General features: G+C 38.1%; 1 protein-coding gene across 1 annotated transcript; it reads left to right on the forward strand.

Moving 5' to 3' along the window:
- Positions 1-12,913: 12,913 nt before the first annotated feature.
- On the forward strand, positions 12,914-25,476 carry LOC137023823 (leucine-rich repeat neuronal protein 3). The gene is made up of 2 exons (XM_067390911.1): positions 12,914-13,187; positions 22,386-25,476. The coding sequence occupies exon 2, from the start codon at positions 22,729-22,731 to the stop codon at positions 24,844-24,846; it is 2,118 nt and encodes a 705-aa protein (XP_067247012.1). The 5' UTR covers positions 12,914-13,187; positions 22,386-22,728; the 3' UTR covers positions 24,847-25,476.
- The last annotated feature ends 46,613 nt before the right edge of the window (positions 25,477-72,089 follow it).

Consider the following 72,089-nt stretch of genomic DNA (forward strand, 5'->3'; position numbering starts at 1 on the left):
TCTTGATCAAAAGATTGAGTACAAGTATAGGCCAAATATATTTAGACTTTTCTGTCAGTACAAGTCAGCTATACTTAAGAGCTATTTTAAATATATTTCTGAGAAGTACATAAAAGGTCGACTGAAAGTATACTTTCTTATTTTTAGTTTAAAAGAAGTATACTAATAGCACACTTTAATAAACTTATTTTTCGTAAGGGTTGCATTATTGATACACATACTATTTACTGTAGAAATCTACAGAAATAAAATATGTTATAATGTCTTAATATGATCGACTGATCAGTCAAAAAAAAAAAAAAAAGTTCCAGGTTCATCTGTCACACAGGAAACGAAGGGCCAGGTTGAACACAGTACATTGTCGGATGCAGTTTTAATGGCAGTATTATTTGTCTTATATAGATTTCGGAGGTGAGGGAACCCTAAAAATAATTTAGCAACAGCCGAATATACTGCAAAAATAGTAAGAGTAGAAAATTTGTATGCCATTTCGAACACAATCTCCTCTTTGATAACAGCACAATAAGCATGTAAAAGTAGCAATTTTTCTCCAATATACCTCGCAACAGCTTAGCAGGAGCGCAGCAGAGAGGTGGATTCAGCTCATGTAGGGGTTTTAGCTATCTCGCTCTGAAGAGCTGATAGTGAAGCTCCTTTATCCAGCCTCTTTAGGGATCCATGAAGGACGTCTTCTCCTACCATGCTTGGGCTTTGCTAGGAACCATGATAATGACTTCATTTTAGGGGCCAGCTCTGAACAGAAGATAAAGAAGCAAATTATACACTCAAAAGGCAGTGCTCATCGGGATGAGTTTTTAGGGGGTTTTTTTCTGACTGAGAATCGAGTCGGTACGAGATGAAGGCAGATGGGTGGTGAGCGAGAAGAGGATCTCTAGAGGGATTATGCTGTATTTCTGATTCTCGTCCCTGCTCTCCCCATGGTTTAATATGCGCCAGAACTCAATCTCACACCCTGAGTGCTGTTGATAAGCCTGAGCATGGTGGCATCAGACCCCAGAGAGGAGTTTATGTAGAGCTGGCGCATGGCAGAAAATCGAATTTCTCCATAGACAATGAGGTCCATTTGTACAGTCAAGCCGGATGAAAAGAGTCACTGTTTCCCACAGATTCACACATTGTTCTCCCTAGACTGAAAAACATTTTTAACAGAAGTTAAGGAACTTGTTAAGGGCCAATTTAATTAAATGGCAAAACTTGCCATGTTTTGTATTTATGTTTAGTTGCAGAGAAGCCTCTTTTTGTTTGTTTGTTTGTGACTGTTTAAAGACAACATGTGATTAAAATTGACCCTACATCCTTAAAGGGATAGTTCACCCAGAAATGGAAATTCTGTCATTAATTGTCGTTCCCAACCCGTAAGACTTTTGTTCATCTTCAGAACATAAACAAAGACTAACAACTAGCACTTTGACGCTTCAAAAAGAGATCGTAAAACGAATTCATATGAATTGAGTGGTTTAGTCCAAATTTTCTGAAGAGACACGATTGCTTTATATAATTAACAGATTGAATTTAGGTTTTAATTCACATATAAACATTCATCAACTCACACATCAGTTGTGGTAAATAAAACAAGCATGTTTGCATGACATGCGAGAACAAATTAGGTTCATTCTCGTTTGTTACGCAGCACGTTTGAGCTTCAGAAAAAGGTTTGTTCATCACATAAAGCAATCGAGTCTCTTCAGAAAACTTGAACTAAACTGTTTAATTCATATGGATTAGTTTTACGATCTCTTTATGAACATTTTGAAGTGTCAAAGTGGTAGTTGCGTAGCTGTCAATGGAGGGACAGAACAATCACAATCCTGTGAACAATGCACTTTTTTTAAAAAAATGAGAAAAAAATGAAATATACTTGAAATAACTTGCATAATAATCAAGTTCCAGTGTTTCCCCTTATTCAATATCCTATAACTTTCTCACTCTGAAATGTCACATTACAGATGTAAAATGGGTTGCAATGCTGTTTCAACTTTTCTGCTGTTATAAAAGTGAGTGAATTGCTTTCCTAGACAGTGGATATGGTATTTCACTCAATATTTGTGTGTGCTATGTACATTTTTACCTACAGTAGTTGATATCATGTTAACGTCAATGTCAGCTGTGAGAATTAGACTGGTTTCTGTGGGTTTCACATTATGACTGCTGTTTTGGCTGAATTTAGTACCTGCGAAGATCCTCTCCAACCAGTCACTGATACATTTCCATTACAGTGGACATCTTCTCATGGAGGTGGCAGACAGTGATTCAGCTCACTGGAGTCTATATTGATGACTGGAAATAGATTACATATTATTCTGGTTATATACAAATTATTCACTATATGAGCAAAAATGATGCCAATCAGCTTTGAAATTACTCGTAAATGTAAATCTGAAAACAATTTATTCCCTCAATTTGTTTGTCAAACTCAACTCAAAGAGGGCATAGGATTCATTGGAATGAAAATAACAGATTATATGTGCTGTTATTTAATTACATAGTGACATGGTAACATCTAGAGGCGTTTAATATGTAGGTGAGAGTTGGGGTAGTTGTCACACTTTTCACTCCAGGTAGGTTTATTTTTGAAAGTTACTTTTTGTAGATCTTACAGTCTTGGCTACAAAAAAATTCCAGTGATATTGTCCAGAAAGTAATCCAGTTCACTCAAACCACATTGACTTTTGCCCCAGTGGAGAAAATGCTATACTACACAGGGTAAATTGTCTCAATTATGAGTTCTCAGCTTAATTTAAATAACAAAACAATTGAAATAAGTCCATGTGACAACTTGCCCCAGTCTCCTCTTCTGTGTAAAAACTTATTGCAGCTTTATAACCCTCTGCAACATCCTTTTCTAACACATTTGGTATTCAGTGCCAATTTTATCTCACACATCCTCCCCTCTTCACACAATAAAAAGCGAAAAACAACGTGTGTACACAACAATGCAAAATGAAAATTTCACACATTAAAAAATGGCTTGTGTAGCCAAAAGAAAGTCGATTCCCAACACTATGACTTGTGTAAATGCGCCTGTCCAGTCAGGCTCCATCTCTGAGCTGATGGATTAATGAGAACTAAACCCGCTGTTTGAGAATCACTGCGGTATAATTGCGTGGCAACACAATCTGCTCTCAGGGATGACGTTAATGGGCAAAGAGCCCCGGCCAGCCTTTTATTTGCCTGTCAGCGTGTAAAAGGTTCCCTACGGCGAGGACCCCTCTCTGAAAACCAGCCACCACCGTGTCACATGGACAGACGCTGGAGGTTCACCGTTTTAACAGCCCTATGAGTCGCCAATGATTCAGATCAATCTCTCAAACATGTTTTCACTCCCGCGTAAAGTGTGGGTGTCATCTCACACATGGCATTATGCAAGCATCGGTGTCTCTGTCGTAATCCAACATCTGAGATCTCGAGTCGCAAGACTCGCAAAAAGAAACAGCCTAATTTTATTATCATTGATTTGAACATTATGCTGTGGATCTTTGGGAGATTATTGCATTAAGAGGAGCATGTAATTCAATTAAAAATGCAGGGCTGAGGAACGCACAATGTCATAATCCCATTTGATATGCGATCAGACACAAGAGCTGCAGCACGAGACTCTGGCCGTCTGCCCGTGAGCTATGAACTCTGCTGACTGCCCCGACAAATGCACTTTTATTTTCCTGAGGGAGCTGCTTTTCAAGACATGATTTATGTGAGCATGTTCTCCACAGAGACCCGCACGTGTGCTTTTCGGAAGGCCTGCACTGTCGTCTCTTGTCACCCGGCGCAAATCTGCCGCTATTGTTTTCCATGAACAATGGGGGATATTTTTAAACCAAACTTTACTCTGCAAAAAAACTGTTCAATTTCCGGCAGCAGATGTTCGGTTAGGTGTGCAGCGTTAGCACTCCAGCACAAGAGTCGAGGCTAAATACAGAGGGCAGAAGCCAATTTCAAGAGGTTGCAATTTAGCACCAGCTACTCTTCCTATTGACCCGTATTACGGTAGTTTGCGCACATAGGACCAGGAGACAAACTGACTTACAGACAATATATTCTCCAAATAGAAAGGGAGACCTGTACTGACCCTCTGTTAACCCAGTCACAGGTCTTTTTCCACATTTTCAGGTTGGTTTGTTCTAACAATTGTTACAGCATCCTGGAAGGAAGGTTTTTCTCTATAAGCTCCACTGACACAGATAATGATAGCTATTTCTGTCCACATCCAGACTAGATATTGAAGTTTCACCAGAGACAATAAACTTGCTTTGTGAAATAGATTAGCATGTGTTGTTAATGATTTTTAAGGGATTTTTCCATCTCTTGAAGGTGAGTCAGTTCACTAAGCGGATATTTCCAGCGATGCCAGTACATCTTCAAACAATCTGAGTTACTTCCCTGAGATCAGGGGTGAGGCAACCAGGGCGGGCGTGAGCCGTGAGGGAACGGCGTGAGGCCGGTGGCGCGAGAGTTAACTTGCTACACCTGGGAGGCGCACCAGCGCCGGGAGCATAAAAGGAGGAGCGACAATGGTGAAGGACGAGAGAGGACCAGGCCTGGATATTATTTTTTATGTTTTATTATGTTTGTGTGGCCGGCAGACGTCCGCGAGGGTCTGCCGGCATTACTTTTGTTTTGTATTTGTTTATTTATATATTAAGGTTTTGTTGAATGTTCGCCGGTTCCCGCCTCCTCCTTCCCACATCTACGAACCGTGTTACATTGGTGCCGAAACCCGGGAGGAAGGAGGGACATGCTGTCGGATGTGTCAAAGCAAACATTCTTTCACTCTTCCATTTGTCCTGTTATTGGCAGACTCAAGCATGTTGGAGTATGTCAGAAACTGTTTATTGTATCCAGTGTAGACAGCATCTGTGATTATAATGGGTTCTATTTGATTTTGACACGACGCAACGCTTACATCTAATGTTGGCAAATGTCAGCCATTAAGCGACTGAATGCCAGTGGGCGGGGCCTATGTCTTGTTCTTGAGGCAGTCATATGCAAATGTATTTGCCCATGTGATGTCACAGATCTTGCAATAATGCTTTGTTGAGGAAGTTTTAAGCTATAAAGGATGTTTTAATGCTAAAAAGACCTCTTGTATGTCAAAAGATCAATGCAAATTTGATTTCTCATGTCATGACCGCTTTCAATGATTGAATAAATGGAATAGAAATCCATTAATACAGTAAAGAGACCACATACATCTTTCCAGTAGCTCTAAAGCTGTTACTGTTGCAAAGCTGTGAGCATTTTTTTTTTCTTATACTGTCTCTATGGCAGAGGGAGAGTCCCCCACCCCACCCCCCAAAGCCTATCCACAACTGTGATAATTACCCATGCTTCTTTCCTCTGGTTCATTTGCATAATCAGCACCAGTCATTCACTGTGGTGGCACAAAGGAATATAATGAAACAAAAGAGTAACAAGGGAGATTTCAGATGCCGGCACAATGCTGCCACATCTCCGTATTCGTTTGTTCTTATAGTCCCAAAATCATAAAGATTTTCATTTCACAAAAGCATTAATGCAAAAACTTTGGGATCTTCCCACACATTTTCTAGTTTTTTTGTTTTCTTTCTATCTTTTTCTGTAAGTTTGAATGTTTTTTTTTTGGTCATAAATGGACAGTCTGAGTGGCATTTTTCCAGCACAATCAGTGCTGAAGTGTAATAACCAAATCTGAAGGTCATTGCCATGTCTGTGCACTTCAGAAATGTTCTTTACAGCCATTTTTCTCCCATTGAAAAAATAATAGTTGCTGTTTCCAGCACATCAAAGGGAATGGAGAGAGCATTGATCTGCAGAGTTTCAACATCTGGCCTGAGTGTCATACACAATGCATTCCCATTTTCATGCATCTATTGAACAAACTGACATACGTGCTGAAGATGAAGAGGGTAAAAACATATAATAGTTTCTATTGTTCAAACTGCACTGAATTATGCACTCATGGCTTCAAAATGATAAACAGGCTTACAAACAATATACTGCATATGTCTAGTCAAATTTATGAGATAAAGATCAGCATGTTTAAAAACAAAAATCAAAAGAAGAAAAATATTTAATAGGAATAAAGCAAACTTTCTTTATGAGTGAGTCACTGAATCAATCGCTTAACCAATTTGTTCAAAAACACCTAAGAATGAAATACTAACCACTTATAAATGAATGAATGAATGAATGAATGAATGAATGAATGAATGAATGAATGAATGAATGAATGAATGGATGAATATGGTAACGTAACATTTCTTTTGATTTCTCAATGTAATGTCAAATAAAATAACTATTCAGCTCATTTATGCTTTGATTTACTACAGGATAACAAGTACAGTTACTTCAGCTAGATAATGTACAACATGAGATGAAATATAAGAACTCATAGGACAGAGCTAACAGTAAAGAGCAGAAATAAAAGAACTAATCAAAGAGCAGATATGCGAAAAACATTTAGATGAAGAAACTGACAAAAGAGAACTGCGATAAGAGAAATACTGAGTAATATTCAATATCGTAAAATTCAATATTGGATTTGAACTCGGGTCGTCCGTGCATAAGCTGAACAGGGCAATTTATCAAAGTACAATTCAACATGCACCATCCCATCAGGCTGTATCTCTTCCTTACAAATAGCTGAAAAAGAGGTAAAGGGCCCAGAATTTCAAGCTATGGGCCTGGGTAGAAATCCCAAGATTCAATTTCAAAATCATTCTGCACACAAGTATTAAAAAAGGTTTTCAACAATTGACAGCCGAAGACTGTTATGAATCTGTTATTGAGCTTTTGTAGTCTATGTATGCAATGAGATCTGAAACTCCAGCTCAATACACTCGATCAGTTGTCACACAGCCATTTCACTCTACCAAGACGCACCTCCAACAAGAAGCCCATCTTCTATATTCTCTTTTCTATCGGTTTCTTATGAATATCACCCTCTTCCTAACATTAAAGTCATATTTCACAGGAATGGAAACTGTGGTATATACCGCTGCCCTCTCCTGGAGCCTGGCCTCATGATCGGCTGAGACTAGTGAGGTTAACCCCTACACTTTTACTGGGAACTCTGCCGGAACAACCAGTGGAGACAACAGAACTCCTCAGAGAGGCCCTTGAACATCCCACAACTAAAACCGCAGTCTCGCTCTCCTTTTTTGTAGAGAACAAAAAAGAAATCTATCCTTTTATCCAGCCAACTTTTGTAGCATTTGTAGCAAAGCTCGAAAAGATGGTGTTGCACAGGTGCTGGTAAGAATACTAATAATATTGAATTTAAACAGAGTAGAGCTGGATGTGTATGATGACTGCCTCTCAGGACATTTGCACTTTTAACAAGGACATTTAAAGAGCATTGAACGTCCTGTTGGAGATACATAAACTAAACTGCAGGCCTAGCCAGTGTGCTGACACAAGCTTCTAATCACTGGCTAATAAATCTCCCCTTTCTCACTCTTTTACTTACAAATTATGCAGCCTTTAATAGGTGAAATAAACTTTGCGATGCACCTGGCTCAAAATAAGAAAGAAAGAAAGAAAGAAAGAAAGAAAGAAAGAAAGAAAGAAAGAAAGAAAGAAAGAAAGAAAGAAAGAAAGAAAGAAAAAGAACTTATGGCATGTTGAGATCATAAAGTTGTGGCCAAGTTTAAAAAAAATAAAATATGCATGGTCCAAATATTTCTTGGCAGAAGAGAAATTCTTAGTTCATTACCCTGACTCTGGGCAGTTTATTTCTGATAAGCATTGAATAAATTTTAATATATTAAGTAATATATTAATCAGAAATTAAAATCAGAACCATTTAATAATACACTGTAAAACTCAATAAGTTCAGAATACTCAAAACATTTGAGGAAACTTATTACCTCAAAACATTTAAATTAACTAACTTATTTTTTTTAAGTTAGTAGAACTTAATTTTTTTGTGACAAGTGGGGCGGGGCCGAGAGCCATGGAAGTGGAGCAATGCTAGTGTGGTGCACAGGTGTCTCTCATTAACAATCACATCACTGGCATTCCTTCGCTCCCACAGTTCTCAGCCTCGCCCTACTCAAGTACATATAGTTAATTTACATAAACATCACATTCAAATCTTGGTTAAATGTTAGTTAGCAAAAAACACATGCTATTATAATTATCAAAGAGACTGTCAATATATACTTGCATGTATATAATCAAACAACATACAGTATACGTGGTCTTAAAAGTTTTGCAGCCCATCCTCAACCTAACCACACGGTCTACTCTTCACCAGAATGGTAACCCTACAAAACTAACATAACAGAACCCCCTGTCAATCCCAACATAACACAACATTAAACACTAACTTATGTCTCCCTATGTTAATCTTATGCAAAAACACACAAAATAACACTTTATTTCAACATTTAGACAGTCTGATGCAAAGCATGCTGGGAATTAGAAATCTGCTGCAACTAAAACAGTTTAGTTTACTTGAAATATGTCAGTGCTGTGAACTCAAAAGTAAAAAAAAGTTTTAAATACTCATAACTGTTAATTTAACTGAACTAATTTGTTTAATTTAAGTTTGTCCTACTCAAACGAATTAAGTATTTTGAGCATTAGGGTTTACAGTGTACTTAACAACTGTGCAAGCGCATCTATACTCGCCATAAGGGAAAACATGGTGTTTTCAGAATCAAAATGTATGTAAATTTAAAACAACCTTTGTTAAAGACTCTTCAGAAAACAGGTTCTTTGTTTTTGTCAGAGGCTGTAAGAGCATACAAGTTTCTTGTAAAAATATTCATAACTATTTTTTAACTTGGCAAAGTAACATCATGGGCGTGTGGAGGCCTAATGAGGAGAGTTAGGAGATGTGTGGGGTTGGCTGGTGGCAGAATGTCTCTACATCAGTCTTAACTACACAAACCCCCACCTGGGCAGCCTGTTAGCTGCACTGCAGGCACAGACAGCCCCATACTGCAAAAACTATACCGTTTGAGAGGCGTATTCACAGAAAAACCATGCGTCTCTGCAGGGATACCACTGTCACGTTACATTGCGACAGAGTCACTTGTCCAGCTTATCTGAAAATCCAGCAGACTGAAAAGCAATGTGCTGATGCAGTGAATATTGAGAAATGGGATTATTTAGGTCAGTGACTTATGTCATATCTAGGATATATCATTGGTTTTAAAAATGTTTTATTTCATAAATCAGCAAATAGTTTCAATCTAATCTATTCATATTAATAATCAGAATAATACATAACCCTAAGAGGCCATGCATCATTACAGTACTTTCTTGTCATCTCACCTTATTTTTCTTGCAAGAAAAACCGTCTCTGTTCAGTCACAAGTCATTTCATCTCCATCTGTCAAACAACATTCAGTAACACAAGTTGAAGCTGACCACATGTTCAGAGTCACTATAGTGTCTGTGAAAGTTGTAGCCCGCTTCGGACACTGATTTGGAAACAGTCTATCACTAACGGACATAGAGCTATTTCAGCTTGGGTGAGTCCCTGATCAAAGTAAAAATGAATTCGCTCATCGATGATGAAGCGCTATAGATATATGGCTTTGTCTTTTCTAGACCAAGGGGGTAAAAAAGCAAACAAGAGAAAACAACGTGAGATCTCAAGAAAACAACTTATGACATGTCGAGTTCATGAAGGTGAGGCCAAGTAAATGAAAAAATAAATAATGCATGTTCTTTTAAGACTTCCATAGAATATTACATATTATTATATTAATCAAAAATTCAAATCAGAACCATACTTACAACCGTGCAAGCACATCTATATTTGCCATAATGGAATAATGGTGGTTTCAGAATCAACACTCAAAAAATGAATTGTTGGATTTACTTAAAAAAGCAGTGTCAGGTGGTTCCACGCAACTATATTGAGTTGTACAAATAACAATTTAGTTGTATGAACAAAATAAATTCAAGTAAAGCTGACAAAATTGAGTAAATACAAATCATTTGAATGTCACAGTTACATAATATTTATATGTGCAGTTTACTTAATAATTTTATGTTTATTACATAAGGTGTAACATAATTTTTTTTTTCCTTTACTGAAAAACATAAAATAACATCCCTGATCCCTAAATTTACTCTCCTAATGCATTCCCTTGCAAAGCATGCTGGGAACTATGGCTCCACTGCCCAGTTAGTTATGTCAACATTAATTTGTGCGTTTCACTCAGCAATGTTAAGTTGACTAAAACAAACACTTAAATATTTAGTAGAAACAACTCAGTTAAATTAAGTTCATGTAGTTACATGAGTTTTTTAAGTAATGTGAACAAGGATGGTTTGAGTGAAACTAACAACAGTGACTTTTTTTTGAGTGAATAAGCATAGCTTTAAAATAACTTTTGTTAGATTAGCTCTTCGGAAAACTTCACAGGTTCTATGTCTTTGTCAGAGGCTGTAAGAGCATCTTCTCTGTGTTTCTTGTTAAAATATTTATAACTGTGGAACTCCAGTCAATAAACTGCACTGCCCTTTAAGGCCTTGTCTGTCAGAAAACAGATGCTGTGAAATACCACGAAAAACTACCTTGCATCTTCTGAATATTCCTCTAAATTCTTCATAATCATGTGCATGGACTGATGAAAAATACTGTACTTGCTGACATCAACCAAAACCCAGATTTATGCTTTCATACATGCACATTTTTCTTTGGCAGAGCAGTCTCTTGATGCCAGATGTAAAAAAAATGGACCAATGTCCGACCCTATTGGGAGTTTTATTATGAGTTATATCCCTGTTTTCTCAAGGTGTGTGCAGTCCCGAGGGTGAGCTGTGAAGGACCTGGACATGGGCTGTAAAGCAAGACAAGTACGCTTCAGGAAAGCACCTTCACAGTCAATTCATCCCTGAAAACAGGGTCAGCTGCAAAGAGGACGTACTTCTGTCAAAGTCCCTGAAACAAAGGATTGGATGCATGGAAAGTGTGCCTTCTGCTTCTTGATTATTTTATTCCAAAAATACTAGCTGTTGGGCAGGTCTGGTGCTAAAATCAAGCCGATCCACCTCATTTGCGATGATATAATATAAAAACACAACAGACAATAAAGGACTAGTTCCATATTTCCGTATTTAAAACTTTATAATAACTATAGCTTCCGGCAAATTGCCGTACACATTGGCCAGTTATGGCGAAAGAGTAACCTCTGACGCAATGGATGTAGGAGTAGATAAGCTTAAACGACTACCGCGGTTCAACAAATAGGGCTGGGCAACAAATTCAAGCTCCTCTTCTCTTACATTGAAATCCTCCGATATTTCTCTTTAAAAATAATCATTTTAGACTTCTAATTCGTGACCGGTGTTTTATTTTGCTTTATCCTGTGCGCTTTCGTGTTTGTCAATACGTCATTTGTCGTGTCAGAGGTTACTCTTCCATTGTAACTTGACGCTCCAAGATAGCTTACATTCTATAAAGTTTTAAATATGGATATTTTTCTTACAAAAACCCATCTCTTCGCCTCAGAAGGCCTTTATTAACCATCTGGAGCCATATGGATTACTTTTATGATGGATGGATACACTTTTTTGGGCTTCAAAATCGTGAGCGCTATTCACTCCCATTATAAAGCTTGGAAAAGCCATGATTTTTTTAATACAACTCTAATTGTGTTTGACTGAAAGAAAATAGTCATATACACCTATGGCTTGAGGGTGAGTAAATCATGGGATAATTTTCATTTTTGGGTCTACTATCCCTTTAAAGGTGCTAAAGAGGATGTTTTGTTTTATACATTTTTGCAATATTACTTGAAACTGACTTTACTAACTGAGAAAAAACTATTTATTAGGTGCACTGAAAGGAATAATATTAATATACATCATCTGTGCACGAGGTAAGGCCTTAAAAACATCAGCCAATCGTTTACACGATCATAGTGTAAACGATTGGACCTCTGGCTTGTCAATCACTGCCATGACGTTCCTTGTGCGAGAGAACCACGGCTGCGCGCTCCAGTAACTTTCCACACTCCACAGGTGCCGCATGCAATGTTTTTGTCAGGAGACAGGAGTAACAACTGCAGATTATGAGTTACCTGCGGTGAGTCCCACATAATGAATCCACTAACACGACACAGCGAATGCCGGTGGTAAACAAACACTCGTGTTCCAATACTCGTGCACGAGTTTTGGGAGGCGTTACCTCGAAATGAGCTGTGAAGGAGGGGGGTTGTTCTTATGCATGCGCTCATTTCAAAAACTCAGAAACAGTCTTTGGTTTCTCAGTCGACGAAAAGATCCTCTTTAGCACCTTTAAGCAATATTATATCATACATCTATGAGTGCTGTTACACTCTATATCAGCAACATTGTGATTTAGCGATTTGTTACATCTTTGTTTCAAATTTAAAATTAAAATTATAAAAACAATAGTCTGATAATTTTGTTTGTATTTCTTTTTTTATGAATGATTGATTGAAAGTCTATTTTAGGAAGTTTAAATGGTTTAAATTTCGATTGTGACAACAACTGTAGATTGACGCTTCCATACACCAACCCTCAGAAATTGAAGTCTAATTGTAAGTAATTGTTATTGTATTGTGTGACTAACTAACAACTAACATTATATTTTGTTGTAGTGCCTAAACTTGAATTCATTATTGTAGAAACTTCATACATCATATGATTTCTCATATTCCCTGTTACTTTTATACATAATGTACTCAAGAGACAACCTAAAATACTACGCAATCAGAAATTAATACCAGCATATATCCATTTTCTTCTGTCTCTCCTTATTTCTCTAACGATTCTTGTCTGACAGACGTAGCCGTTTAGCCAATCAGGTGCGAGAGTTTCTCTCCGCCCCGCCGCTATTGGTTGTTCTCTGGAGACTCGGGGGCTGTTCTGATATTAATGACCGCTGGGCAGACAGCGGCATGTCAATGTGACAACCGAACGAGCGGCTGCAGATGCGCCTCTGAACGCTAAGGAAGGAGGAGGTTGTCAGTGCGAGGGACTCTAAAAAGCTTCAAGAATGCTCTCACCTGCTGGATTTTGCCTCATTCGCACGGCAAAATCTTAACGTTAGGACCGCTGTTATCTCTCCACCTGCGTTAAAAGAAGAACAAGCGCGCGTATTTTCATTTGCGTGGCGCGCGCTTCCCGCTCTCTGGAGCACTGCGCTATAGATGAACGGAATACATGCCGCTTTATCGACCGGAATGACTTACGCTGAAAAGGTAAGTTAGATGAGATTGATTTCTACAAATATTCCATTTTGTTGATAAATATACATTTTAGTTGGCTTGTCCAGCCACATTTAAGTTGCGAGAATATGCGTCAGAGTGATTCTTCCACGGAGGGAAATGGAGGGAAAATGGATAACAAGCACGTAGGTAACGTTAGTTGAATAAATAGGCATGTCAACCTGGAGCACTGCACAGAATTCCTGTTGCTGATGTCGCGGTCGGAGAACCAACACATGTGTGCATCAGCAACAGGAAATCTGTGCTCCAGCTTGGCATGCGTATTTTTTCGGACACAAGGCACGTCCTGGACGGATAGCCACAGGCAGTCTTGCATCTGGCTGTTCTCAATCTCCCTTAAATCACCCTGTTGCCGTCCAAGATGTTCTACAGCACCCCCATAGCACATGCATTTCAAATGCAGACGCCTTGAGCATCCACTGTACAGTAAGTATCGTTAAATGAATGTATATCGCCTTGAATGGAGGCATTGTGATTCTGATCCATTCGTCTGATCTGCATTCATTGCTTCAGTCTAATTTATACCGTCCACAGCACAACACCTCCAATGCAGATGATGACATTTTTATTTTACCCCAGCTGTTAATCACACAACCAGGGAGTTTGTCCTCCCACATCTCTTTGTAGACGGAGGCGGTGAGGAATCGTTGCAGACTGACATCGTACTTTCTGAAACACAAGTCAGAGATTGCAAATAGCATTTGATGTGCTTGTGTGCATGCATCATGGAAACAGAAAATAGGGGTAGTGCGTGAAATTAAAATAATATGTTAAGTTTAAAATAAAATTTGAAGGAGATTAATGTAAAAAGTGCATGCATCCGTATATGCAGATATCCATATATGACCCTAATTACTAGTAAATACCGATTAGATCCACTGGTTTCAGGGGCAAAAGTCATGGGGCCTGTAAAAAAAATATGGAAGGTTTGGGCTAATGAGTGGGATTTACCACAGAGGACCTTAGTGGGACCACCCTAACAACAGGGCCTGGGGGTTCACTGACGCATTACAAAGCAAAAATGTTGAGGAAAAATATTGTGCGGCTTAATGGCATACAAAACACTCCAACCAGTTTTTGTCCTTGGGAGTCTCTTTCATGACAAACTCTCCAAACTTGGACCTAAGCAAGCAATTCTTAATCAAAGATGTAATCACAGGGGCCATTAGTTGGCTGAACTAATTAAAAGACGCTAAGTAAAACCCTTGATATTAAGGATCTCTTAGACATGGTCTTGTGAGCACACTTAAGTGTTTAACTGATTTTAGTCCCTCTTTATATGACAAAGTGCTGGAAAGATGCTTTCTTTGATCATCATACCATACAGTTTGAAACACAAAGCAACGGTGGATGTGCAGTTTGAAATGCAATCCTGCATTGTCAATGCAACGTAGTGTGGGTTTCACAATAAAACATCACAATGTGAGTTTTGGAACATAGCAAGTGAAGTGTAGCATTTCATTAGCTTAACACTTCATCAAACAAATGCAAGAGTAAAATATGCTTTTATGTTCTGGCAGATCATAGTTCTAGTCACACCATTATTATGGGTTCTATATATATCACGCTTATCATGAAATTAAGCATACACCATTTATTTTGTCATCATTTGCTATATCCAGCAATGTAAACCATCAGATTGAACAATTTTAGTAATTTCTTTTGATTGCCAAAACTAAGACACAGCACAATGTATTAGCTTACTTTTCTAGTCAACATTTAACCAGCTGCTAAGGCATACAAATTTGCTAAGATAATGTGCCAGAGCAACCCTCTTCTTGTGCACTATGAGAAAATAGTCTTTCACGGAACAGTTGAAGCAGGAGTTGCTAGATATTTCTGTTCTAGAGATGAAGTGGTATGGAAATGTTCAAAAAGTACTGATATACATTCACAAACTGAAATTATTGCATCAACATTATCAAAAACCAACAAACAGCAAATAAAATTAGGAGCACTGCACTTTTTGTTTGCATAAACATTAAAATAATAGGTAACACTTTACAATAAGGTTCATTTGTTAATGTATTAACTAACATTAACTAACCATGAGCAATACATTTGTTACTGTATTTGTTAACGTTAATAAAAAATACATTTGTTCATAGTTTGTTAATGTTACTGCATAGCGCATTAAAGAATTAGTTCACTTCAGAATTAAAATTTCCTGATAATTTACGCACCCCCATGTCATCCAAGATGTGTCTTTCTTCAGTCGAAAGGAAATTAAGGTTTTTGAGGAAAACATGCCAGGATTTTTCTCCATATAGTGGACTTCAACAGTTACCAAGAGGTTGAAGGTCCAAATATGCAGTTTAAATGCAGCTTCAAAAGGCTCTACATGATCCCAGCTGAGGAATAAGGTTCTTATCTAGTGAAACGGTCAGTCATTTTCTAAAAAAAAATGAAAATTATATACTTTTTAACCACAAATGCTCATCTTGCACTAGCTCTGTGATGCGCCACACATTACGTAATCACGTTGGAAAGGTCACGTGTGACGTAGGTGGAAGTAGCGATCCAGTATCTACAAAGCAAACGTGCAAAGACTAAGTCAAACACCCTTTACAAAAAAAGGTAAAACAAAGATGTCTTAAGGAGAAAATGATTCACGTGTGACCTTTCCAACGTGATTACGTAATGCATGGAGCAGTGCAAGATTAGAATTTGTGGTTAGTATGTTAGTATATAATTTTTTTATTTTTTATTTTTTTTTATTTTAAATGACTGATCATTTTGCTAGACAAGTCCCTTATTCCTCGGCTGGGATTGTGTAGAGCCCTTTGAAGCTGCATTGAAACTGCAATTTAGACCTTCAACCCGTTGGTACAGTAACTGTTGAAGCCCACTATGGAGACAAAAACACATCTTGGATGACATGGGGGTGAGTAAATTATCAGGAAATTTTTAATTTTGAATTGAACTAATCTTTTAATTAAAAAATACAACTCTTGATTTTAATAATGCATTAGTAAATGTTGAAAATAACATTAACAATGATTAATAAATTCTGTAGAAGTGCAGTTCATTATTGGTTTATGTTAACTAATGGCGTTAACTAATGTTAACTAACAAACCTTATTATAAAGTATTACAAAATAATAACATTAACAACAACAGCCTGATTTAAAATGAACAAACAATTTTGCTTGGGTGCCTGTGTGAGATTGTTGCTAATTTTGCTTAATGGTGGACAGTATTTACAGTGAGTTTTTAATACTGCAGTAATCAAATCATTTCGGCCTACCAGGTTGCTTGGGCCATTGTAGATGCTCAGTGTGATAAACTCCCGACTCCCAAGGTCATCTAGCTGTGTTTCGTATATATTACGGTACTGTCGCAATTTTGTGTGCTTCTGTAATTTATTTGCATTATTTTTGTTAAATTATTTTAACACCTTAAAGATTTGAAATTAATCACATGTTAACGCATTATTCTGTTAGCCCTAATATAAAGCAAAAAAAGATACCTAGACTACCTAGAATGACTGCTCCCAAATCTATTGAAAAGGTCACCACACTCCACATTCTTTCATTGTTTCAAAAGCCCCGACTAGTACTTTTTCAAAATATAGACTTTAATAAGAGAATATGATAGCAGCATATGCTATCTGTGCTTTCAGGAGTAAACAGTGCAGAACCATCTGAGGAGCACTGCTGTGCTCTCCATCTGTTCTTAGATTAGACTGATACCTGTAGTAGAGGCATCCGGTGCGGTATACAGCACATACTGGAAGAACTGGGATCTCATTATGTAAAAACACTCAAGCTAGAGATGTTTAGAACACACTAAACCATGCTCTGCTACACCGATAGATCGACTGACACTTGCTGTTGGGAACAAGCTTTCAATCAATCAGGCCCAATTAGAGAGAAATACTGTATTTTTACCCTGGGGGATTTTATTGGGATTCAAAATTAGGTTCTTCATATATAGTGTAGTTTATTGATGCAGTTATCCTGTGTGTTGTGCACAGTATCCTTCCCTCAGGCTAGGTTATGTATGTTAGAGCAAACAGCAACATTACATGCCTTTATATGAGTAATATGGTTGTATACACATTTATTTATTTATTTATTTAGGTCCCTTTGAGATACAGTATCTCTTCTACCAGGGAGTCCTGGTTAAGATAGGCAGCACAATACAAAGATTACGAAGAAGTACATAACACCACACAATAAACAAATGCAAAATGCCCATATCTTAAAAAAAGAACAACACAAATCCTAATCAGCTATTAAAACATTTACATTTTCATAAAAACAGACTTTAAAATATTTTTAAAACAAAGCGAGAGGTGGTACAGATTTCATGTGTAGAATACCTTGAAGCTCATTCCATGCACACGGAGCATAATTAGAAAAAGCAGATCTACCTATTTCTGTATAAAATTTGGCATCTTAAGTAAACATTTGTCTGTTGATAGTATTATACAGTATGGCAACAAACTAGATATATACTGCGATAATTTATCCAGAAAAGCTTTTAAAATACAAATTGACATATGGTTTTTCCTCATTAAGCACAGTGAAGTCCATTTTGTAATTTCAAATAAATGACAATGATGTGTATGGACACTTGCACCAGTAACAAATCGTAAAGCACAGAACACCATGGATAAACTGTTAGGGACGGACGAGTCAAAATGTTCTTACAGCATTTTTAGAACGTAGTGGAAAATGCCAGAAAACTATTAAAGCTAAAAGAGAATGCATAATTAGAGATGTAAAATTAAATAATAAATAATGTCTGTCTGATGTAAAAATTATTATAGCAGCATACAAACATTCTGCATTCTAATTCATGTCAATGTGTTTTTATGTTTTTAACTACAAAACACATTTGCACCCAGAGAATTGGTTGAACCCAGATTCAATACAAGCTGTAATGCATTTCAATGAAGACTAGCTTAGAAAGGGGTCAATAATAGGAATGAGAGATGAAGAGATATATTGATCCTTGATCGGAAAAGTAGTAATAGTTGACAAACTGGTTTATAAGCATTTAAACCTTTTCAGCATGCCTTTGCTTACATTTAATATCATTCCTCTACTTTTTCACTCTTCTCCACAATTTTTAATAAATATAATATTAAAATGGGGGGGAAATGCATTCCTCTTTGCATTTATTTGCATTGTGAATTGTAATTGGTCTTTTTGGTTTAGATCTATTTAACAGTTTAAAGTCACTCTTAAACTGCAAATACAGTGTTTTGTTGGTTATGAGATCTCATGCACAGCCAACAGAAAATAAGACGCCTGCTGACTGTCATGACAACAGCAAAGTGGTTCTGATGTAGCATTTCATTTACACAGAACCAAAGCCTAAAACCTGTGCTTATCTACAACTTTACCACTGTTCTTTTTTGGGGGGTTTTTTGTAAGCACTGACATTTATTTTAAGAATGTTCTAGTTCATTTATGTCAGCATGAATTTGATTTTATTAAAGGAGCAAATCAACATCAAACAGTTATAAATTTTAGAAATTGTCTATGTACGCTTGTATTCTTTGAGGGAAACAAATGGCGGCGGTAGTAAAGCTGAAACCTGTGGGGTCCATTGGTTAATTTGGAACATTGATTCTGCATTAACCGTTGACTCGGTGCTGATTTTGTGAGCACGTAGGAGCAGGTGCAAAGGGAAATGTTCCTTGTGCATTGCACTGAAAACATTATGCACACACATTGCATAGCAAAGCCTGTTTAATGGACTCATCCCTTACTTTATAATAGCAAATCAATGAAGCAAAGGGCAGGGGGAGGAACAGCAAAACAGACTATGCCACCCACTGAGAGGTCTATGCAAACTGGCTGGCAGCTAGGCCCTTTGCGTCTTCTCCAGGCCTGATAGAAGAGCTTACACTAAGCATATGAAGAGAGGAAGAAACAGAACGAAAGCTGCAGTGAAATACAAAGAGGAGAGAGAGCATGGATGTCTTTCTATAGACATTTGTGTGAATGAGCGAGAAAAATCCTTGAGTCCATTTGAACTCTTCCCTCTGAACCCTCCCTATAACACAAAGGGCTGTTTCTACAGGAAGCAATTCCTCCTCTGCCCTACTTTCTGTACATGTGATCTGTATAACAGAAGTTTAACTGAAATTAAAATCTATAGCTACAACTGCCATTTTATATATTTCAATCACTGTAATATAAGCTTGCTGTTCATTTATATGTTACTTTTATGTTCTTGGCAGATACCGTATGTTCTAACCCAAAAATAAGTATTTTGTGTTTTTGACAATTAACTAATAAACATCATCAAATCAAAATACATTAATGCACTTTCTAGAAATGTGTATAAAACTCCAATTTAGTGTCAATATAACTTCTTAAGAATAATAAACAAATGGGTTGTGGGGGTATTACCACAAATTAAAGTAAAAAAAAAAAGAAGAAGAAAACAACCAACAACATTATTATCTCAAAAGCAGTTTGCACTGAATTGCTACAGCTATTTTCCAATACCCAGAGGCGCTATCTTGAGCTTTAAGAGGACCTCAAACTTAGTAATCAGTCCCCAGCCCAAGATTTACAGCCCATCTCAAACAACTCGGCCCAAAGCAAACATTGGAGCCGGGCTGCCACCGTTCAGCCTGAGTTACTTCCCAGGGTCAGCAGGCCTTCTGCCCACCAGACACATTTATTCAAACATGCCCCTATATTTCACAGGCCCAATCAAGATGATGCTAGCTCTGTGATATCAGGTCTGGCAAATAACGACAGGCAACGATTCTCCGACTCCTCTCCCTCCAATTTCGTTGACTGACTCTGTAGTATATCAGGATGCCGATTAGAGGCATCCATCTTGAAATTCCATTTTCTCTGGTATTAGTTGCATTTCTCTCTGTCTCTGAAAGTGTGCCACACTATGCAAGGTATTGCCACTTAAGCTCTATGAGCCACGGTGTTGTTCCAAGTCCTTACGTTTGTACGTTCTCACCTACACTTAACTGGGTTAAGCCTAATTTCCTTCATTTGTCTTTGACTGGAGTTTATAATGGGTGTACCATACCTTTATTGTTGTTACAGAGTCAGTGGAGGTTAATACAGGTTTAGTTGTATTAGTGTGTCTCCTCTCCTGGGAGTGCTTTTTTCTGGATACTCTGAACAGAAACAGCCTCTGAAACACAATCTTGAGAAAGCCATTACATGCAAAACAGGACATTATTTACCATTGCAGAATCTTGAGTTTAACAGGGTTATTTCTGGAGGATAGTATATTGTTTTTCTAGTCTTAAAATGTTCTTTGATTTCTTCTCAGTTCACAACATGTATGCAATATGCCAAACAGTTTTAGCTGCCTTTTTAGCATGCAGCTGAAAAATCTAAATAATTGTGTTCTGAAATAATGTGGACAAACCCAACATTTGCAGATAATTCTTTGGGACTATATAAACCTTGATGTAATACACTCATAGCAATGCCAAATTCATGCCCCATTGAACTACTCCTTTATTGCGCATTGGTAAATGGTAATTTTCACTATGTGAAATCACTGAACAATGAAACTTTGGCCCTGCATCAAAAACATAACCTTGTCTAAAAGGGCAAGATAATGAAAACATTCCTGCACAACAGAAAATCACTTATGCACCCTTAAATTGTTCTATACTTCAAGTAAATTAAAAACTAATTTAAATCAGTAGTAATATCTTTTAAAATATCTGGAGAAATCATGGATCCAGAACTATCTCAATTTAGAAGAAGAGACTAGAAAAATCAGAATAAAAACTAACTGCATTTTCATATTTTTGCACATTAACACTATGCTGTCAACAGACAAGCATGCCTACGCACTGCACTAGTAGTGAACCAGCACTACTACAGAGAACATGCAGGTACTGTAGGAGCAGTGCTCCATTTAACACCTCAGGAAAATAGGCCATTCATGTCAGTCAGGAAAACTAGATGCATTTTCCAGTATTTATGGCTGACACAGGTATTGTCAAGCTTCCATTTCCCAACCACTGTGAGAGCAGCCGCACACCTATGAGGTGTAATAAACAGCCAAATTTAGTAGGACTCATTACCCGCTATACATTACAATTTTCAATTAACAATTTGACTGTGTCTATGGGATGTGTCAGTGTACTTCCTAGTGTCTCTGTTTACTACACAAGTATAGCTCAGAGATGGAGAGACATTAACAGATCAGATAATCTATTGTAATCATGATTAACAGACAGAAAACAACTGAAATGGAGAAGGATCTGTATGCCTTGTCCAGTACTTCAAACAGATTTTGTTGCCACAAATATTAGTCACCCTGAAGGTCCCTGTATTGAAGCTTCTTCTGAATGTTCTTGGCTTTATGAAGAATCTTGTTGCCTTGGAAAAGCACATTTCGCCCCCTCATTTACTCAACACCTCTCACCTCCACAGAGCCTTAAGAGACTCTGGGTTTCTTCATGTCTGCGAAGCTTACTGCAGATTTTTTTTGTGGAATCCTCACTTCCTCACCTTCTTTAGCCACTGAAGTTAAAAAGAGGAATGATGATGTGATGGAACAATATCTCTCTCTCTTTTTGTCTCGCTCACTTTCTTTCTGGCAATGGCTTCCATGGTAACCCTGGTGATGTGGAGAGTTCTCACAGAATTGCTGTTGGATTTTTTTCAAGGCTCTTCTGCATAGTAAAACAAAGATAGTTGCTTTTAACAGTGGAAAAAGTACAAATAATTGGAATAGAAAATACTGTTGAGACAGATGAACATGGCATTTGCAGATAAAATATCTAGTTTTCAAGGCCATGGTATATGTTGCTTATAGCCCAGTTGCATTATTTTCACTAAGGTGTTTATGAGAATGCTTTGTGTACACAGCTATAACATTTCATCATGGTGAGTTGCATCTAGGAAATGTACCCTTTTGAAAAATAAGCAGCAATATTAATGCCTACAACAAGTCAAACATACTAAGCTTTGTAATTCTCACATTTTAGGGAACTTCGATTTCAGAATCCCAAAATAATATCTAAGGTGAAGGACACCCATATCCATATGTCAAAGGCTTAGCGTGCAAGGTACTGCTGAATAAAATGTCAGCAGACATCTGAGTGCTTTAATGTGGCTTTTGTAAATGTCAGCATGCCTCTGTCTTGCCTTAGTGATGCCCTTGCATTTTCCGGTAATTATATGCTAATATTTTTCATCTCTTTCTTATTTTCCTCAGGTAGAAGTGGATTAGGATGATGATGGAACCATCCATAGTATTAAACGAAATGAACATCCTTCCTTCTGCCTAGCTGAAACCACAGTTACCTGAGGTTTAATGGTGACCTTTTCACCTTTATCTGCCCAGCCAGAAAAAAATCATACACCACCTTCAATCTGAATAAAGGGAAACTTGGCTACGGGACATTGCATCTGTTGACAGTGCATCGGTCAGGGCCTAGGGAAGGCCCTCTGTTGGATTCAATAGTGATCACCACAAATGGTAGATTGTTTTTGAAGTGAAGTGCTTTTGCCGCAAAATCTTTAAGGACCAACTACTTACTGGTGGGAACTGTGCCAATATGAAGGACATATCATTTGCGGATTATTTGCTAGTGGGCCTTGCAGTGACTACCTTTGTTCTTGCTGCAGAAGAGAGAGTCAGTTGTCCCAAACTTTGTGTTTGTGAAATTAGACCTTGGTTTTCCCCTAGCTCTGTCTATATGGAGGCTCCCACTGTTGACTGTAATGACCTGGGACTTTTTAACCTGCCCATGAGATTGCCATCTGATACACAAGTAGTTTTACTTCAGACCAACAACATTGCTAAGATTGAGCACCCTTTGGATTACCTTCCCAACATCACTGAGATTGATATCTCACAAAACAACCTGTCATCAATAAGTGATGTAAACATTGGCCACCTCCCTCAACTCTTATCTCTACACATGGAGGAAAACTGGATATGTGCCCTACCAGACAACAGCCTTTCTCAACTGACCAACCTTCAGGAGCTCTACCTGAATCATAACCTCATCTCCTTTATTTCTCCAGAGGCTTTTCGTGGCCTTCAGAGCTTGCTGAGACTGCACCTCAACTCCAACCGGCTTCAGAGTATAAGAAGTGAATGGTTTGAGCCCTTACCGAATTTAGAAATTCTAATGATTGGGGAAAATCCTGTCCTCTCTATTCAGGATATGAACTTCAAGCCTCTAAGAAACCTGCGCAGTCTTGTTCTAACTAGAATGAACCTGTCACAGATACCAGATGATTCACTTCTGGGCCTTGACAATCTGGAAAGTATCTCATTCTATGATAATACATTCCCTAAGGTACCCCATGGTGCTCTCAAGCATCTTAAGAGCCTGAAGTTTTTGGATCTCAATAAGAACCCCATTGGGCGAATTCAAAGGGGCGACTTTGTGGACATGCTCCATCTTAAGGAGCTGGGCATTAACAGCATGCCTGAGTTGGTGTCCATTGATAGTTTTGCCCTCAACAACCTCCCAGAACTGACCAAAATCGAAGCCACCAACAACCCTAAACTTTCGTATATACATCCAAATGCTTTCTATAGGCTGCCAAGGCTGGAAACTCTAATGCTAAATGGTAATGCTTTAAGTGCCCTGCACAGGATCACAGTAGAGTCCCTTCCAAATCTTCGGGAAGTTAGCATGCACTCTAACCCTATCCGCTGTGACTGTGTTGTACGGTGGATGAACATGAACAAGACAAACATCCGTTTCATGGAGCCTGACTCCCTGTTCTGTGTGGAACCTCCAGAGTATGAAGGTCAGCATGTGCGGCAGGTTCACTTCAGAGAGATGATGGAGATCTGTTTGCCTCTCATCTCTTCAGAGAGCTTTCCCACACAAATCAGCGTGGATAGTGGGAGATCTGTGTCCCTGCACTGCCGTGCCTTTGCTGAACCTGAGCCAGACATATACTGGGTGACTCCATCTGGGAGAAGGGTCATCCCAAATGCTGTTTTTGACAGATTCTACATGCACCCTGAAGGAACCCTTGATATTTATGATATCACTGAGAACGAGGCTGGATTGTACACGTGTGTGGCACACAATCTTGTTGGGGCAGACCTAAAATCTGTCTCAGTGGAGGTAAATGGATACTTCCCACAGCCTGTCAATGACTCACTGAACGTCAAAATCCAATCTGTACAGACCAACTCTGTGTTGATATCCTGGAAGGCCTCTCATGGTAGTCTGGCACCAAACATTAAGTGGTATACAATGCCCAGTACAAACCATCCAACTGTGGCATTCACAGCTAGGGTACCCTCTGATATGACTGTATACAATCTTACACATCTCAACCCTGCTACACAGTACAAAGTGTGTGTGGACATTCACAGCATCCATCATAAACACGACACAAAGTGTGTCAGTGTCCTAACTAAAGGATTAGAACAAGCTGTAAAGAACTCCGAGAGGTGGGACATGGCACTGATTGCTGCTTTTGGTCTGCTTTTCATTGTAATCTTAGTGGCTTGCTTTCTGATTTATATCTTTATGAGGAACCACTGCATTTATGGAGAACTGAAGCGATACCCTTCCAAAATGGCTCTGATGTCTGAGAGCAGCCATCAGTCTCCTTTTACAAGGCTCTGGATTTCTGGGAAAGGGATGCCAGCTGTTGAGGTGAAAGCTACAGTCATAAATGTGTTGGACAATGCCTTTTAAGCTGCACATGCAGAGGATCACAAAAACTACAAGCAAACTGACAAGGCAAGAGCGGAGAACTTACTGTTCCAACTTGCCATTTATCGTTTTGCCTTGACACAGACATCAAATTCAAATGGAAGGGATGTCTGAAAATCTATAACTAGCTCTATAGCCCCTCATCATGAGCTGTCAGATGTGGCAAGTGGCAATGGAACAGTGGTAACAAGCGAAAAGTAGAGGGAGAGACTTACTGCTAAAATATGCAGTGTGATATTTGTAGGCCATTCACTGAAAACAGATCAAGACATCAAGAAGGTGTTGTTTCTCATACCTGACTGTTACATGTGTAAAGAGTAGTGGAACGGTCTTTGTGGTCCCAAGCAATACCGTCTGTGCTGTACGACAACCATAGGCGCGTTAGAGACCCGACTGTTTGTTGAGAAGGAAATCTAGTAGAATAGACGATCACAGTGATTATGACGTGAACTTTTGATGAAATATGTTGTTTTTCTATTTAAAAGCAGATCTGTCTTTTCATGGCTAAAATTGTTATATATTCTATCCAGAAATGTAACAAGTATCTTCTGTGCAGTAGCCAGGCAGTAATCAAGTGTGAATTACTTACAGTATGAAAGGTACAACTTAAGTAACAAGACCACACATTTGCTGAATAAAACACAAATGTACATTTTAAGGAATCTATATACATAAATATATATTATTATAATTTGATTATATTACTATCAGGACTGGATGTTGTTGAATGCAGATGCTCTCTCAGACATAAACTGCAGAAGGTTGATCATGACAGGGTAAGTGCCTACTCCTGAATCTTACACCAGAAAAAAAAAAACAACAAAAAAAAAACAAAACACTTTTGAATGTTACTTCTTATGGTTTCTTGAGAGATCCCTGGAGAACAGAGCCATGATTCCAGCCTCACGCAAATTTGTGCAAATACTATATCAGTATTTTTAGCATAAACATGGTTTAAAAGCATTGCGTCCTTGCTTTGAGTGTGAAAAAGCCATTTTTATACTGACTGTGCTGTCTGTTCTACCCTAAGCACATTAGTCAATGAGACCAGTGTGCTTAAGGTAATGTAAAAACTAAATAAATGTCAGCATTTTTTTTTTCTCATGTTGGAATCAGGATGTTTACTGATCTAATTTCTGTGGAATTCAAAATAATTTATATATATTTTTTTTAACTGACCATCATTAACTAATGTGTCTTGAGAGAATAGTTCATCCAGAAAAAAACTTTTTTTTTGTCATAATTTTCTTCTGTGGAACACAGAATCTCCAAGCTGCTCCTATCTATACAATGTACGTGAATGGATATGGGTGCGGTCAAGCTTAGAAAGCAAACAAACTGGTGAACATGCTGCAGTGCAAATGAGAGCAATACACTCTACAAATATCACTGTATGGAAAAAAGCAGTTCAGGCATAAACTTCATATGTGTTTCACCTAAGTAATTCAAATGTGATTGAAACAACATGAGGGCCAGCAAATGACAATCATTTGTAGGTGAACTATTCGTCCAGTGGTATAAGGAGGAGACTGCCTGATTCAAGACATCCAAATCAGCAGCAAAGAATCACATTGTATTTGCTCCATTTAAGATCCAGGACAGACTCACAACCCAAAAAATTACAAACATGATGAATGCTCGTCAGTCACTGACTGACACGGAAGATTTGTCAGACAGGCGTGCTCGTACATCAGCAAGGCTTTCAGCAGACAGGCCTTTTAGAGGCCGGCTATCACTCAAACACAAGGGGAGCTAAATTATAACTGAAACTCTATGCCGGCACTATTCAGACAGGCTGGAGTTCACCAGTCATTGCCCTCGCTTTTCAGTCACATTGCAGGTTTAGGTGCTTCTAAAGCTACAGACAAGGTCACCATGTACCTGTACTGTATCAAAAGAGAAATGTCATACTAGCAGAACTACTATTAATCTGAAATGGATTGTGGAAATCAGATAAGACTGCAATAATAGAAAACATTGCCACACAAGTCAATATTATTATACAAGATTGTCTTTCTCGTGACTTTAGCCAAATTACATTGTTCAGTGGCAGCAATGGCCTATAACAAACATAATTATTAAACCTAATACATTCTGAATGAAATAAGTCAGCAAGATATCATGTTTTAATTTTTAAAGAGGTCAAAACAAAATGAAATCCTCAAATATATTTCATAGCACCTCACACAGATGAAACTCCAAAGCCATCTAATATGATTTTAGAACTCATCTGTCTTCATATTAAACCTTTTCTAGATGAATAAGATTCATTAAGAAAGGAGTAAGAGAGACTTTGCCATTAAATTCATAGACCCCACAAAAGCTTGAGGGGCCTAAAAATGATATCTTCACAATTTCACTAAACATTTTTTGTTGAACATGCTACCTACACTCTTAAGAAATTCAATTCCACAGTGCCTGAAATCATGTAATATTGCAGGAAAATTCCTAACATCAGTCATTTTCGCTTAGGTAGCCTCACTAAGGAGAGATTAAATTGTCCCATAGTCCTGTTTGTTTATGAGCCAAACCCAGCTGGACATCTGAGTTATTGCCCTATTAAAAACTACATATTTGCACTAGGGCCTTTCCTGCTACAGGCCGCCATTGCAATAAAAAGCAAAATGACAATAATCATTTCTAATTCTTTCACAGACACCCAGGGATTTGGATAATTATAGCACTTAAAATCTATGTGAGCTCACCCTGATGTGATCTGGCCTGTAAAATATGCCTGTGCCACAACCCTCATTAAAATAAATATAAAATAATGTGTGATGTAGTGCTAACTAGTTCCCTGTAATGCAGGTGCAAAATGAAAATGTCAACAAAATTATACTGCTGTAAAATCAACATAAGATTAAATCTATTTTACATAATATATTTTACATTAAATGCAGTTTGGGTTCATGCAATTTCTTTTTCCTTGAAAGACAAATCTTGCATTTAACCAGACAGTATTTAGTTCTGATCGGTGACCACACTGAATGCTTTTCCTGAAGAGAAAAAATGTCAGGACAAATATGTTTCTCGCCCATCAGAGCACCACAGCCTCCAGATGCATTTGTCATGAGGTTAACAAATGTTTTACTCACAGATAAGCAATCATGAAAAACAATAGTTCTTTGAATGCACCGTAAAATGCTAACAAACACAACCACAACAATTACGAATGCTATTTATCTGTTCATTAATTTTCACATTGTTTCAAACTTCACCTCAATAACATTTGTAATAGAAAAAATATATACAGACCTGTTACAGCTCATTAATACTCTTCTGTTTCTAAGAAAAGACCTCTGAGTGAAAATGAGGACAACATCAGGTTCCTTAGGGAGCCTTTTAGCCAATTGGCACTCAGATTCCTGCATGGATCATTGCTTTCCTGATCATTGATCGATAGCTTTGCCTTTTAGCCCATGTGTTTGCAAAAAATAATTCCAGCCATGCAGCTGAGAAGCCAAATCAATGGATGGGCTAATGAGCTATTTACGCCTTTGTCTGCAAACAAAGAGATGGGCAATACAAGAGATTCCTCACATGTCTAGCTGGACAGGACCTACAGTAACAGGGTCACAGGTAGCATTAGAAATTACATTCTTCACTAAGGGAGGATATTTGCCTTCATGGAATGGATTTTCAGGGTCAGTTTTCACTTTTACGAGGGCAAATTTTAAAGCAAAGACACAGTGTGCCATCCATTCATGACAAATACTTAAATATCTGGAGTATTTTTGTCACTTTAGTCCATTCCACAACCTCTTCCAAGTTATGTCAGCTTTTACAACGAGCCATAAACAACAAACAAGTAAATGGAGACAGCCCAATTTAGCCCAATTCTGTCTAGGATTACATAATGATAACTGCACATTAAGGGTGCATTTAGATGGGGGCCCTTGTGATTTAAAAATGTGTATACAGCAAATATCCACAGTGTTCCATTTTTCAGACTGATGGTACAAAGGGCAGCTTTTAAGGCAGTGTTGCCAGGCAACACCAATGAAAATGGCAAACAGTGTAAAACAATTTTGCCAGTACTGAGCCTTTTACGATTATTGCCTGCTGCTGAACTTGTTGCCAGTTTGTTACATGTGTCCCAGCATCATTTTCAAAGTATTGACCAGTGAATAAAAGCCTTAAAAGAACACACCAAGGAGGTCAATAATACCTGGATAAAATAAATTTCATTTCTGCTGAAAAATTCCATGTGACTAATCGCTTTAAAACTGCAGGAAAATTACATACTGAAAATGTTCTGACAATACTAGGCTGATGGCACTACAAGAACACGTATATCTACCAGCAGGAGCTGACTGACCCACAGCATAGACCAACAGGTTCTCACTCCCAACATGTCATATATTAACGCTCAGTCAGGACACCTCATATTCGCTTTTTAACGCACAGGGCACCCCTTTAGCTGAGGGGTTCTGACCAAACGAGTTGGGAGTGAGAACGTGTTGCACAGACCCATGTGAGATTACTGGGGTCTTTTTCTCAGGAAAAAATGCTTTCCAATTAAATGATTAATATGGGGAAAAGAAAAAAAAAATGCATGCTGTAGTAAAGAAATGTAAACTATAAAATAACCAGTACAGCAGAACTGTACTTTCAAACTAAGCCAGTTTAAGAGAAAATAGAATCTGTTATTCTCCAGCTGGTTTGGAGTGTTATTGTGATTACACATAACAGTGTTGTTATCATTTAAAAATCATTTTTGTTCATTTAAATTAAGCTGAATTAAAATAAAAAGGCACACTATGTACATTTTTGCAGCTAGAGGTCGCTTATTCAAAACAAAGGCATAGCTTGATGATGCCTTGATTTTGCAGAATGATGGTAGGTGTTGTCTTCACATCTACAGCCGGTGGAAAAGAATCAGGACTCGGGCAGAAATCATGATCATGGGTGAGTTTATCAATGTTACTGTATTATGAAGCAGAGCAGGGCCGAGTGCTGTGGGAGTGGAAATGAGGCCACTGGAGCGACTGCTAATGAGAGACGAGTGCGACACACAGCTCGAGGCCAGCGGAACCTTTATTATGAAGCAATCGCCGCTTCTGCTTCTTCCGGTCAAGGGTGTGTGGGGTAAAGCAGCACTGTTTTATCATATTAGATGTTGAAAGCTGTTATAGTGTTACTCCGCGTTCGCTCGGCGGCTACTATGAGACACTTGTTGCACACTGCAGCTAGATCGATATTAGACATGGTAAAACATGGTATTCGCTGTAAATCAAGAAAACAAGATTTAAACAATAAGACTTACTGTGTTGAGCTATATAACTATTAGTTTTCTGTCGATGAATGTATCCATCCAAACATCTCACCTGTCTAATAAAACACACAATACAGGTGCTGGTCATATAATTAGAATATCATCAAAAAGTTGATTTAGTTCACTAATTCCATTCAAAAAGTGAAACTTGTATATTACATTCATTCATTACACACAGACTGATATATTTCAAATGTTTATTTCTTTTAATTTTGATGATTATAACTGACAACTAAGGAAAATCCCAAATTCAGTATCTCAGAAAATTAAAATATTGTGAAAAGGTTCAATACTGAAGACACCTGGTGCCACACTCTAATCAGCTAATTAACTCAAAACACCTGCAAAGGCCTTTAAATGGTCTCTCAGTCTAGTTTTGTAGGCTACACAATCATGGGGAAGACTGCTGACTTGACAGTTGATCAAAAGACGACCATTGACACCTTGCACAAGGAGGACAAGACACAAGAGGTCATTGCAAAAGAGGCTGGCTGTTCACAGAGCTCTGTGTCCAAGCTCATTAATAGAGAGGCAAAGGGAAGGAAAAGATGTGGTAGAAAAAAAGTGTACAAGCAATAGGGATAACCGCACTCTGGAGAGGATTGTGAAACAAAACCCATTAAAAAATGTGGGGGAGATTCACAAAGAGTGGACTGCATCTGGAGTCAGTGCTTCAAGAGCCACTACGCACAGACGTATGCAAGACATGGGTTTCAGCTGTCGCATTCCTTGTGTCAAGCCACTCTTGAACAACAAACAGCGTCAGAAGCGTCTAAAGACAAAAAGGACTGGACTGCTGCTGAGTGGTCCAAAGTTATGTTCTCTGATGAAAGTAAATTTTGCATTTCCTTTGGAAATCAGGGTCAAAGGGTTTGGAGGAAGAGAGGAGAGGCACACAATCCACGTTGCTTGAGGTCCAGTGTAAAATTTCCACAGTCAGTGATGGTTTGGGGTGCCATGTCATCTGCTGGTGTTGGTCCACTGTGTTTTCGGAGGTCCAAGGTCAACGCAGCCGTATACCAGGAAGTTTTATAGCACTTCATGCTTCCTGCTGCTGACCAACTTTATGGAGATCCAACAGGACTTGGAACCTGCGCACAGTGACAAAAGCTACCAGTACCTGGTTTAAGGACCATGGTACAGTATCCCTGATCTTAATTGGCCAGCAAATTCGCCTGACCTTAAACCCATAGAAAATCTACGGGGTATTGTGAAGAGCAAGATGCGATATGCCAGACCCAACAATGCAGAAGAGCTGAAGGCCACTATCAGAGCAACCTGGGCTCTCATAACACCTGAGCAGTGCCACAGACTGATCGACTCCATGCCACACCGCATTGCTGCAGTAATTCATGCAAAAGGAGCCCCAACTAAGTATTGAGTGTTGTACATGCTCATGCTTTTCATGTTCATACTTTTCAGTTGGCCAAGATTTCTAAAAATCCTTTCTTTGTATTGGTCTTAAGTAATATTCTAATTTTTTGAGATACTAAATTTGGGATTTTCCTTAGTTGTCAGTTATAATCATCAAAATTAAAACAAATAAACATCTGAAATATATCAGTCTGTGTGTAATGAATGAATATAATATACAAGTTTCACTTTTTGAATGGAATTAGTGAAATAAATCAACTTTTTGATGATATTCTAATTATATGATCAGCACCTGTACATTAAAGCGTCTTTGGTGTTTCCATGGTTTCTACAGAATAAAACCAGAAACCGAGGGTAACGCAGGTATGATGTCATTGATAGTTGATTAAAATTGCTTATTTCTCTGGATTTAAACATTTGTGGAATGTTTTATGTTTTATTGGTTTAACACAGCAAACCAGAAACCTTTTTAATACCCCCTGAAGAACACGTATGCCTGGTTGGGAATCGCTCAATTACACTATAACCTGGTTATCAGAGATATAAAGAACAAATCAAGTGTTAAGAGTTTGTGATCCATAAAATTACTATTGTGGTTAAGATGAAATTCTTACAGTCCATGAAAAAACCACAATGCTGACGGTCATGATAAAGTTACATAAAAATGTAGAAAGAAACCACAGCTGATCTGAACAGAAAGTTTGTAACTATTCTGAGTGACAATTTTCTGTGTAAAAATGTTGAACATACAATCCTTTTTTAGCATTAATACATTCAGGTGTGACAATATCAGACCTTCCTTTCATTTCCATCTTTGAATTTTTAAAGCTTGTGCATTGACACCTAGTCACCTTGTGCATTCCATATAGTCCTGCTTCTTGTGGCACAACAGAAGATTAGAAATGCCATATCCCCTCAGTTCATTACACGCTTCCTTGAGAACTACAATAACAATTGCCAGCGCTGCAGAAAAAAAGTATTTGATGTTCATTATCCTTTCTGTTGATTTCTGCCTTGCTCTTCTTTCCTCTCTCGCTGCCTTTCAAGCTGCTTCTATTCATCCCATATAAAATGAATCTTCCAAATTACGGCAGATTACTGCAAAAAATGTACTTCAATTTAATGTTGATGATAATTGCATTCAAAATTAATTATCTATTTATATTATTTTGCAATTCCGATGAGGCATGCTGGTAGTTAGCAGCTCTAACTGGTGACAGTCTGCGCCATGTGCTAATCTACAATTACAAAACAATTAGTCATTCCATTACATTACTCTAAAAAAAAAAAAAACTGGTTTAACTTAAAAAAATATGTTACCTGGTTGCCTTACAATTTTGAGTTCATTGAAATTAAAAATTTGAGTTAATACAATGAAGGCGATTGGTTTAATCAACAGAAACTCAAAATATTATGTGATCTGACCTACATTACTCATCTAAGTTGATTTGACAAAATGATTTTTTTTTTTTTATATATATATATAATTACAAATCATGGAAAATTATATTTTACAGTGCAGAAATAATGCACGGTCGATTCTGGAATTCAGTCTTGGAAAAAACTGCCAAACAAATTCTCTTAAAACTCCCATTTATAATCATCTGATCTTTCAAAACAGCCCTATTAGATGGAAAAACTTATCCCTGCAAGATTCAAGATTCACAGTCATTTGCCAGTCTGAGGGAGAGGCCTGTTGTCTACTAGGTACTTCACCTCTGGAAGAACATTGGCGATAACGAGACCTGTCCAGCTCTCTCTGAAGTCTTTCAGGCCATTAGTGAGATCCGGAGCAAGCCTGGTTCATCACACATGAATCCTGGTGCTTAAACCAGCACCATCATTAATATCAGACCTGAGCTGACTGCTTTCTAGCCTTTGCAGAAGCATGCTAATATATGCCATCTCACAGTTAGCCACAGAGATAGAAGAAGTGTCTCCAACACAACCTTCAGCATGGGTTAACAGGTTGGAAGTGAGATGCGCTGGGGCATCTAGAGTACGTGAGAATGTATCCATGCAGCTAATGAGAGGAATCAATCAGGAACATGGCCATCTCTAAAGCCAAAGCCTTCTGCTCTGAGGAGAATGTCAGGAGCTTTGGATCTGCTTTGTTCGAACTGATTGCTACAAAAACGAAAGATATCGCCACAGGGTAATTTTTCAAAATGAGCACAAAACCACATTACATTTCAACATCTGCCAACAGAAATACATCATATCGATGCACTCTCTGAAACAATCTCTTTGCCACATACTGGTTTAAGTTACAGCTCCACGTCTTAAAAAAACACCCTATTTTAAAAGTACATGACCTACTTTTTCTACTTTTCTACTCAGACATATTCTATGATGCTGATGCAATGACTAGCAGATCTCTGACTTGCGACCAGAGTTCAAGTCACAAAGACGCACACGCTTTGAATACCACAATGCAGCAGCAAGCCTCAAGCCAATGGAGCACTGAAGGACTTCAAAATCAATCCCAGCGATCTGGAGTGATGTCACTAGACACTGTGCTTTCACAGCAGAACAAAGCCAGCACCATATTTATGTGGCCCTTTATGTGAGCCATGCAGAAATATTGATGGCCATGAGTGGAAATTAGCTCCGTCTTCAAAACAGAATGCTGCCAACAATTGTCAACGTTCACAAAAGCGCATAAAGCAAGCAAAAACATACCAAAATAGACAATGACAGAATATCAAATTGTTTTAAGTGAGATTTGAAACAAATCAGTTTTGTCCACGACTGTTCTTACAGAATTGAGCAAAAAAAAAACTTATCAAAGGCTCTTATGAAATGCACTGTATAGCGGTGAAGTGATCCGACGGCAATATCATGGCACTTTGATACATCGCTTTAAAAAAAACAAAAACAAAAACAGCAGTATTGTTGCATTAAATAGTACTCCAAGAACACCATGTTATGACTATGGTTTTAAAAAAAAAAACATACAACCATACAATCACTCACTCACAAAAGCACTATGGTACTACCATGTTTTTGGACATACTGTAGCACCATGGTAGCACCATAGAATTTCTGAAAGTACCATGAAGTACCTTAACACTTATACATGACTTTTAGTGCCATGGTATATTGCAAGTTACTAGAGTAGTCAAAAATTTGTAATTTAAAATTTTAAAAACAGCTCAACAGTGCATCACATTTTTAAAATTTCAGTGCCGATTGGTACCGAAGTCAGTACTTTTGACAACTCTACAAGGTACCATACCTGTACTACAATATATTAGCATCACTGTGCCATACCATCACAGTGCTTGTACAGGATGTTATTTACAGGGTACTTCAAAGAATACCATGATACTACCATGGTGCTTGTAAAAACATGTACCTGAAAGCGCATTGGAAAAACAACATACACACTTGTCTCTTGTATTGTCTTCCTCAGTCAAGAATTCCCCAGAAGTGTCTTTTTTACGTGCATCTCCTTTTTTAAGTACATCTCCTGTAGCTAGCAGAAAACAAAATTAGCCTGTGTTAGACAGGTCTGCAAGAAATTTTGGGTTTGTATTTTGCATTTTGGATTCCTCAATTCATAATCCACTTCCAAGTGAGTGGGGGACAGCAAAGGAATCAGGAATGGAATGGAAACAATAGCGTTTGATCAGGCAGCATGCGTGGGGACTTTGACTGGCCATCAGGTTCAATCAGCTTCAGCTATTGCAGACATTTTCATTTGCACATTTCAGTTGACAGCTTAAAATACCTTTTCTTGTTTTCTCTGCATCATGCGGCAATAATAGCATCTTCATCACAATCTAAGTGGCAAACACAGGCATGATTGACTGTGCTTTTCTGACAGTATTGTGTGTAGGCATGCAACCTGATTCCTTTTGAATTCCCACTCATAGATCATAACTTTTATTTGTATCACGAAAAAGCAGTTAAATCACCGCATCAATCTGCATACTGGTGACTCCACCCATGCCTTTGTATCCACTCTCCATGATTTCCCCAGTGCTGGTCTGTGGGGTCAAACACACTCTTTTAGGTGAGAGGCAAGATAATAACACATTACACAAATTGAACATCCAGAAGATGATGAAAACGCAGACTTTCTGCAGCACTCTGCATCCATGAACTTGCTTACTTAATGATGCTTCCCCAAAGTCAAACAAACTTGTGCATAAACCTATTACAGTTCTAACCTTAGACCCTCTGTGAGGCTGTGATAATCCTCCCAGTACACTGAACATGGGGATTTTTAAAGAATATCAACCTTGTCCTGCTGCAATGGCAGCTAATCAATCGAAATCTTATTTTGAACAAGCACTACATTATTTTTCCCTCCTAAGGGAATTATTTGTCGAGGCTAGCCTTAGCAAAACAACATGGTGCTGCTGCTGCATTGTACCTAAATAGAGTTGAACAAGGTAGTGAGGGTAATCAATTGAATTGAGCTATATTTCATGCAATATGTCATGCTAAATTAGCCCTGTAATCAATAGCCATGCTAGATAATTATACATCCCGGCATGGACCATGTAAGTAATTTAGCGATCCATTACTTAATTCAGTGCAAAAATAACTCAATATCTAGATACCGGAGCATGCATCTTGAAGGGAATAGCCATATTTTTTTGCACTAACCCTGAAAACACTGAAAGGTATTGTTGAAAACAACAGTAAAGGCTATGCTAATGCTAAATATCCATATCTGCCTCATAGTTTAGATGATTTCTGACCTCTACCAATGGCATATCACATCCTAAACAAGTCAAGCGTCAATCCTCCATTTTGCTGTTGCTCCATTGATTGACTAAAATGATGCCCATCTCAGTGGGCCAGTTGGACAGTGCCAGAACCAGGACAGTCCAACCCTGGCAGATGGACAAATGAGTGGTCAGGTGCCTTCAGTAGGCTCTTTGAGTGATGATGATGATGAGCCTATGTTTGGCAGGTCACTCGCACAGATGGTGAGAGCCTCGCCTTCCCGCTGCTTCCCAGTCGGCTTTACTTTTTCATTCGATGCCTGACATCAGTATCATGTCTAAGCGAATCGGCTGTTCATGCGGAAGAAGTCGTCAGAGTAGCTTAGAGAAACAACGCTTGTACACACCTGCTCCCCACAGAGAGAGCTAAGTTTAGGAGGGAACAGTGATGTAGCAACTTCTTAGCTAACAAAACATGCGAAAACACGACATATCTTACCGGCTTGCCATATGTCACACAGCATGTCCTATAAAAGAAACAGAACGTTCATTTTAAAATTCACTTATTGACTACGTGCTGGAAACAGTGACAGCTTTAGCTTATACACACACATAAACAACCTCTCTATTCCTTCCTTCTTAAACTGGTGTTTAAGTCGACAGATGACTAAATGACATTATTCTCCACTGAATAGATGCTCCATCTTGCTCACATAATGACAGAGGAGCGAGGTCATTGTGCGCATCTTTGGTATGCATCAAATACAGTTCGGTGGGAATGGAGCTGCCTATGACTGGAATAGCAAATGACCTTTGTTGTATTGATTCTGGCGTGGGCTACACAAGGCTGTCAGGCCATCTCAGAAGCGCTGGGGCCCTTTAGGAGACCAAATAAAGCCGTAAGCTGCTAACTGAACACTCTGCACCATAGAGTTTTGTTGGGAACAGCTTTTAAAGGAGCAATAAGGACTTTTATGCACATTTTTGCTGTATCAATTAAGCTTACGGCCCCCCGCGCAATGCTCTATATTGGCATGTTTAACAGAATTGTAAATTTATCCTTTACTATGCAAATGCTGAACCTTCAGTTGATGGTCTCCAGGAAACAGATGACATCAGTTATTCCTCTGCTTTTCAAAGTTTGGGAGAAACCTTTCATCTGTGAAATCAAAAGGGAAAACTGAGGAATATTAATATTTACAATAGTTTCTGTAGTTGCTTTTTAAATATTGGTACAGAAAACATTTTGTGAGCAGGTCGTGGAAAACCAGGAAATATTAAGAACTCAATATGATGATTTTCAGGCACTGAAAAATGCCACTGTACACAGAGTTTAATATAGATGCTTCTAGCCACACTAGCTTAATTTCATCCATTGTTGCATTCCAAAATGTCAGTGTGCAATTTGTGATGCAACACAAGTATATGTAAAATATCTTCTTCTACAGTCAGTTTTCTGTTCAGTATCTGATCATTTGAAGATAATCTTGCTGAACAAGTTAGATCTCAAACAAGTATACTGTAGCTAGCTACCAAATAACAACACATGTGGTTTAAAGGTCCAGTGTGTAATATTTAGGAGGATCTTTTGACAGAAATGCAATATAATATGCATAACTATGTTTTCAGTGATGTATGAAGACTTTACATAAAGAACCAATCATTACATAATGAGATCTACCAAAATTAGAGGTCCTAATTAAAACCGAGCACTTGGAGCAGGTGACTTGTTTTGGTAGATCTCAAAGTAGACTACAGGCAAAAAAGAAATGACATAAGACACTATGTATAAGCGTCAGAACAAAGCACTTTGTTGTTTACTAAACTTTGCGATCTCATTGAATCAAAAAATGGGAAAAACTGAGAAATCAGCAAATTAAACCTCCGTCCAAACAAAGCTGTCTTCTTTCGTGAATATAATATTGATCTTTTGAACGACAGTGCAAAAGACTAGCTTTAAACACCCCTTCCATTTTCAGTGCAGTCAAGACTTGTGATTTCACCACCAACAAATCCAATAAGGTTCAACCTATTTATACATGAGCAGTCCTACAAATCAATGTGGTTTGGGATACAGCATGAGCGTGGTGAAACTCTACAAGGATCAATAGCACAATAACACACCTGGAAGGAGCTCAGACACAAAAGCAACATCTAAACTCCAGCTTGTTTGTGCCGTCCAAAGAGATCAGCTGTCAAAAGCCTGTACGCGGATTACAAAGGAAAACTGCTGAGAACAATGAGGAACAAACGGCGCATGTGAAGGCAATGGTAAACACATCTTCCACTTGAAAGAGTCCTGGGTGTAGCAGATTATTTACATCCCTGCAAACACAAAACACAAGAATTCAAGGTGGACTCTTCACAGCTTGCATGCATGAATTATTTGCGATTCATAAATTAAAGATTTGCGTCTTTGTTGCAGCTCGTCTTGGCCGAGGCCCCAATCTTATTCAACAGAGAGGTGTTGAAGAAACAATGGACGTGGGTCGAGACATTGTTTGGGCACACGTGTGACGGGAAGCAGCACATAAGCGTAAGCGAAATGGTTTAGTGAAAACACAAACATATCTCTGCAGGACCTAATAATTCAAAGAGAAATGCAATGGAAGTGTCCTTTGAAAGGAGAAAGAAACCTATTTGAAATTCTTTTTCTTCTACTCTCTGAGTGTACAAGTTTTGGATGGAAAAAAAAAAATCACATATTTATGAATGCAAATATATATATTTTTTGGAGTACCCTGCATTGGGCATGGATCCTGCTTGTGTTTGTTCATAATCTGCTTTGCTTCTGAACAAACAAGCTGTCTAAATGAAGCGAACCGTATTGATCTTCCTGGTTTCTTTTCAATCCCTTGCTCCCACCAGGCTTCAAAAGAGTGCACGATGTTCCATGCAGTGCTAATGAATGGGGCTACACCTGCATGTTCCTCAGTCCTGTGTCTTTTCGCGACCAGCGTGTTCCTTCAGACTGGGAACGTCTCACGCTTATCTTCCCCAGGCACTCGCCATCACATGGGGACAAACCTTTCATCCGTCTTCTCACTCTGGCAGTGCGTCCATGCGCATCAACAACCAAGACCATGAGTCTCTGATGGTCCTCTCTTTTATAATCATCTTGTTATAGTTTATCATCACTTACAGGCAATAAGGATGGTGAAGTTTGGCCTTCGGAGATATCAAACACATAGTCACGTCAAACCGAGAGGGGTTTGCCTCCTGTGAGCAGTAGCCAGATACAACTTTCATCATTTCTTTCTTGCAAGACTATATGGTAATATGAAGGGAATCAGAATGGCTAAAGGAGCTGATCAAAGGCAAAACCTATCATAAGCCATTTATTTCAGTGCACAGAAACTCATCATATTCACTGCACATTATACCGAAGCAAAAGATCCATGTGTACTACAGCCAGTCACGTCATTCAACACCCTAAAGCAAAATGGCCGCCACACATCAGCAAGGCCACGTGCCCAGTTTCATATCTCAGAATCAATCTGACAGGAATGTCTAAGTAACACTGCTCTTGGTCGAAGTACAAGCACATATTCCAGGTCTGATTTGGCCCTCAGGCACTGCAAGATGATCTGCCTTCCACATCAGAGCGAAGCGCATTTCGTTTTTCATCTCTGTTCATCTGCATGCAGAAACACGTGGTCAGCACACATTGGTTTTATTCATTCGGCCAAGCTAAAAATCAAGCCAATTTTGCTTGTATCAGACCCTTTTATTTAAACGCGTGCACAGATTCATGTAGAAATTTCATTTCAAGCGGGTGTCAGAAGTCGGTTAACCCACTGATGGGGCTGGTAAACACATTGCCGAAATTGAACAGATCTGTCCTTCAAACATACAAACCATTATCTGGGCAAATCACAGATGCATCAGACTTCCTCTTGGATACTCTTCGCCTGTCTGAAACACACAACAACACGCACACAATTCTAAGCAGAGAAATTAGGAACCAAGGAAATTGCTATTGATCCATATTCTCTGAAACACTGCCACATTATACTCATGATATGTAGCCTTCGGTCGTCAATAATGCATTCATATGGAGATAAAATATGTGGCTGTTAAAATTCAGCAGTGTGTTCAATGTCTATGCATGAAAGCTGAACCCTGTCAAGCAGTTCAGCCTCTTAACAAAACTAATGTGAGACAGAAAAGACAGTGAGGAAGAAAGAGCCAAATCTGCATTATTATACACTGCCAGCAGCCACTGCTGAGCTCTGTCTGGGTTATAAGCACATCTCCCAGTCAATTATGGGTGATACAGAATGACAGAAGCACATTTCTCCATATGGCTATCATGGCATGACTGTACACATTGTCTCTCACTGGCTCTCTTATTACACTAGCGTGTTTACCTAGAATGAATTTCGCAAGGAAATGGCAGGGTCATCGGTCATTATATTTCACATTTCCATGACAATTAAGCAAACTTTCATTTCTATAGTGAAAAAGAAAAGAAAATATTAGGCCCTGCTTTATAGCCTATTAAGCGTCTTAATCTATCATTTGAAACACTGCACATTATGGCCATGTACACACTGCACTGACTCGATTCACCTTTTACAGTTTCAAATGATGTATTACTTGTTTCTGTATGACAAAAAAATTAATGGAGTATTTTCAGTCGATTTTGTTGCTGTGTGGAAAAAAATCCACTAAAACAAAACCGGCGCATTTGTCGACGCCAGTTCTGTACACACACAGTTCAGTCATTTACGGGAGTGACAACCACATTCTACAACCAAATAAACTCCTGTAAATTGCAGGTGGTGACACCCGCATTTTCAAAATTTAGACATATTTTAAAGTGCATCAGAAATGTTTCTCTCTTCTTATGTGCGGTGCAAGAAATAACAGGGATAACTAATTAGTTTTGCCAGATCTTGCTAGAAAAACAAATTTATACATTTGCTTGAGTTCCTAACCTCAACTCAATGTTTTTATTTATTTATTTATTTTTTATATAACCATATATCACCGCCTACATTTTATCTGTGAGACATGACTGATGCACATGAAAGCTTCCTAAGAGCCAGAGAGGGAGAGATGACACAGATACTCTAGAGTGGGACACAGGGGCCGATAAACCTCAGCTGTGGGAAAGTGCTGGGCTCATGTGAAGACTATGGCATAATGGAGAGGCATTCAGATCAAAGGTGACAGGACTCAGCAGTAAGAGCAGAGTGGGGCTGTATAGCCATCCTCAAAATAAAGCACTTCCTTTGAGTAACAGGAGGTCACATCTGTCTGAATACTGAGCTGAACACAACCACAAACAGGCATAAACATTCAGGTGAACAGAGGTTAGAGGTTATATCATAGTTTTTTTTTTTTGTTTTTTTTTTCCCCCCTTCAAATTCAATCTTTATGAATGGAAATGATGTAAAAAAATTACAAATTTTATTTACTTTTAATTTTTAATTAATTAAATTATTATTAATATTATTAATTTAAATTATTTTTTTTTGACATTTTTTGACACGTTAAAAAATAAAGTATAAAAAACGAAATTCCAAGGTAGCATGGAACTGTTATGGCTTATGAATATTAATTAGGCAGCACCTAAAAAGATTACATATCAATGTCAGTGCAAGCTAATTAATATTCATGGAGTACACATTCATGGAGTATATGGTATTTACCATATATAGACATGTCACTATCCAACTATCTTTGCCCCTCCCACTGTTAACACTGCTGACTATACTGCATATCTACATTGGTTGCACTCTAAAAAAATAAAACATTGGTTCAACAACAAAAAAATATGTTAACGTTTTCCACTAGAATTTTTAACTTAAGCCAATTGGGAGAATTACATTAATTCAAAGAAATATTTTGAGTTGATCCAACATAATGTTTTAAGTAAGGTGAAGACGGGTTTTTTTGCCACAATAAAAACACATTTCTAAGTAACATGAACTTAATAATTGTCAATATGAATGCAACTATTTAAGTTGAACCAACATAATGTTTTAAGTAAGGTGAAGACGCTTTTTGGACACAATAAAACACATTTCTAAGTAACATGAACTTATCAAGCACCGCTTGTCACCATGATGGTAAATCTCCAAAAACCCATATTAACAGAAACTCTTCTAAATTAGCATAACAAAACCCAAATTACTGCTAAATCTCCTTTACCATTAATTTTGTGCAAAAACACACACTTAATTTTAGCATTTACTTTCCCTTTCAAGTGCCATGGGCAAAGAATGATGGGAAATATAAATCCCAGCCCAGTTTCACTTAAGTTCGTCTAAATTAAAAGAAGTGTTCATACAACTCAAAACAATGAAACACGTTTACACGTCATCAGATTGTATTTTACATTAACAGAACTTAAAATTAAGTACATTTTTGATTAACTGAAAATGTTAAACTATGACAAGTCATGAAATCAATAGGCATAATTTGTGTGTCACCCAAGCTCAATAAAATAACAATTAAGTAAAAAGTCTAACAGCATTTAAGAAATTGATTTTTTTATTTCACAACAATATATATATTTAAGTAATGACTAAAGGTCCCCTGAATTAGTTTTTAGAGTGTGCTATTATAGTAATAACATCAGCATCACCACAATGCCAAATAACATTATTCTTCAATGAAAAAGTCATTAAAGAAAGAGGAAATACATTTTTACCTCTTTTATTGTTTATCATCATGTGATGTCCATAATTTCACCATGCTGCTGAACTCACGGGACCAACTCTGGTTTTCCAATCACCTAGAAAAATAGTTTGGCTCAAGTTAGTCCATTTTCATTAACTATTTTGAGTATAATACCCGAAGTCGGTTACCCTTTATGAGTATGCAATAAGTGAGAAGGATCCAGTAAATTCTTAATTTTTCATTTAATTTTCAAACGCATTTATAACTGTGCCAATTGTGAAATTAGCGAATGTATTAAAGTCTAAGGAGTCTCATTACACTTAAAGAATGCTTACAGGTCACATTCAACTCATGCCTCTAGATCAGGTGCCTGAATGCCTGTCCTCAATGTTTGTATCAGAAATTACCACATTATGCAATTTTCTGCTCCACAATCAACTCCTCAGGGATGGTTTTATTCAGTGGCATTGGCTTCTTTTCTTTCCCAGTACTTCTTCTCTTTTCCTCTCTTCACTGTCCTGCCATAGAGGTGGATGAAACTGCAGGAGAGATCTGTAGTAATTTGATTCTGTCCAGTTTTGATCACTGATTGCTGTGTGATTTTACCATTTTTTTCTGTCTTTTTGTCAGAGCCTTTCTTCTAGAAGAGAGATTCATTCCTCAGAAAATAATTTCACAGTTGTCTCACAAATCAGAAGGGCTCTCCTATTCATTCAGGGAAATCACACTCGGAAGACAGACGATTTTACATCTTCCTGTTCCTAGATTGGAAAATAAAACCTTGCGAGATTGGTAACATCACTGGACATCTGGGATCTAAGCTGAACATTCAAACATTTCTTGCACAGCTTACAGCATAACTCTGCAATGATGTTGTCAGTAATATAACATTGGGAAGATCAAAACAATTTTAATGTGATAATTTCACAATACCTCCTCTCATGAGAAACGTTAAATGTTAAAATAGAAGTTTTAATAGCGTATTTTATAAAATTTAACAGCTAAAATGGCACTGGAGTTGGTAAGCTCAACAAGTTCTAATAAATCGATTCAAAACTCAGATTCATCTATTCAAGTCACTTAAAAATATGAAAAAACCTATATGTTTGTTACTGCATTTTTGTAATGGTGCATCTAAATTATATTTACTGAGAAAATACAATGTGCAAATACATATAAATAAATAAATACAGGGTGTTTTCTTATCTTTGGCCCAAGGTTAGGCTCCAGCCTCACCGCAACCCTAAATAGGACAAGCGATTTGGATAAAATAGAAAATCAATCAATCAATCAATCAATAATACTACTGTGTGCATATAAAAATATATGTATACAGACACACAACCATCAAAAAAAAAAAGCTACACGGTCCAATCCTTGCACCATTATGGCTTTCAACAGCTGATAACTGAGCTCAATCAAGTTTCAAAACAGTTCAATGATAAACAATCCCAAGGCAGAAGGACGAAATACACAGCGTCTAAACCAATCATATCCATGAACGTTTCAATTCATTCATCTTCCATACAAAGCAAATTGCACTGAATAAATAATGCAAAGCATGTGTAACTCCTGGCACAGGTAACATGAACAGGCAAAGCCTTGTGTCCCGCCAGCCTGAATTATCATCATGTGGGTCATTGTTCTCTGATGAATCTAGCGCTGTTGTCAGAGTAAAGAAGAGTCCAAGGGTGGATGTGTGTTTGTGTGTGAATATTTGATGTGAGATTGATCTTGGGATGGGGCCGACTGGTTTGTATTCTGCTGCCGGGCTAAGGAGAGCGAAGCGGAGCGTCTTCTCTCATTCAGGTGGGGGGGCAAGGGGGTAGTGAAATGCTGGCAAAATCACCTAATGAGGCATGAAGGCAGGGCGAACTCCTGCAGAGCAATTACCCATTCCCAGGTAGCAACAGCTGCAAGCTGACTTAATGGAGTTGGTGATCCAGTGGCTGAATTATGATGACAGAGTGATTACCCTTGCCGTGCTGGGCCGCTGTCCACTTTAGGGGCCTCAGGCCTCTGAGGAAAAAAAAAAAAAAAAAAGTGGAATGGAGGACAGAAAATAAAAAGTAAACATATAAATGATACCTGCTGCTACCCTGAGGTGTGTTTGCTTTTGCCAATGAAAGGAATAAATATGCTTCGTTTGAGCTTTGGCCAAAGAGTAGCAGGTAGTGGACATCCTTTACGCCTCATGGTGTGCTTGATGAGCCATGGATGGATGGAAGCTATTTAGGAGGATTTTAGCCCCTCTGTCTTTAATGTCAGCCCCTGTGATTATGTGATGACTTCACGTTTGCTGAAAACAACAGCAAGAGCATTATCTAAAAAGGTTATTTTGCATCCAATCCTGACGTTACCAGCCATTAAACAGCGTTAATGATGATAATATAACATTTGTTACATGAAGTATTATCCTACTCTCTAGTAAGTGGCAGACCCTCTCAGAACTGATAATGTTCAGTACAGAACAGAACAGACATCTCTCATCTGAATGTTATCTTTTCAAGTCAAATGCAACATAAAACACAGGCAAATATGCCTGTTACTGATAAATCTACTTAAAATAAAACTTCAAGTTAGCATGAAACAAAAAGTTGTGATCTTTTCTTCTCTATTGTGATGCATATCCGAGTGAATTGCTTCTCGAACTAGAAAAAAAATATAGGGCGGGATTTGATTTTGTGCATCGGGAATTGATTGAATCCTTGACTCACTGTTATTTGCTATTGTTGAATTCTTATTTCAGTGCGCTCGCGCCAGTAAACACGTCATCAGAGAAGAGATGTTGCTGCAAGAAGGAGGGGAAGTTATTTTGATAAAAGATTACAGAGGTACATGCATTTAAAAGAAAAAAAATGATGTGCATGAACAATTTATAATAACTACACGGTTTTTCCTGCATTCAATTTTTTTTGGCAGCCGCCAAAATAATTTTTGTCCCGCTAAAAATGTATTGGATCATTTCATGTGACGAATAACGACACCTGCCATTCTTCAGTACCAGTACTTGCTGATAGCCAGCTTCTTTAAAGCGCTTTAAAATGTTCCCGTGAGCGCTCTGTGAAGAGCATCAAAGGTTTCTATTTACAAGATGTTTTTGCAGTGTTGAGCTTTGAAGCCAATCACAGACATATCTGTTGAGCGCATGAACAAATGGCCAATCAGATGTGTTTCAGTTATTCAGAATCCAGTCAACACCTCTCAGAATGGTGGAGTTTTGGTTCTGCATGCTCACAAATCCTTTCATTATAACTAACAAAGTATAAACACAACACCAATAAGAGATTCATTGTACAGCTTCATTGATTATAATGGAAGTTTTCGCAAGAGTGCAGCTTTGTGTAACTTGAATTGTAGTTGATAGCTTCAGTGATTATAATGGCAGTGATCTTTACTTGCTTTCTCTTTCTGTATATAACATTTATTTCTCATGCTGCTAACACATTGCAAAGTTTCTGGATTGACAACCATATAAATGTGTGACTGAATCCGAATGACAGTGATAAGTTAACCATCGCATGTTACGTGTGGTTGTAGGGACAAGCACAACGACGATGAAGATGACAAATATAACAATACTTTAATTCCAAACAGGGTAAGGACAGCATACACACGTGTAAACATCAACGAGAACGGACGAAGAGTGAGGGCAAACACAGGATATAAATACAAGAGACTAACAAAGGAACTAAACAAGGTGATGGGATAATTAACAAGATACAGGTGGATCAAATGAACTAATAAGACAGACTGGGGAAAAACTAGGTCACAGGACACCGTACATGTAACATCGCAATGGATGGAACAAAATAATCTGACATTGTACTTCAAATGACCTGTGCATTAAGTCTTAGAGTGTAAATGCAAAATAATAGATCTGCCATTTTTTTTCTCTGTAATGTTACTTTGTTGTTCACTTTACAAATCAGTCAGATTTTTAATAAAATTGTTCTAAGCACATTTGTTTTATGATCAGTCCTGATGTGTAGATGTGTTCATCCGCCACCACCGAAGACCATTTTTGACCAAGAAAAAGCCCTGAAATACTCATTATGGGATGGATGGATGCCAAACTTTTGAACAGCAGTATATGTATCTGGACTAGTAACTAAAGTATTGCATGTTTAAACTCCATAAACTACTACCCATCTGCCCTTCAGCACACATATCCATGGGGAATGACCTTGTAACCTGCATCCACAATGTTTCGTGGCAACTGTCATATGAAAGTTGCAGAAACAAATCCCCCCAGGCCTAGTCCAGTCCAGAGAAAGCAGCTACCACTGAACTAGTCAGGACCCTGTGCTCCAGTGCATTTGTAAAAGCATTTGACCTTCTTCTGCCCTGCACTTGTAAAACTGCCAACCTTCATTTAGTATGAGACTAAATCTCCAAAGCCAGACTACACCAGTCACATTCTGCACAGAAACATTAAAACAGAAAACTTAAAAGTGCCTAATGTCTCCCCATTAATGGCACAATTTTAACATTGCTACAACCAATGAGTTCTACCAATGGGTCTATAGCATGTCAAACTTGTTTGACAACCATTAATCATTAATTTTACACTTTTGTTTTTTTCCTGCTAGTGTCACAGAAATGAAACCATTCATCTTTATATTTCCAACTATTCTGAAATCCATATGCAATAGACACTGCCAGGCAAGCACTTAAGAGTCAATTAATTGATTATTATTAGAGTAATTATTATGTTTCTAGCATGCTATATTTTTGGCAATGGTTCGTTTAACCCTAAAAGGTGGAGTGTGTAGATTTTTATTTCTTAAATAACCATGTAGTCGTATCATGGCCATATTCCAGGACGACAATGTCAAGATTCATCAGGCTCAAATAGTGAAAAAAATGTTTGGGAGGGAGCATGAAGAATCATATTCACACATGAATTGGCATCTCTGAGTCCAGACCTTAAGTTCATTGAAAGTCTTTGGGATGTGCTGGAGGAGACTTTACAGAGTGCTCACCTCTTGCATTGTCAATACTTGACCAAAAATGGATGCATTTCTTGATGGAAATAACATCGCAACATTTATTTCCATCAAGAGGCGCATCAGTTTTTGGTCAAGATCTTGTTTTGACAATGCAAGAGGTGAGCACTCTGTAAAGTCTACTCAAGCACATCCCAAAGACTTTCAATGAGGTTAAGATCTGGACTCAGAGGTGTGAAAATAATTCATCATGCTCCCTCCTAACCATTCTTTCACAATTTGAGCCTGATGAATCTTGGCTTTATCATCCTGGAATATAGCTATGATACATCTTCTGAAATGATTCTTTAAGAAATAAAAATCTACACACTCCACCACATTTTTTTTTTTTTTTTTTTGGCCGGGATGTCCATAGGAGAAATCAATAGAGGCCACACCTCCTCCACTCAAGGAGAGAGATATTCCCCCACTTACAGAGTTGAGAGGTTACTCAAATGATCAGAGAATATTACATGGCATCAGAGTGAGAGGGGGCTACCAAATACGCGCTCAAAATAGCATGAAAATGAAGAAGTGGAATCCCAGAGCGTTTTCACACTCCCGCATTCTCCACCAAACTCCCGCAGACTTGAAAATCTAAATCAGCACGAGGAGAACAAGCTGGGAGAGCGAGTTTCTATTTCCGGACTCCACAGAGGCAGCGAGGTGGAGGTAGAGTCCGCTCACGGATGGAAAGATCTCTTGTGTCGGGCTGACCATACGCGGCTGAGATGTAACAGTTAGGTTGGTTCTCCTTCCTGATAGGATTTTAAAGCTCTTAAAGCACTGTTATGATAAAATGGATCAAATCCGGTTTAAGAAAATAGGTCAGAGATCTGCTTTTGTAAACTGTAATAACTGCGGGGCAGGTGGGAAAATTGGCAATGCTGAATAAATCATATCTCGCAGGTAAACGCATATCCCGTGGGGAGGAATCAGCCTCAGGTATCCGAAGATTTGCGCGCTTGGCGAGGCTTCAAATAAGATTTTCAACATAAAGCTTCACCTCTATCCCACGAACAGTCCTTGGAGGATGATTCCGAGCACAAGCGAGATGCATGACCTCTGAAACCTTTCTCTTTAAATCAAACGTGCTAACGTGAACGTGGCGGTGTGTGGGAAGGTGTGTTAATTACAGTGTTAATGCAAAGAACACTAGAAAGGGGAGGATGGTATAAAGGTGATAACTCTGACTATAAAGCTGTCATTGCCATTGTAAAGGTTGACCGTGTGTCCTTGGAGCCCACAGCAAGTGTTTGAGAAAAGATGCTTGTTTTGCCCCCCGGGAGGTTGAAGGGTAAAAGAAAGCCTCTCAGATCACAGGGCTAAAAGAGATCTGCGCTGCCAGGAACGGAGGCTAAATAGATTTATAGGGAAAATTGCACTGAGATTCAGATTTGGGGTCCCAATCATATTACTGCAGCAACCAATGGTCATATATCTTTAGATGAATCCATATGAAGGAAAATAAACAGGCCGCCTAATACACTCAATATCTCATGCAATGAAGGAAATATACATCTTCCGCCTTCTCTGTTCTGAAGATTGCGGTTAAAACAGAAAGCTGCGTGAGAAAATAGGCTTTGCTAATCCTCCCTGGGAGCGTAGGGCTGTTTGCCACAGATTGCATTCTCGGCACAACACACAAGGGCATCATTGGAAGGTCCTGAGGAGACACTGAATAGGCTTCAAAAACATCTGATAACGACAGTGAATCCAGCCAATCAATCGGCTGATGCGCTGCGGTCGTGGGTCAGAGCCAGTGCCGAAGGCTCCCACGTAAACGCATGCTTATGACAGCAGAAACGGCAGCTTCGCTCCATGCTGCTCTCCACTACAAAAGACAACTCTAAATAGCTTTGAGGGAAGACCTGACTGATAACAAGCGAAAATAAATTAGCATACTCTGCATAACTTCCAAAAGAGCACCCACAGCGGCAAAGAAAACTAGACGAACCCATATGGTGCCCTTTCTGAATCATCAAATGCTTTATAGTATGTTTCTATTTCTAGTCTAGAGATTTTAAAGGAATATACCACCAATAAAAATTAAGAATATAAACAACCAACAAACAAAAAAAGTCCAAGTGCTTATTTCAACCTGGAAAAAAACGCTGTGGCTTTAAAAAGGGCTTTGTTTTCTTTATGAAACGCATAATTTCTTTTGATTTTGGAATAAAATATGACTAATTTCTTCAAGTGGTTATCCCAGTATTGTGGTAAAAAAAAAAAATGTTGTTACATACAGTGCCGTGACCTTTATCTTCTCCTAGGCCTCACTAGCAACCTCACAATTAGCCAAATCCAGCTCGACTCCACACTGTTATTTGGACGACTGTGTTTTCAATGAAAGCATTATTTGCTGAGATGCTACAGGCAATTTTCAACTTCCTCGATCTGAGAGCCTATTCATGAGCACAGGGAATGTCAAAGCAGGAGAAGAAAAAAAGTGAGCCAGGCTTCATTAATACACACCAGGATATCAAATGGAGAAAAACCTCTCCCGAGCTGGGCTAAATTTGAAAAAGCTCCAGCTTCCTGTAGCGTCTCCACTCTTCACCGCACATGCAATGAAGACGGTGTGAATTCTTCATTTAAACAGGCCACAGAGGAGAAATAAAAAGAGGCCTCATTCCACAAATCAAAAACGGTTTGAAACGTCATGTGAGATGAGTGTCATGAGAGAAGCTCGAGGAGAGACAACGAACTGTCCTCTTTTTACAATCGATGTTACCACTGAGACTGAAAACATTAAAGGCAGCTGATTTGTTCTGAGCAAAAGCCAGCATGAACAAAACCCACACGACAGGTTTGATGGGTAACATTAACTGAGAAGACAGCATGGACAGAGCTCCATTTCACATCACCTAAGATCAACTAAGCTGCCACCTCCAGTCAGAGATGGATAAAACAGTAAATGAACTAAATGATAAAACAAAATGAACTAAAGAAGATGTGTGAGGGAGTCACGTATCGCTATTTCTGTGTTACAAATATTCAAATAATCTCACAGGTACTGAGATAAAAGTTTATATTTGGGATATAAACACTGATGTCTATGGTAGAGATGTAACGTGGTGCTTCAAATAACAACTGCATTGATTACATTGTCATTGAATCATTCATTGAAAGGATTCATTCAAAAACAGATTCATCCATTCATTCAATCCATTTTTTTAAAATAATTCATTCATGTTAATTAAACATTTTAAAAAGACTGCAGTAATATTTTGCCAGAATCTCTAGTAAATTACATGCTATTTTGTTTAGTCGTCCATTCAGAATTGTGGGAGAATCGTTATCTCTGTTTGAAACAAACAAACAAACAGTTTTAGTACATTATAGAATAATGAAATCTGATTCAAATTCAATTAATTAGGTTTGGAATCTAATGAACAGTTTTTTGTTTCCATTATTCACCACCCATAACACTTTAAGGCACTATACAGTATGTCATTTCTCAAACATTCCAAGACCTGGCAAACACTGATTCAACATTTGCTAAAACAAGCATTGACCAATGGATAAACTGATATGAACCTCTGAAGATTAGTCAATGAAATGTATTAGTATTTGTGGATGAGGGTTTTTTTATTTTTTTATTAATTTAATTATCCATTCTAAAAACATTTTAATATCCCAAAAAACATATAATAATAAATAAATTTTAATTAAACTAAAATACACACACAAAAAAGGAAAAAATCAGTTGCAGGCCTTGAAGCAACAGATTTGTTTTTGTGTAATTAGCAATAAAAAAACCCCACTTGAATCAGTTAATTAGCCTTCAAGTGTTTATTGCTACAAGCCCGCTGTACTTCATAATGATTGGCTAAATCTGTAAAATTAATTAGACAATTCTAATAAAAATCAATGTTGCATCGCAAGTCATTAAAAATCACATGATGCCAAAAAACGAATGACTTCTTCATCTCCTTTTACACATTAACACTTGTAAATCTGCAGCCCTGCAGAACAATGTGCAATAAAAAGTTTTCAGGCCAAACAAATGTTGATTTGCAACACGATTATTTGTATAGACCTCACATAAGTGAAGACGTAAACATTCAACCCCATACCACTTCACAGAGGAGCCACTCATGCAGGCTATCTGATTCAATTTAGCACGGACACATGCCTCTGTATGTGCAGCATGCACTATGATCAATAAAAAAGGAAATGATATAGATAGAAAATAAAAACATGGAATATAAATCTAATATGGATGATGCTACGTTAATAAAAACGTGCTGTGGATCCACTATTGCTCAAACAAGCCTTCAGATGAAACTTTAGCAAGTTTTCTAGCACTCCATTATTAGCTTATACACCAATTTTGCAATGTTTCAGCACCATCTCACAATCAAAGTCTATTCATTATTTGCACCAGGTTACTTTAAATGCATCAATAATGCAATCAGGAGCACAGCTGAGAGGCGTTGAATTCAATTTCGTTTATTCACCTCTTACAATCTAAAAATCACAGGACAAGACAAGCCCAGGCCCACGGTCTCTAGCCAATCAGATGTGATTTTGTATAGATGGACAAACAATGCTCATGTCACAAAGCATTATTAGCTCAATTGATCTGATTGCTTTCTCTCGCTGCTGAACATTGGCAGCGTTACGAGAAACGGCAGCTATCGAGCACTCAGTTACAGTCTGATCAAGTAAACATGCCCGCTTACACACTCCATCTGCACCGTTCTGGGAATAACTAGAAGGTGGTGCTTACTGAACTATATTTTTAAGTGTTGTGAAAGTAGCTCAGCTGTTTTACAAATAATCGTGTAGTAAACGAGCAGCAGTGTAGAGAGATCACTGTGCTCTCATAAAGTGTCGTAGTAAATATGATTCATTTTAGCCAATCACTTAATTTGGTTGATTAATTTCAATGAACCAGTTCAAAATAACAACACACTGATTCATTGGCATCATGTTCTGCTGAGAAAAAAGTCCATTACAATGCAGAAAACATTCCATTATTTGTCTTAAGATACTACCATCTACAGTAAAGACAGCAACGTAATATAAGAAACATGAAAGTAGTGGAGTATGTTGCCATTGAAACCAGTGAAATATTTGAGTGGTCAATGCACAAAAGTATTTGACAGCTCAATGTTGTAACTGACGAATCATAATCGAGTATTCCAGTGACTAATAATCTAAATTAGGGTGCGTTCACACTTTTAGTTTGGTTCGTTTGGTGCATTTGGTCCAGACCAAAGAAGAAGAAAAAACATTTATTCCTGGTCTGGTTAGCGTTCACATTGGCAGTTTTATCATCGAACCAAAAGATACCGAACCTTAAGGCATATGGATACATTCACAACGTGATTGGTCGGATTTTATGACGTATTGCCTATTTTGAGCCGGAACTTACCGAACATCCAAAACAATGCTGTGTGCTGAGGTAAATGTGCTCGTTGTGTGTGCGTAGCCTGCATGTGATGATGTTTTGGTCAGCTGGGAACTCGTGAAGAGCTTATAAAATACGTAAAGTAGTCAAAACACCGGCGGGAATCCATCCGTCACACACACAAATGATCTGCTGCACGGAGACGCGTGTCTGATACCTGTGATGGGCAAACTCGCGACTATGACAAGAAAAACCGACATGCGTGAGGATTCTATCCTTTTTAGGGTCTCGTCTTCCTGTTTTTGGTTCGGTTACATGTCTTTGGTCCGTGTTGCATTCATATATCATTCGAACCACACCAGAGTTCGTTTGGAAGCGGACCGAGAGCCATCTTTTCAGCGGTCTCGGTCCGCTTGTTTGGTGCGCACCAGGGTTCAGATGGCAGCGTTCACATATGTTCAAATGAACCGCACTAACCGAGCAATCGCACCAGGGTTCGTTTTAATCGAACCAAACATGACAAGTGTGAACGTACCCTTAGGGTGCTTTCACACCTGCCTCATTTAGTTCGGTTGAATCGTACCAGAGTTCGTTTGCCCCTTTGGTGCGGTTCGTTTGGGCAGGTGGGAAAGCAGCAATCGCACTCGGGTGCGCATCAAAAGCGGACCAAACAAGCGTACCGAGACCTGCTTGAAGAGGTGGTCTCGGTACGCTTTCAAACGAACTCTGGAGCGGTTCGCTTGAGATGTGAAAGCAATCGACCCAGTTAACGGACCAACGAACCAAATTACATAATTTTTATAACGGAAAATATGATATAAAAATCAGTAATGTCTGATTCTGTGAGTGAGCACATTATTTACATTATCTGAAAGCCAACGATCGCCTCTGGTGTGTAATTACACTTCTCCGTGCGAGAATGCTGTCCCGACGAAGTCTCAATTCCCGCTCTGCTTCCTTATAAAATTCAAATGGTCTCTCTCGACAGACACACGGACAACAGGTCGCCTACTAGACAGCGCTGGGAAATCCAGAGATGGAGAGAGAGAAAGAGCGCGGGTTTGAATTTGCCGCAGCAAATATGAATTAACTGCGGGAGAGAGCTACATTTATAAAGTGTTTGTGTGTGTCTGGACAGTTACAAATAAAGCCACAATAAACTCATGGAGCGAACTTGTCAATCATTATTTTGATGGATGACGCAGAGAAAATTCTGACCAATAAGAGGACAGTTTTACTCCCATGTGACTTACCTTAACGCATTTTGGTACGCTTTGAAATTTTGCCATGTGAAAGCGAACCGAACCAAGAAAAAAAAGCAACATTGTAACAAATTTAGTCCCTGTTTCAAACAAGCGATCCATAGGTGTGAAAACACCCTTAATCATCACAATGTACGTAACACTATATTCACAAGTACAGCCAAAACGGTTCAAAACTGAATTAAAGGGTTATTTCACCACAAAATTTAATTTCTGTCATTAATTACTCACCCTCATGTCGTTCCACACCTGTACGACCTTCGTTCATCTTCGGAACACAAATGATGATATTTTTGATTATTTCAGTTGGCTCAGTGAGGCCTCCATTGCCACAAAGATAATACGACTATTTAGTCGAACAATATTTAGTGATGGGCGATATTAAAACACTGCTTCATGAAGCTTCAAAGCTTTACATATCTTTTGTTTTGAATCAGTGGTTCCTCCCAGTGGTGAACCATTGAAATTTCAAAACACTCATAACGTAACGAAGCCTCGTTTACTGAAATCACGTAACTTTGGCAGTTCCGAACCACTGATTTGAAACAAAAGATTCGTAAAGCTTCAAAGCTCCATGAAGCAGTGTTTTGAAATTGCCATCTCTACATATTGTTGAATAAAGTCGTTATTTTGTTTTTTTGGTGCACAAAAAGTATTCTCATCACTTCATAACATTAAGGTTGAACCTCTGTAGTCACATGAACTGTTTTAGCTTTCTGGGCATTTGAAATTCTTAATTATCTTGCTGGCAATGCAGGCCTCACTGAGCCATTGGATTTTATCACTTAATTTGTGTTGCGAAGATGTCTTACAAGTGTGAAACGACATGAGGGTTAATGACAGAATTTTCATTTTTGGGTGAACTAACCCTTTAATTACTTTAAATGATTCAATTATTAATTATCATTTGTAGTTTGGCTGGCTAAAGTTTCAAACTTGTGTCGCATAATCGCATACTCTCTTATTTTGAATAAGTAATTACTTCACGACCGCTAAAATAGTATGTTCTACATAGTATGAATGTGGAGAGTATGAATGCAATCTGGACATACTACATTAGCCCTTATCACGTCACCCACCAGCATCAGTTACGTCGCTTCACTGCCATTCACAAATCCTCTCCCGTGGCCTCATGAGACAGTAAAGTGACCATCGTGTACACACTTCAGAATCTCGCAGAAGAAGTAGGTACTTTTTGCCTACTCTTTAATGAATACTGGACATACTGTTTTTGTCACATATGTTTTTCGCCTACTAAATAGTAGAGAAGTATGCGATTTTGAATGCAGCCTCTATCTTCCATTATCAATGTCAAATCTCTTCACCACTTTTGATAATGTCTCCCTAATGTTTTCCAGCTGTGTAGAACCACCAATCAATTAATAGCATAGCGACTTGTTTGCTTGTGTTATCAGGCCAGTTTGCAGACATAAATTACCCTTATTTCTGGGCATTACTCTGGCATGGCAGCTGGTTTTGTGCTCGGGGTCAGGCTGGTGAATAAAACAGCCTCATTAGGGAACACCTGCGATTAGAGCCGCAAGCAACTAATGTGCACAAGGTTTTTGCATTTTGAAAAGAGCTGGCCAACATTAACAGACACAAAACCAAACCTGCACTTAGATTGGTGTTACCTACGCATGTTGACTTGATAATCTGGTGCTTAATTAGCCAACGCTGCCTGCAGGGGTGGGCAGGCCTGGCACAACAATTTTCCCTGATGGTCAACCCTCAGGCTTTAGAGTTGAAATACATGGACAGAGTTCACAAACAGAAGACAGTGAGATTGTCTAATCTTGAAAGGTCTTTTTTCAGAAAACACATCTGTCAGTCAATCACAGTGAACAAATTTAAAACTGCCTTACTACTGAGAGGTATAGTGTATTCGTGGATGAGCCAAAAATATTATGACCACCTGCCTAATATGCTGTAGGTCCTCTGCATGCTGCCAAAGCAGCACCGACCTCCCAAGGCATGGACTCTACAAGACCCCTGAAAGTGTCCTGTGGTATCTGGCACCAATACGTTAGCGGCAGATCTTTCCAGTCCTGTAGGTTGTGAGGTGAACCGCCATGGATACAACTTGCTGATCCAGCACATCCCACAGATGCTCAATTAGATTGAGATCTAGGGAATTTGGAGGCCAGGGCAACACCTTGAACTCTTCATCATGTTCCTCAAACCATTCCTGAACAATGTGTGCAGTGTAGCAGGGTGCATTATACTGCTGAAAGAGGCCACATCTACCAGGGAACACCATTGTCATGAAGGGGTGTACCTGGTCTGCAACAATATTTAGGTAGCCGTATTGGCTGTATTCAGGGTTTCCCAGCAGAACACTGCCCAGAGCATCAAACTCCCTCCACCGGCTTCTCGTTGTCCAATAGTGCACCCTGGTGCCATCACTTCCCCAGGTAAACGGCACACACGTGCACGACCATCCATGTGATGCCAAAGAAAGTGGGACTCATCGGACCAGGTGACCAGTCCAGTCCAGATGCTTGTGTACCCATTGTTGGTGCTTTCGACGGTGGACAGGAGTCATCATAGGCACTCTGATTGGTCTGTGGCTATGCAACCCCATACGCAGCAGAGTGTGATGAACTGTGTGTTGTGACACATTCCTCCCATAACCATCATTAATATTTTCTGTGACTTATGCCACGGTAGACCTTCTGTTGGCTTGGACCAGATGGGATAGCCTTTGTTTCCCTTGTGTATCGATGAACCTTAGGCGCCCAACATCCTGTCGCCGGTTTGTGGTTTGTCCCTCTTCGAAACACTGATCTCTCACCACTGCTGACCGGGAGCCTTGCCATTTCAGAGATACTCTGACCCAGTTGTCTTGCCATAACAGTTTGGCCCTTGTCAAAGTCGCTCAGATCTTTATTCCTACCATCCAACATGTTGATTACGAGAACTGATGGTTTGCTTATCATCTAATCTACCCAGATCTTAATTTGAGGCCTTGTTCGGAGATGATCAGTGATATTTGCTTTACCTGTGACTGGTCATAATGTTTTGGCTCATCATTGTATATGTATATTCCCTATTTTTAGGGGGAAAAAAATCAGTATGCAACATAGCTACCCTGATGTTGCCTGGAAAATCCAGCCTCACCACTGTACCAGCGGATGAGTCTGGTCGGCCATTGAATCAATTCGATTTCTAGGGCGGAGCAAATCCGAGCAAACAGGAAGCGGAGTAAACCAATCAGAGAAGGGCGGATATGACGTTAGCAAAGCGACAAGAGAGTCAACAGCGAAAAGTAAATAATTAATGTGTTTTTGGTCATTTAAAACTGAATTCACAGCTGAATAGAACAAACTCTCGGGTCTCCCGTGCGTAAACTTTGTTGATATTGAAGGGACTTTCGCAGCACTAGAGTGACGCTGTTTGCGTCACTGAAATAAACAAATCTGATTGCACGGTACGGTTTGGAGTTGACTCGAACTGTGACGGAGGGCGGACTGACCAGACTTGTAGAAGATATATCAGTCTGGCCTTGCCAGGCAAACCCTGATGCAACATGACATGACTTATCATGTTTCATTCTGCATCCAGTTATCAAAAAAGTTATTATGCCTACTTTTATTTACTGTTTGTGTCAAAGTCAATCCAAATAATTAGTGCATAAAGGATTACTAATGATTTTTTTCTCCTGATTCATTTGTAAAACGTGAAACAGAAGGTCTTGTCATTGTATTGTGGTATGCAATATTTCAGTTTCAGCCAGGTATTCCATGCAAGTACAGTAGTATGCTAGTATTCTTTTCCTAAATATTCCATATAAGCGAGGATTCCAAGACAGAATGGCGATACATTAGAAAGAGAAGGGCACATTTGCATTAGATGCCAAGGGATGCAAATATCTCCAGATTTATGAATGATGGTGATGGATTGTTTCAGGCAAACTCTGCAGCGTAAGCAGACACATGGCTCTATGGAGTGATACCTGAAGCCTCATATATCACGGCATAGACAAATAAACTCTCTCTGAGAGTTCATCCTTTATCATAGTCAAATATTTGAGTTATAAAACATTTGCAGGGGCAAATGTTTTATAACTCAAATATTTGACTATGATAAAGGATGAATTTGATTTAATAGTTCAAAAAGCATTGTTTTTTGAACTACTAAAACTGGATGTCAGTGCTGGTATTCAGTAAATAAACTGCACAACACGCGTGTTCCGAATGCTACATTTCCCCTTTGGCATTGTATTCACTTAGGGAATTTTATATTTAGATTTGTCAGTCTCAGACCCCTGCGATAACACAAAAACACAAACCACGGAGGGGAAAAAAAATGGAGGAAAGCCACAGCGTGACAGAAGTGAAAAACAACAGAACTGTTAAAGCCTGCCACAAGGTCACAGTAAAACTCATATTAATAATCATTCACCGGCTTACAGCTCCATTTAACTGACTGATGCTTTTTGACAGCTCGCAGCGACAGATTCGGTTAGCTTCCCTGAAGTTCAATTAGAATGAATGTTTAATGCCATAACTTGGGAAGCCTTGACGCCAGGTAAAGTCTGAACCCGATCGATCTGACAAAAAGAGGACACCTACAGAAAACATCCATAGAGACCTTTTCCAGCTGCAGTCCAATTTTACCACAACGTAGAATTTACCACCACACAGCAGCCCACTGCTCAATGTGGAGAAATAAACTCTTCCTATATAGTCTTCCTAATATATATATATTTTTAGATATTTTTATCATATTTAAAAATATTTTATACGAACTATATTCATCAGATAATTAAATAATGTATAAAAATTATAAGTGCATAAATAATATAACATATAGTATCTAAAATTTAAAATACATTATATATACATATTTATTATATACAAATATGCTGTTTAAAATAAATATTTGAATTAAAACAAAATATATATAATATAAAATTTATATAGTTTTTATTATATTCTGTTAAAAGTTTTTAAGTTTTATTGAATGAACAATATAATTGCATAATTAATGCAACATATATCTTATAAAATATACAATTACAGACATTGTTAATGCACCGAGGTAAAAGAAAGTCACACTGACTGTCATGACAACAGCAAAGTTTATAGCAAGTCAAAATATGATGACTGCATCCAATATTTAAGTCATAACCACACCAATTTAACCACAAAAACTACCCAGAACTAAAAAAAAAAAAAAAAACTGTATTTGTTTGATTATTTTTTCATTCAAAACAATGATAAATGATTGTCTATGCTCAAATCCTATATTATAGATATTTTCTTTTAGCTGACTTCTCAAACTTTCGCTGCAACACCAGTTTATTCATGCCCTGTAAATATGTTTAAATTCATGATATTTTTCATAACGATCTCTTCATCTTCATCTTGTGAAGAGAAGTGAATTATGCATTCTCTCCCGAGAAGTGATCCAAACGGACTCTCTCCACATTTCGTGTGATTGGCTGTTCGCTGTACATGACTCACTTTCAGGTGCACGAGACAGAACGTTTATACTGAATGTTTTGAGCCCGATCTAAGCCAGATTTGTCTGATTTTGTAAACTCTAAACTTACGCTAAAATTCAGAGTTTGTTCAACTAGCTTTATGCAACAGGCCTCAAATGGCGCTCACGATTTTGTCTAAAAAAGTGCATCCATCCATCATAAAAGTAATCCACATGACTTTAGGGGGTTAATAAAGGCCTTCTGAAGTGAAGCGATGGGTTATTGTAAGAAAAATATTGATGTTTCAAACTTTATAAACTATAATAACCAGCTTCCGACAAACATCCGTATACAAGTCAACTTACGGCGGAAACCTGTAGGTGAGAATAGACGCCTCTCACAGTTCAAACAAATAGGTCTGGGCAACAAACTCAAGCTCCTCTTCTCTTATATAGAAATTTCTATTTAAAAATTCTCATTTTAGACTTCTAATTCTTGATCGTTTTTTTTTTTTTTGCTCTATACTCCACGTTCATCAATAGTCGTGCATCGTGTCAGAGATTACTCTTCTGCCGGAACTAGATTCGTGTATGGTTTGAGGGTGAGTAAATCATGGGATAATTTTCATTTTTGGGTGAACTATCCCTTTACACACACTAAGGTGACAGATAAGATGTGCAGCTGCCTGTCCCTGTTTTCTTGTGCTATGACAAAGAGAAGGGAGTTGAAGGCAGACTGTTTGATGACAGACAGGTCCATCCCCTCTCAGTGTCTTGGGTCAGAGCGCAGCACCCTCATCTGGCCTACCTGCACTTGATTTACACCTCAGACTCACGCAATTACCTTCCCCTCTGGAAACTGAGCCTATTTGATTTAGTCTGGGGCAATTAAACTGAGCACTGCGGGGCTGAGAGAATGTAATATGATCAGCCTGACGATAACGCTGAGTTCTGCCTCTCCAGCTGATTCACCCGTAACCAAAACCCATTAGACATAGAGAATATTTGGAGAAGTTCATTTTGATTAATTAGTCATGAGTGAGCTGAGAATTTAATACAAGAATCTCAAAACTTAATTCATGCTGGTATTCGTGCAAATTGCAGTGCAATGAGAGTTTGCTTTCTGAGAATTATGTTAACTCTGTCCCAGAAAACTCTTACAAATATTAACCACGGTAAATTTACCACAGATTCAATCAAAATACCAAAACTATTACTACTTTAACTGCCACCACTGTCATCAAAACATGAAATTAATCTCAGAGCAAATAGGAAAATTTGCATACATGGGTCAAAACAAAATTAGATGCATATTCTTCTCTTCATATCACTTCTTGTCAATGAAATGTAATTTTAACGTTTATATAACTGACTGTAAATCATTAGGGATAAAATTATATTCTAAATGGCTGCTTGTTTTACTATTTGAGTAAATATAAATTCAATCATGGAGATGTAATTTCAAATTTATAAAACAGATAGTACTTGTTCTGGCTTTTAATTGATCAATATCAATTCACAACACCATAGCAGATTGTTATTTTTTGTCTTCTAGCTATATTAGTTGAGAGCTCTTCTAGTTAAAGCTGTAATGATGACTGACTCGGATGAGTATTTGAATCCATTTGAATCCAGCCGTAAGGTTCAGGGCAAGAAGTGTGGACAAAGGATCGATAACAAGCGGCAGTCCTGACAGCAAACTAATCAAATTCCTGGACAAATTTGCTTTTAATGAAACATTTAAGCATCCTTAATATTTTGATGTGGTATCCCTTAAAAAAAGTTTGTTGGTTTTAACATGTTGCTAACACCAATTAGCATGTTGCTAGCATGTTTTTAGCATAATTGTACACACTGCTAGAATGTTTTATCATGTTTCTAGCATGATTTACAACATTGCTAGCATGTTTTGAAAAAAGATTTAACACATCGCTAACACGTTTAGCATTTTATTATTATTTAGCACTTTGCTAACATATTTCTTGCATGATTTAGCTCATTGCTAACATGATTTAACATGTTGCTAGCATGTTTCTAGCATGAATCACCAATAAAAAATGCAATCCAGCACTTGAAGCTCTGTTGTATTGTGATTATGATCACTTAGAAGCAGATTGTGACATTATATGTCTTTTTGGATTTATTTAATGCATCCTTGCAAAATAAAAGTATTATTGTTTTACAAAAAAAATGAATGATAGTGCATTTAAACTATATTTTTAACCCCTTAGCATTCCTAAGGTCTCTTTTGGCAGAAACTATGATTACTATGATGAATTTTTGAATTTTATGGAAATATAACTTTATATAACATCGAAATAGAAACATACATCTCAAAGCACTCTGCTTGTCAGTTGTGTGACAGATGTTTGAGTCTTTGATTCGACTCAGAAGGGGAGGAGGAACCATTTGATCTGAGAGTCACGAACTAAAGAGCATCTCCCATGACATGAACATCTATCAGCCGCTGTACCTGCTAACCCAAGTCATTATTTACATTCATAACACACTTCACAAAAAGAAAACTCGTCTGATACATTTCTATCTTTGCATTAAGTGACATGACAGAAGTAAAAAAGTATAATTTTTTGAGGGACACGAGGCATTTTTTAAAAAGCAGCATGAGTAATTGAATGAATCCCAGTGGTCTTTACCAAGAGCAGCAAATGTGTGGCTATATGCCCCAGACTGCTCCGGGTTGCCTTGGTAACGCGGAAAACCTGGAAGTTGGTAGAAACAGCCTAATACTAAATCAAAGATATGTAGTTACTTGTATGCATTCCCATTTAAAATGGGCAACTTTTCCAAATTATTAAACGCTTTTATGGATTGAGGCGATGCATTGTAACAATTGCACTAATTAAAACAGAGCAAAATTCGTTTAGAAGAAAATAATAAACGTTGGAAGGAAAAAACATGGCAGACAGTGAGTATATAGTATATAAAATGCCTTTAGGCTATCAGGCTGAATCTGCTGCAGGTGAAAAATGTGATGCCAGGACAGAAGCTCTGCTTAATTTGAGACTATCACATGTGCTAATTCGTTTTAAATGAAAACCTTCCTTGCCATCGTGTATGTCCAATTAGTACGCTGCATTTTCAGGATGAAGCACTTCCTAATGCATTTGCCAAAGCAGACAGCTGAACATTACTCACAAGCTGTCAATTATCTCCTGCTCACGTCTTTTTTAAACGTTCCTTCCCATGTGCCATTACATTCTGGGGATAGGTGAGAAATTAGCTACCTCTCAACATATTTTTTTTGGTTTTTTTTGACTGTTTTCACAGACTCAAGGCAAGCTGACAAGTTGAAAATGATGCAAGAACATTACAACCCAGATCTGTCTTTAGCAGAAAGTGAAACCTTTCAAAATATAGACTAATATTACCTCTTTTTCAATGAAATGGCACTGAGGCTTGAGACTCGATCGATGTCAAACTGATTATGTAACTACATTACCTGGCCACAAACAAACATGCTGCATTTCTTGTCTTTGTTTATGAGCATGCTTTTTGAAAACATACACTACCGTTTGGGGTAAGGTCCAAAACCTTACCAAACCTTACCAAATGACCAAACCCGATCTCACGGCAATTCGTAAATATATTTTAAGAGGTGGCTAATAGGTTTAGGGGCGAGGTTAGGCGTAGGTACGAATTCGTATGAATTTGGCAACTCGCAAAATACGAGTGAGGTCGTACCCATTTGTATGTTTTTTTGCTAAATTGTATGCATTTTAGGTCATTTGTACGAATTCGCAAACTCGTGCGATTTAGCAAAAAACATGAATTTGTACGAGTGAAGTCGTACAAATTCATACGTTTTTTGCTAAATCATACTTATTTTACGAATTGCCGAATTCGTATAAATTTGTACGCATGACCTACCCCTAACCACACCCCTAAACCTACCCGTCACTTGGGTTTAGACAAATTGTATGAGTGAGGTCGTACAAATTTGTACATTTTTTGTTAAATCGTACGCATTTTAGGTAATTTGTACGAATTCATACGAATTTGGCAACTCATAAAATACGTCTGATTTAGCAAAAAACTTATGAATTCGTATGAGTGAGGTCGTACAAACTCATAAGTTTTTTGCTAAATCATACTTATTTTACGAATTGCCGAATTCGTATGAATTTGTATGCATGACCTACCCCTAACCCCACCCCTAAACCTACCCGTCACTTGGGTTTAGACAAATTGTATGAGTGAGGTCGTACAAATTTGTACATTTTTTGTTAAATCGTACGCATTTTAGGTCATTTGTACGAATTCATACGAATTTGGCAACTCATAAAATACGTCTGATTTAGCAAAAAACTTATGAATTCGTATGAGTGAGGTCGTACAAATTCATACGTTTTTTGCTAAATCATACTTCTTTTACGAGTTGCCAAATTCATATGAATTTGTACGAATGACCATTCATAACCCGCCCCTGAACCTACCTGTCACTGGAGTTTAGACAAATTTTATGAATTCGTATGAGTGAGGTCATACAAATTTGCAAATTTTTTGCTAAATCGTATGCATTTTAGGTCATTCGTACGAACTCATATGAATTTGGCAACTCGTAAAATACAGGTTGTACAAATTCATACGTTTTTGCTAAATCGTACGTATTTTACGAGTTGCCAAATTCTTATGAATTTGTACAAATGACCTAGCCCTAAGGCTGCATTCACACGGGGCGCCGGCGTTAACGCTTCTCGTTTACTTTGAATGGGTGACGTCATGCGTTGCCGAACTGAATTGTGGGTTCCGTCGCGTCGCTTCACTTGCGTTGCAAGCGGCAGAAGTTGAAGATTTATCAACTTTTCAAGCGCCAACGCAGGCGTCATCCAATCAGATCGCCCTATGCAAATACCCTAGAGCAGTCGCAGCCAACTGCGTTCGTGCAACACCGGAAAGTAATGTGATTGGCTGTAATTACTATAACGGTTGCGTCAGCACAAGCTTCAGACACGCCCTCCGTCAAGCGTTGACGCTGACGCCCCGTGTGAATGCAGCGTAACCCTGCCCCTAAACCTACCCGCCACTGGGGTTTAGACAAATCATATGAATTCATATGAGTGAGGTTGAACGAATCTGTACGAATTAGCCACCTCGTAATACATACAAATTGTTCATGAGATAGCATTGCACAAAACCCTCCAAAGCTTATAATAACTTTAGTCAATATTAGGGAGTTATAATGCTTTTCACTTTAGAATGCTGATCCAAATAATTAATAATTCCTTCTGACGGATAATACTTGGAAAGTGGCTGTTACTTACCAAAATGGAGCCAGTTGGTTGAAAAATTAGAGGGCTTGATGATGTCACCTAAAAAAGAAAGTTGTATAAGAGGGGAAGCAAGATACATTTACAGCAAATTATATTTTGATGAAAGATTATGAAGACTATAATCATGTACAATGAAAAGAGGAATGTTTATTATAATAAATTCATTTTTGATTTCATGTTGACTTTAAATGGTGAGAGGGTCCTGTCTATGTAGAGCGCTTACAACATTAAGAATTTTGCATCATTTCTTCCAAACTGGGTTTGGGAAGATGGATCGTAGTGGGAGAATTCAAAGTATTCTTTCTTTCTGGTACATGTCATATCTCAAACAGCAGGAGAATTCAAGAAAATGTGTTTTATAGATGAGTGGGAACAATGCTAGAGAAAAATGAGAATGGATAAGCCAAGCTGTATTTTCGTTCTTTCTTTTTTTCCCGACTCTTTTGACAGGAGCAAATTCCCCTTACACATGAAAGACCTCATTTATGAGAGATCAGGATACAACCGGTGTGAAATATGTAAAGCTGAGAATACCTCAACACTGAGTGGATTTCTGTCTCACTGATGGATGAGATGATCAGAGAGAGGTGTTAGTGAAAGAGGGAAAGAGAGATGGAGAAATGCGAAATAATCAATGCAAACAGTGCAAAGAAACCTGCTGTATTACTGAGTGTACGAATGAACAGATTGCAAAAACAATGGAAATTAAACTGTTTCTGAGCCATTTAAAAGACACATTGAAAAGTTAATACAATATGAACAGTGTAAACAAAAAGTGAAAAACAGTGCAAGTAGTGTTTTATCTGCACAAATGCCTTGATGCAAGTCTTTATGCTTCTTTTTTTTTATCCTTATATTTAACATTTTCATTTACATCACAACAGGAAAGAAAAGATTATCGCAACTTCTGTTTCATGTCGACTTTAACCTTCAATTACCAAATTATATAATTCCCTATTCATGATTTATTTTTCAGTGCAAAAGCATAAAAGCAAGAAAAAAGTACAATTTAATGATCAAATAAATACACAGTATGAAGATTTGCTCTGCAGATGCTTTAGACTGTTACTCTTAATTAACTCAATCAACTGACAAAATATGCAAATGATCTCAGTCATCAAAACAAAACAAGAGCTTTTGTCTTTGATAAAGACTGTAAGATCTTCATATCCATTCATAAAAGAGATAGTTCCTTTACTAGTTGTGGCTGTTTTATTAAAGCAATAAGCCACATGAGGCCATCAGTTACAGTATACATGGTAAACTTGTGGTCATTTTAACGTCAAATTTCTTTCATAAATAATCCATCTGTGTATCAAAACACTGTGTTTTACTTTTCACTGACGTGAACAAATGGCCGGTGAACAGTGTAGTGCAGCAACGCTGAACTTAAAGGCTTGATTTTTTTGCTGACTCGGCTCTCTGCATCAGTAATGATGATGTTGATTAATGAAAAAAGCTGGATTCAACCACCTATGAAGTCCACAATAATGTGTGTCATTTTTCAGGACGCTTAGGGCCTCCCCCATCCAGCATTGTTTAAAGAACATTAAGCTGAATCAAAGCATTGAACTAATTTCCTCTAACACACCCTGGTCCTCAGCAGCTGTACATCACGGGACGTTTTAATCATCAAATGCTCCCACAAAACCACTTCATCGTCAGTCGGAGGTGGAAAGCAAACATGCCAATTAAATTGGATAGCCAAAAAAAAAAAAAAAACAATTCAAAAATGAGTTAGAGTCAGCAGTGTTCGGAGGCAGCGCGTGTAATCCATCATGGAAACATTAATTATGAAGGAGGTTCTCTCAGGACACAGATGGTAATGAAGCGGCTGTCTACGGGCCCCTGGAATCACACAGAGCCTGTTTACACCAGGGAAACCCCAGCACTGAGGACCAACTGTCATCTGCCTGCATTTACTCCACAGATACTCTCATTATACGAGGACACGGTACTAAGAGTAAACCGCCTTCTGTGACTGTTCTGACACAATAACCACAGTCACATGGCAGTCCTGAAAAAAATCATAGGAAGGAGACATGGAGAAAAAACATGCGTGATATTGTCAATTTACTCACCCATGTCATTCCAATCCTCTGACATTCTTTCTCCTATTAAAAAAAAAAAAAAAAAAATAGGAAAGGACAAATTATAATTACTATTAGTTCTATACATTAGTTAAAGGTGCTAAAGAGGATGTTTTGTTTTATACATTTTTGCAATATTTCTTGAAACTGTCTTTACTAAATGATAAAAGACTATTTATTAGGTGCACTGAAAGGAATAATATTAATATACATCATCTATTCACGAGGTAGGGCCTTAAAAACATCAGCCAATCGTTTACGCGTTCATCGCATAAACGATTGGCCCTCTGGCTTGTCAATCACTGCCGTGACGTTCCTTGTGAGAGACGAGCGCGGCTGCACGCTACAGTAACTTTCCACACTCTACAGGTGCCGCATTGTTTTTGTCAGGAGACAGGAGTAACAACTGCAGATTATGAGTTACCTGCGGTGAGTCCGACATAATTTATCCACTAACACGACACAGCGAATGCCGGTGGTAAACAAACACTCGTGTTCCAATACTCGTGCACGAGTTTTGGGAGGCGTTCCCTCGAAAGCTGTGAAGGAGGGGGGTTGTTCTTACGCATGCGCTCATTTAAAAAACTCACTAACAGTCTTTGGTTTCTCAGTCGACGAAAAGATCCTCTTTAGCACCTTTAATGCAGTATCATCAACATCAAATAAAAAAAAAAAAAAGTTACATTTTAATTCATCTTTAACAGTAAGTTTTTGGGAGTCAGTTTCCCTGCTCTTTCAAAATACTTAAAGGTATAGTTCACCCAAAAATGAAAATTATCCCATGATTTACCCTCAAGCCATCCTAGGTGTATAAGCCACTTTCTTCTTTCAGATAAACACAATTGGAGATATATTAAGGAATAGCCTGGCTCTTCCAAGCTTTATACTGGGAGTGAAGGGGGCTCAATATTTTGAAGCCCAAAAAAAAGTGCATCCATCCATCATAAAAGTAATCCACACGGATCCAGGGGGTTAATAAAAACCTTCTGAAGCGAAGCGGTGGGTTTTTGTTGCTGGTTGGTTTGGTTTATAACACTTTAACAAAGACTTTTTAAAAATCCCAAAGGGAAAAATGAAAGAAAAATACAGTACCAAGACCACTGATAAATGGGTGGGCACCAATGTATTCAATAACAATTTATTTTAAGGTGACAGTTACATGTTACTACATGTACTTACTATAGAAATAGCAGTAAATTATGCCTAATTACAAGTAACTAACCCTAAACCAAACCCTATAATTAATATTACTCAGTACTTATTTAAGTACAATATAACAATGTCACCTTGAAATTACACTTAACACTTTATTTTCTTGTTACACACTACATTTTGTCACTATATTAATTACTAGCAACTAACCTTAAACCAAACTCTATTCCTAACACATACACATAGTTATTTATTATTAAACAAATAATGACACTGTAACACAGACACCTTAAAATAAAGTGTAACCAAATAAAGTGTAACCATGCATTCCATAATGATGCTGCCTTCACGTGTTATCAGAATTATCATAAGTTTCCTAGTTGGATACTGGACTTCAATGCCCTCTCTAGTCATATTTACAACTGGGAAACTAGATAAGTATATTTACATATGTGAATAACCATTTTGAGGCAAAAATAGCATGTATTTGACCAAAATATCTAGATAGTTAAAAGCTATACAGTAGGATGTATGGTTGACAACTATTGAAGGCCCACTGAAGTGCCTTGGAATGCAAAGCATTATTCAATGTGTTGACAAAATTTCCAGTGAAACAGAAAGACAGGGTAGGACATAACAAACAGCTCCTCCCCTTTAAAAAAAAAAAAAAAAAAAGCCAATAGTGTTTTGTTTACAGTATATCACAGCTCGGTCAGAGCCTTTGAGCTCGGTAAAACCTCAGTTTCCTTCTAATCTCTAAATGTTTCTCTTCCTTATCCCTTCCATATTGCTTTAAAATATTGCATTCTGTGCAGAATAGGTCTGATGCATTTTGTGCTCTGCGCCGACTTGCGCATATGATCCGCTCTGTGCTATCTCGTCTCTGGACCGGAGCTACTATGTGCGTACTGAGGTGGTTCGTGTAAAACCAGACTTCATCCGCCTCAATGGATAGACTTAATCGTTTCCTACTCCCTATATTGTGCACTATTAAGGATTCACCATATAGAAAATAGTAAATGTGTGAACAAGTGACCGATTTCAGCCGCAGCTTCAGCGTCTATTTATAATGCAGGGGGCGGGATGCTTTAGATTCTAGAGAGCATTTGATTGGACATCTGATGAGAAGCTGAAGTCTGTGGTGATGTCGTGAAAATACGTGATCCATTTTAACGGAAGTGAGAAACTAAGTTTTGAATACTTATATCTCCTAAATGTGAATTTTGTCACTGTTTTGGAACACACTAGCTTATTCATAAATGTAAGGCTACCATATTCATACTAAAAGCTAAAAAAATGTCAGTTTTGATTTCAGGGGGACTTTAACAGTTTAGTCAGCATCTCTAAACAACCTTGTCTCGAATACATTAGGCTTTCTTGTGAATGTTCTTTCCAACAAGAAAGCTCTTGAATGTGACAAACTCGAAATTACGACTTCAGAAGTGGGAAGTAGGAAAGCATGTGAAGGCAGCTGAATCCCATATGCTCCTAACAGGTCAAGACTTAACTAATGTGGTTAAACCAGGTTACTCTGTACCTTGCTCATCATCTGATGTCCCTCAAGACAGTTGAGCACAGGAGAGCTCCATTCTCCACGGGTCATGCTGCTCTGAGGCCAGTGATGATGGGATTGTGGGGTATAAAAGCATTGACCTTTTAAACCCTCATCTCCATAAGAACCGTTCATTTCGGCTTCACTTAAACTCACAGGAACCCACAAACCAAAAGCACACAGAAACAGCCGCATAGTGCATCCCCTGGGATTTACCAGACGGCCCGCTTTAGCCTTAAAACGCTGAGTGAAATGCAAGTGCACCTGAGTGCAGCGCTTAAGTAATACACTTGTGAAAAGCGTCATATGAAAAATGAGCATATGACACGTGGAAATAAACAACCTGCCTCCATGCTGGAAGTTTAACGGGTGTCTGGAATACTGTAATGTGCCGTGAAATGTGACCGCTGCAATATGGAAGTGTCCTTAAAAGAGGAAAAAAAATCCCTGAGTGAAATTAATATTATGTAAATGAAGAGAGGTCTCACGTGGAATGGCATTTCATTAATTTTGGTGCTTTGACATAATTGCAAGCTCTAAATGTATGATCGCTCCACAAACGCGGGCCCATGGGGAGTCTGACATTTATTGAGTTTCACCTTTGTGGCAGCGGAGAATGAAAAATGGCTCGCTCGCCAGCATGAGAGGAAAGAACAAGCCGAAAATAGTACACATAGGAAGCGACCGAATGGAGGAGTCACGCCGTGAGGTTACGCCACCTGAATCAGGGGAGGAGACTATGCGGATTGAGGGAAGGTTTAATTAGACGGCTGATGTTGATGAAGGAGGAGAGTGTGCAAGAGGCTTTTCTGGAAGTGTTTGATGTATCAGAGGAGATTTATTTTTCCTCTCGGTATTTGGCTTAGTTAGTGAGGGGAAAGTGGAGCACTTAAGCAAGGAAACTAAAGAGTGTTGAAGAGTTCTCGATGTTCATGACTCATTGGTCAGAGATGCATCACTTTTAGCACTGGCTGTCTTCGTCATCTTATAACAAGTCACAACAAGCTTCCCTTTATGCAAGTGCACCTTGGAGACAGGTTTTAATGTATTTAATTGCTCTTTCGGTGTTCAATTTTGATTGACTGGAATCAGAATATTGCGGTGAGAATTTAATTCCTTGAGAGGGGTGAGAGGAAAAGGCATCCATTCTTTAGAATAGAATAGAATAGAGTAGAATAGAATAGAATAGAATAGAATAGAATAGAATAGAATAGAATAGAATAGAATAGAATAGAAATTGATTTTACTGTCTCAGTAAGGTAAAAATTAACTGCACAGCAGACAATTCAGAAAATACCCTACCTTTCAAAAGACGCTAAGACTTTTTAATATTTTTGAAAGAAGTACACTCTTACAGTCACTAAGGCTGCATTTATTTGAGAAAAAAATACAGTAAAAACATTTTTTATTTAAGTTTTTTTAAATTTAATTTTTTGTTGTAGTCTTCACTGCCACATTTGATCAATTTAATGCATCCTTGCCAAAAGTATTAATTTTTTTCCTAAAAAATTCTAACAAATCTTTTGAATGGTAAATATAGGCACATCCAATAGTATAAACTACATGTAAATATATATCAAATCAAATCAATGAATCAATGAATCAATAGGTTGAATTGTTGTCATATTGATTTACATTTTATTAGTAACTGTATTTGAATATGGCATACGAATTAGTCAATAAATAAAATAAGTTAAAAAAAATAAATGAAAATGAAAACACAAAACCACCGATAAAATAATAAAAATAAAATAAAATAAAAAATAAAATAAATAAACAACACAACACCACAAAAAATACATAAAATAAAAAATGAAATTAAATAAATACAATTAAAAATATAAATGAAAATGAAAACAACACAGCACATACAACACAACACAACAAATAAAATAAAATAATAAAATTAATTAAAAAATAAATGAAAATGAACAACACAAAACAAAACAAAATGGGTACATTAGCTGTATGAAAAGTACAATTGTAACGCAGCTGGACTCAGGCAGGGATCCAAATGCAAAGCTTTTATTAAAAGTGAGCGTGGTCGTATAGGCAGGGTCAAGACAGGAGCAAACAGGAACAGCAAGGGACAGGCAGAGTCGTAGTCAGAATACAGGCAAAGATCAGGACAGGCAGATATCACTCA

Source organism: Chanodichthys erythropterus, chromosome 8 (genome assembly GCF_024489055.1).
Source record: "Chanodichthys erythropterus isolate Z2021 chromosome 8, ASM2448905v1, whole genome shotgun sequence".
In the NCBI taxonomy this organism is placed as follows: domain Eukaryota; kingdom Metazoa; phylum Chordata; class Actinopteri; order Cypriniformes; family Xenocyprididae; genus Chanodichthys; species Chanodichthys erythropterus.

Coding starts and splice junctions, on each gene's coding strand:
- LOC137023823 (XM_067390911.1), top strand. CDS start 22,729: ATGAAGGACATATCATTTGCGGATTATTTGCTAGTGGGCCTTGCAGTG.